At 39.1% G+C, this 59,772-nt stretch overlaps 4 protein-coding genes across 20 annotated transcripts in view; 3 read left to right on the forward strand and 1 right to left on the reverse strand.

Moving 5' to 3' along the window:
• Nucleotides 1–1,531, forward strand: part of GPR160 (G protein-coupled receptor 160) — an 18,827-nt gene extending 17,296 nt beyond the window's left edge. For all 4 annotated transcript variants that reach the window (XM_039337705.1, XM_039337715.1, XM_039337695.1 and 1 more), the window contains one exon: nucleotides 1–1,531. This exon is cut by the window's left edge and continues 137 nt beyond it. In XM_039337705.1, coding sequence (XP_039193639.1) covers nucleotides 1–921 — 921 coding nt within the window. In that variant the 3' untranslated portion in view covers nucleotides 922–1,531.
• Nucleotides 1,532–12,124: 10,593 nt separating this feature from the next.
• Nucleotides 12,125–59,369, reverse strand: PHC3 (polyhomeotic homolog 3). Of its 14 annotated transcripts, XR_005556078.1 has the most exons (17): nucleotides 59,041–59,270; nucleotides 57,472–57,536; nucleotides 56,683–56,829; nucleotides 51,767–51,925; nucleotides 50,467–50,544; nucleotides 49,413–49,571; nucleotides 47,229–47,327; nucleotides 30,157–30,394; nucleotides 27,974–28,827; nucleotides 26,405–26,555; nucleotides 23,534–23,787; nucleotides 21,542–21,701; nucleotides 19,218–19,332; nucleotides 17,564–17,717; nucleotides 17,237–17,468; nucleotides 16,450–16,644; nucleotides 15,342–15,476 (listed from the first exon to the last, which is right to left on the reverse strand). XR_005556078.1 is itself a non-coding variant. In XM_039337757.1 (16 exons), exons 1-16 carry the CDS (start codon nucleotides 59,347–59,349, stop codon nucleotides 15,322–15,324), a joined length of 3,075 nt encoding a protein of 1,024 aa, XP_039193691.1. In that variant the 3' UTR covers nucleotides 12,125–15,321. The 14 variants fall into 14 exon arrangements, 13 of the variants coding, with proteins under 13 accessions (XP_039193691.1, XP_039193750.1, XP_039193682.1 ...); XM_039337757.1 differs by lacking the exons at nucleotides 16,450–16,644; nucleotides 59,041–59,270 and adding an exon at nucleotides 59,295–59,349 and having other exon boundaries at nucleotides 12,125–15,476; XM_039337816.1 differs by lacking the exons at nucleotides 16,450–16,644; nucleotides 59,041–59,270 and adding an exon at nucleotides 59,312–59,329 and having other exon boundaries at nucleotides 12,125–15,476.
• On the forward strand, nucleotides 34,400–36,753 carry AKAP4 (A-kinase anchoring protein 4). The gene has a single exon (XM_039337869.1). It carries the CDS (start codon nucleotides 34,538–34,540, stop codon nucleotides 36,581–36,583), a length of 2,046 nt encoding a protein of 681 aa, XP_039193803.1. The 5' UTR covers nucleotides 34,400–34,537; the 3' UTR covers nucleotides 36,584–36,753.
• LOC120305666 (A-kinase anchor protein 4-like) lies at nucleotides 41,318–46,067 on the forward strand. The gene has a single exon (XM_039337858.1). It carries the CDS (start codon nucleotides 42,626–42,628, stop codon nucleotides 44,957–44,959), a length of 2,334 nt encoding a protein of 777 aa, XP_039193792.1. The 5' UTR covers nucleotides 41,318–42,625; the 3' UTR covers nucleotides 44,960–46,067.
• Nucleotides 59,370–59,772: the final 403 nt, after the last annotated feature.

Here is a 59,772-nt window from a genome sequence, read left to right on the forward strand (position 1 = left end):
GGGAAAGTATTTCTCAATCTCTTTCTATTGCAAGTCAGAAAACCCAGTCACCATCAGAGTTTTATGAGCTACTTCTGCATTTCACTAGCTATCTTTGACTTGATACTTCTGGGAATGATGTTCCTCATTTTCTGTAATCGGAATGCTTTGATTGGGGAGATTAGGTTTACTGAGTATCACATCTGTCTTTTGCCTCAGATCACCGCCTTTGTCTATGGAATTTTACATTACCCAGTTTCTTTGATAGCTGGTTTGGATTATTGCATTACAATAACCCACACTTCCAAATATCAGAATAAATGTTGGAAATCACTGTACATAGTTGCTGTGTTACTCACATGGATTTCTGTGCTTGGTTATGTTCTGAATCTTCAGAGCAGTTCTTTATGGCCAAACCTAAATAATGACAATTATGGACATCAATGTCCTTTCTACATTAGCAGCCAAACTTACTGGCTCTCGCTTGGTATGTTGTCCATAATATGCTTGGTTCTTGTTTTCTGTTGGTCAGAAATTATAAATATGATGCAATCCACTCAGTTTATTTCCTTTGATAGAGACATTGTTCTGCTGTTTCCTTATGAACTTGAGGGCTGCGCCAGAGATCGTTCAAAACATCTTTTGTCAAGACTTCTGATCAGCTTTATGGGCACTTGGACACCATTTAGTATGCTCCAAATGCTCATTGTGTTACTTAATGCTGAGATTCCTGCCCACATTGAGATGAATGTCCCCTGGCTTTGTTTTGTCAACAGCTTTCTTATTGGGATTGCATGTTGGGTGAGATGCCAAGACATTGAGTTCACTGAAGACTCTTGGGATGTGGATCCATTTGTCAGCTGGAAATTTTGCTTTACACCTTCCAGCTTTCAAAACACTGATAAAGCTGTAAAGCTGGACAATGAAATCATAATCTGTTAATGAGCTATTATATGATAATATAGACTGGATTGCAATCAATGGAGAAGGCTGCAAGTTAAGTTTACGAACTACAGGAGAGGAAGAAAATCAAATGAGATATTGGTTGAAAATCTTCTCAAGTTCTGCGTGTATAGGAACATGGCAATATAAAAGAATACTACACTGTTTTCCAAGTTGAATTTCCAGTATGGGTTGTTATTTTAAAATAAAGTAATGAAGTATTTACTATGTTGCTATTGATTGATGGATTATGTGCCATCAAGTAATTTTTGACTCCTAGCAATTACAGATAGATTTTCTTCATGGACCATGTGGTTATAATTAACATTAACGAAGGATGTAACCCAACAAGTATCAAATTCTTATTTGAGAATGATTACCTCACAAGGTTGCTATTATACAAAAAAAATGGAGATCCCTATATAAGCTAGGAAGGAAGAAGAAAAGAAGGTAAGTAGGTTTGGGGTATCCTGTATTTTCAATATAAGATGACTTAAATGAGTTGGTCATTTTGTCAATCAGAATTGGTTCATTTATTTTGAATTTATTAGCCACCCAACTCCAATGAAGTCCTTCAAAGAATAAAACTAAATGATAACAAACTTAAAAAGCAGCTTCCATTAATTAAAAAAGGACAGGCATCTTCTTTGCAAATACTTATCAGACATTAATTCATCTTTGCTGCTGCTTGCGTTGCAAAAAGGCACATAGTGGCCCAGGAATTCTGGGAGTTAAAATTCACAGGTCATAAAGTTGCCATAGTTGCCCACTTCTGCAATAAACCCATGTTCTGAAATAGTCCAACTACCAGTTCACAGACATCCCATAGCCATGAATTGTTAGACAGTAGGTGGCTAAAAATATTGTTCCAAGCACCCATATTGCAGGTAATTACTATATTTGTTCCTCTCACTGGCAGGTGACACTGGATGGCAGAAGAAACTGAGCTAGAGGAGTACCCCAAATATTTTTTTTAACTTGTCTCGTATAAACACAAAAACGACAGCACCAATCTTTGGCCTCATTACTATACATTTTGGTAGCCATTTCCTATGCTTTATGGGCTGATGGATAAAATTTAACACCTTTACCTGTCTAGGCCATAGCCACAAATGGATAAATATAGTCCTTGACTTACAACCATTCCTTTAGGAACCATTTGAAGTTACAACGCCACTGAAAAAAGTGACTTCTGACCATTTTTCACACGACCGTTGCAGCATCCCATGGTCACGTGATCAAAATTCAGATGCTTGGCGTGGCATGTATTTATGATGGTTGCAGTGTTTTGGGGTGATGAGATCAGCTTTTGTGGCCTTCTGACAAGCAAAGTCAATGGGGAAGCCAGATTCACTTAACAGCTCTGTTACTAATTTAACAACTGCAGTGATACACTTAACAACCGTGGCAAGAACGGTCATACAATGGGGTAGGACTCAGTTAACAACTGTTTCACTTAGCAACAGCAATTCTGGGCTCAGTTGTCCTAAGTCTAGGACTACCTGTATTGTGGTCTGTGAAGGACCTTTCCTTTCCTCCACCATCATTATATATTGTATGGCAGAGACTTAAGCCATGCCCACTCAGCCATTGGCTTCATGCCTTATTTCATGCTGTAGATTTCCACTGCCTTGATTACCTTTTTCTAAGGCTTAGAGCAGTGTTTCTCAACCTTGACAATTTTAAGGCATGTGGACTTCAACTCCCAGAATTCCACAGCCAGCAATGTCAAGGTTGAGAAACACTGGCTTAGAGAGATGAAGGACAGAGAAAAAAATGCCCTCCAGAGGACCAGTGGGGGTGTTGAAAAATTGGTGTTGCAGGCTGTTTTGTGGCCTGAGAGAGAAATCTCTCCCCCAAGGATTGAACAAAATTAATTCTCACAAATGGAAAAATAGCCCCCCCCACACCCCAAAAATGTCTTCAGCTTCTCAAGCTCATTGTTGGGACAGGTGTGGAAATTCCCTCTGTCATAGAACACTGTCTTGCTTTGTTTTTGATCTCCAAAAAATACTCTGAAGCACAGAGGGCAGTGAATGGAGTACTTGTGGGCAAAGTTTTAAGGCCATTGTCCTTTGCTATGACCACATGGCAGATGTGTGAGGCAGTGCAATCCCAAGTAAAATATTCAGGTGCTTTAAAGTATTGCAGATATACTGTCTACCACTATGGTTTACATTGTTCTTTGAGAAGCGAATGTGAAGTGCGTCATTACTTTGTAGGAGATGCCATTTCACTTGCTGGGTCTGCCAGAATATACTGCTTGCTTTTATTTCAGTAGCCTGGCCTCTGTGTTTCAACAAAGAGTCCAACAAAAAGTCAAAGCGAACTTCTGTTCTGCGACAACCTGGAAGAAAGTACATGCACCCTATCGTATTATCCAAGCTAACGTAGTTCTAGATGATAGAGAGATAAAATTCTTGCAAGACTTCCGTTTGGAAGTAAAGGGTTTATCTCCTGTTCAGGGAAGCTTCTGAAAAACAAAGGTTTCTTCAACAGATACTCTGCTACAACAGAAGTTTCTAAGAACCCTTTTGATTATCCTGGACAAAGTCTGGGATCATCTGGCTCAATTTGTACAATAAAACGACTTGAAAGAAATTGTAGAAGCTTTTCCTAGCAATACAATATATCCTCATCCACCCACTCCACCACCCCTCAGTGCTCTTCTGACATTACTAAATGACAGAGAAGAGGCTTCTCCCACCCAAAGAATTGAAAAGGGAGTGTGGCCATTTTTTTTATTACAAGAGATCATTGTCACGGCTGGCTGGGGTATTCTGGGAGTTGAAGTCCACAAGTCAAGCTATTCTCCAAAGCGCCTGAAGGCAGGACAAGAAGCAACGGATGGAAACTAATCAAGGAGAGAAGCAACCTAGAACTAAGAAAAAACTTCCTAAGAGTTAGAACAATTAATCAGTGGAACAATTTGCCTCCAGAAGTTGTAAATGCTTCAACAATGGAAATTTTTAAGAAGAGATTGGACAACCATTTGCCTGAAATAGTATAGGGCAGTGGTTCTCAACCTTTTTATACGGCGACCCCGGTATTAAGCAGGCGGCGCGCATGTGCGGCGGCGCCCCCTGCGTGGTGCACATGCGCGGTGGCGCCCCATGTGCGGCGCACATGCGTGGCGGCGCCCCCCATGCGCCGCCCCAAAAAAAATTGGCGGATCGCGTTGTTTGGCGACCCCCATGAAATGGTCGTTCGACCCCAAATGGGGTCGCGACCCACAGGTTGAGAACCGCTGGTATAGGATTTCCTGCCTGAGCAGGGGGTTGGACTAGATGACCTCCAAGGTCCCTTCCATCATCATCATCATCATCATCATCATCATTTCTTTAAAGTTGCCAAGATTGGACATCCCTGCCCTAGAGTAAGCTCATTTCAGATCCAAATTGCAATACTATTCATTAATGGGTCTTTCTGGAAGCATTTCTGCCATAAAGCAACTATCTTTTTATAAAATTGTTATTGAAAATATTTAGATGGATGAAAGACAAATATGAAAATACATAAAGTAAGATAAAAGAAAGCAATATAGTTAAAGAAAAAAGTAATAATTACAGATTTAATATTCTTTGCGGCTAATACAAATAAAGATATTATCCTTTATCCCTTTTACAAATTACATTAGGGAGTTCCCTTGTGTTCTATATTCAACTTCTTTTTTGATCAGCAAATTCACAAATCACCATTTCATTTTTTCCATTTTGACCAAAAAATCCACAAGGGTTTCTAATTTCCAGTACTTATTGTTTTACCCCTAACTAAACAAGGTTATTACCTTTAAAGCTCTATATGGCTCAGGGCCAGGCTATTTGCGAGACTGCCTGCCACCTCATAGTTCCCTTTGTCCGGTTAGATCCCACAGGCTGGACCTCCTTCAGGTCCCGTCGGCCAAGCAGTGCCATTTGGCGGGGCCACGGGGGAGGGCTTTCTCTGTGGTGGCGTCCACGTCTTGGAACCAACCGGAGATTAGGACCGCTCCCACCCTGTTGGTTTTCCGCAAGCTGCTTAAGACCTGGCTTTTCCGGCAGGCCTGGGGTTTATAAAATCTGACCCCTGGATGAATGTTACTGTATTGTTTGTCTTGTTAAGTTATATTATGTTTTTATTGTTAGCCGCCCGGAGTCCTGCGGGAGTGGGGCGGTCCATAAATTTTAATAAATAAATAAATAATAAACAAACAAATCAGTTTTGCTATTTCCTATAAAGCAACTATCTAATTATGCTAACCAGAGTTTCTTTAACCTTGTTTTTAAAAAACTGAGTTTAGTTAAGACTCAGGTGCACTTCCAGACCAAATACATGCAAAAGCACAGAAGAAACATAATAGTGGAACTACCAGATATCGTAATGGCAATAGCTCAAATGTCTGAGGCAACAGGAAGGATATTTGATCAATAGTTTGGCTTTACCAATATTTGCTTTGCAAATATTATTGTGATGTTCCTTGATTGTGTTATGGATGGACAGAAATCTAATTTTCATATCTATATTATCAAGGAAAAGTTCAATATTCAAGCAGATTGGTTAAGTGAAGGAACTGGGACCAAGACTAATTGTCTCTAAGTCCTGTTATCTAGGAAATAATTGGGAATTGGGGTATAGTCTCTCTCCAATCCGTTTGCAGTAAAAGACAGATCAAAACTGATTTTATTTAAGCAATAATAATTTAGATACAGTAACGCTATTGTTACTGTATTGAGGGATGACCTTTAACTTATTCCTGTGCTTTTCTATGCCGTCTCCTCTTTTCAGGGAACAAGAGCTGTGGTGGCGCAGTGGTTAGAATGCAGCATTGCAGGCTAATTCTGCCGACTGCCAGCAGTTCGATTCTGACTAGCTCAGGGTTGACTCAGCCTTCCATCCTTCTGAGATTGGTAAAACGAGGACCCAAATTGTTGGGGGTAGTATGCTGACTTGGTAAACCACTTGGAGAGGGCTATAAAGCACTGTGAAGCAGTAAGTAAGCCTAAGTTCTATTGCTATTGCTATCCAAGATCTACAGCCACTGCACTGCCAGGGACAGCCCATTTTCCCAAGGTTTGATTACCAAATTGACAGATCTCTCACTTGACACACCCATACCTGACCTATCACAAGACCTACTGACCACACGAAGCCTTTATAAACAGAACACTGACACTCATCTCCCATAAACTCTGCTAAACATGTTACCTAGCCTGGTAACGAAACGTTTGGAAACCAACGGACAAGCTCGGAGAACGAACCTTCACTCTCGACTATTAAATGTATTTACATCTATCAAATCTTTGAAAAGTCTGCATTACTGTAAATTATTTGAGCTCACTGTTGAAGTTCCTAAGACAGAACATATACTGAAGTAACATACTTGATTGCTATTTTATTTCTGAAATATGAAAAAAGAGAGTCCAATAAACAAAGGAGACAAATGAAAGTCAGTTTTATTTCTGATGCTGTGTATTCACAATTTTAATGTAAAATTGAAATATAAACCAACTTGATGATACTGTCAGTAATCTCACAGAAAGCAATATTACCACATAAAAATGTCCAATAAAAAGAAGTGTGCTGATAACAAAGGTGCAATTACAAGCAAATTGAAGCAGCAATAGTATAAGGTGCTTTGATTTTTCATTTATATAATCAATTTATCAACAGACAGATTAATAACAAATAAATTTTACATCACTTTTACAGACCATAACAAATATGAGACTCTAAAATCCATCCACATGCTATACATGTATGTATGTATATCTGTATTCATACATACAAGATACATATAGCTTAAACTTTACCTCATTCATTGCGTGGCATTTTTCTTTTAAGTTAAAAATGATTCAGCTTCATTTGGAACAAGTAGTCATTAAACAACCCAACACTGGAAAAAAGCCAAGTCCCAGATTAGTGCCACACTTATTCAAAAATCCAAATATTCCATGATACAGAGATAGGTACCTTTATAATCTCATATTAGTTTATTTGCAAGTATTCTCAGTTCTGCCTCATCCTCACACACATGAGCTCATTCCTAACAGATTCCTCTCTGTTGGTTTTTACATATACTGCATTTACCTGATAGGAAAGTGGTTTTTCCCTGTAAATTGTGACTGTGAGTATAGTTGGAGGGGGGAGGGACTTCTCCATAAATTAGCTATGAATAGAAGACACTGTTATAAAAGGGCTACTGGATAACCCTGAGTGACAGAGGCCTGCAGGGCTGCTTTGAAATTAAAATCAGCTACGCTAATCAACTTGCACATTGCTTATTGCTTGCCAGGTTGAATTTAATTGGACTTTTCCACCCTCGGCAGATATAATATTGCTTCCTATCCATCCAACATGGTTCCCGCTTTTCTCTTCCTATAATTCTCAGCGTAGCTCTCCTTTTTGCTCACCCAATAGCCTTTGTAGCAAACTGGGGTCACCACTGAAAGTGGTCGTTATATAGTTGTGTCCTGATATCTGATGCAAGTATGTTAAAGTTGCAGCATTTGAGTGATGAGATCATGCATGTTTCATCCCTGGCTCCCCTCACCCCACTCCTGGATATATAGCTTCGCCCCATTTACTGCCTCAGTGGCATCACAGGACCTTACTGCTTTTCCTGGAATGACAAAAGGGTTGCAGCATTGCATGTTGTGCTCACAACAATAAATGATCAGGTTGGCAGCAATGTTGCTTTCTTCATTCTGAAAATCCCCCTGCCCGTGCCCCTTTCCAAAGCTCATATATTGCTCTTTCTGCTGTTTCTTTTGGAAAGAAGGAAAACTGTCTGTGTCTTGCTCTCTGTGTACTTGCATGGATATGTGAAAATAATTGGTTTATTTTGATTGGGGCTCAATTGAATTTATAAATGTACTTTCACAGAATTTTAATCTTAATCTACCGCTATTAAATCAATATGAGTTTATTTTTCTGTCTTTTGTTGGAGTATGACTTCTGACTACCATACATACATATATGGACACACATGTACAAATGGTCAAACTCACAGATTTGGAGGAAGGAAATATCCTGAATTGGTTTCATGTGAAATTGCCAAGGCTGAAATTGATATACATTACCTACTTTGTTTTCAGGCAAATCTTCCTTTCAGGTAAAAACATAGTACTGAAGAGGGAAGAGTGACCCCCCCCAAACAAACAAAAAAGATAGTAAGAACATATTGGCAAGAATAACTTGGAAGCAAATAAAGTCAAATATGACATACTTAAATAGCTTTTCAAAAACCAATGCATTACAAGGGGGAATATAATACCTTTTGTTGCAACAAACTGTTAACTTTGTCCATTTTGCTGGTCCCTATATTCTTGTTTTATGAATAGAGAAAAGGGAATATAAAATACTAATTTTACAAAATCAGAATCAATAAACTTTTAAAAACATTTAAGATTACAGGTCAGTTAAACTTGTCCCCTTTTGCAGGACACAGTTCTTAAACTTCATAAACTTGACAACCTTCAAAGTGGTTTAAATATTTATCAAATGAACCCTTGTGAAAAAATTATATTACAAAGATACTCTAAAAGCATGAAATATATCAAATGTTATGTAGATCAAATGTCTCTTAATATAAATAATAGCTGATTTTTTTTTCTTTGTTTAACCATCCAGATTCCAGATACTGATGCCCAGTTAAAAGGTTCACTTGAGTCTTTTATTAAGCTGGAAAATAGCTTAGACCTCGATAACGAAATAAGGATATAATGAATCATTGCTTGCAAAGGATGAGAAGAAGTTCACATGCTCCTCTCTGCCACCTCAAATTAAGTGCTTTTGCTATCATTTCTGAAATAGTTATGTCTTAAATCACTAGCTGAAACCACAGAAGTAGATTGTATTAAAAGGTAGGGGACAATTTGTGGAACTCTTACATCTACGTTTTTCAATGCTGGCAACTTGAAGATGTTTGGATTTCAATTCCCAAAATTCCCCGCACAGCATGCTGGCTGCAGAATTCTGGGAGTTGAGGTCCACACATCTTCAAGTTGACAAGACTGAGGAACACTGTCTTACAAGAAACCTTTTTAAGGCTTGTCATTATTGCAAGTAATTAGCCATGTATCATTTTACTTGATATACCCTCCATGGTCGTAACAAGAAAGTGCCTTCTCCTATTCTTTATCTAGTTTTTTTTCCATGATTGCAGCCATTATCAAGCTTGTCATGACTGCCACAGAATAGCAACACATTCAGTAAGAAAAACAAAAATACTTAGAATTATTTTAGAATAAGATACTGCGAAATGCTGCAAAATTTTACAAAAAGAAAACTATCATACAAATACTCTAGGAAGAACACACAGTCAAGTTTCTGTTTAATGGACTTCATATGTAGCAGGCAAGATGCTGAATGGATACCCCAAATATAGGTAGTCCTTGACTTAACAACCACAAATGAGCCTAAAATTTGTGTTGTTAAGCAAGACTTTTGTTAAGTGAGTTTTGCCCCATTTTATGACCTTTCTTGCCACAATTGTTAAGTGAATCACTGCAGTTAAGTTAGTAACAAGGTTGTTACTAAACCCGGATTCCCCATTGACACAAAAGGTGATCACATGACCCCGGGAAACTGCAGTCATCGTGAATATGAATCAGCTGCCAAGTATCTGAATTTGATCACATCACCATGGGGATCCTTCAGCGGTTTGTAAATGTGAAAAACGGTCATAAGTCACTTTTTTCAATGGTGCTGTTGTAACTTTGAACAGTCACTAAATGAAATGTTGTAAGTCTGCGGACTACCTGTAATAGGCACAGTTCATTAAACTGAGGTCTTACTACCTTCTATTATATGTTTGCATTTTTGTGCAGTTAACTCTTATCAGCTTATTTGCAAAGAAGATACTAAAGGATCTGGGGGTTTTTATGTACAGAGTTTTTCATTCTAAAAGGAAAGTACACTTAAAAATCTGGTTTCACAATCCTGTTAAAAAAAATGAAGCAACTGGAATCAGAACTTACTTTATCGCAGGAGTCCCCAACGTCCTGGCCGCAGCCCACTAAAGGACCATGACCTACTTGGAATTGGGCCGCATGAGTGGCGGGCTGGTGTGCACATGCGCAACTCAACTTGCACGAGCGGAACTCTGGTGGGCACTCGTGGTCCTGCGCGCTGGCCCACTGCTTGTGCAAGTCAAGCAAGCCACCCTACCACTCACGCAGCTCAGTTCCCCTCTTCCCCCCAGATGGGTTGCCAAGTCACAAAGGTTGGGGACCACTGTTTTATCGGCCCCCTTTGGAAAAGCTGTATCCCATTCAAAATACATGCTGCACAGGTAGTCCTCAAGTGTCAGCCATAATGGTGACTGCCTGTCAAAGTCATAACACATGGTGGTTATAAATCGGGTTACCCACATGACCGACCCAATTTTTAGGAGCTTTTTTTGTGACTGCAGCTGCTGCAGTTAAATGGCTGCCATTGTTTTTAAGCCACAATCATTGAGCAAACCACTGGTTTGCTATAGGCTGGTTTTGCCATAAGCTGGAAATGCCGGTTTTGTAAAATGCAGTGATGTGGCAGAGATGCTGTAAATAGACGTAAAATTGGCCCATCTGCCAAGCACCCAAAATGCAGTCGTGGTCATGTGATGCAGGGGGGAACGACCTGAACTTCAAATCCAGATTGTAAGTATCCCCAGGGAGATCCGTTGTAATTTTGACCACTGCTAAGTGACTGGTTGTAAGCCGAGGACTACCTGCAATGTATTCCTTTCAATGAAAAACAGCAGCCTAAGAACAGTTGTAGATGACTCTTTCTCCAAAGCCAGGAAGTTTTCTAGCTGTGCTCTGTTGAAGTTTATGAGATGCAGCTATGGCCAACCTTACCGGACAAGTGCTATGGCAGTCAGGGAACTCGTCAGCTCAATCTTCCCCCGTTACTTGCCATACTACTATAAGTAGTAAATAATACTATTATTATTTTCTAAATGGTCCCCAAACTATTACAAACAAATTTTCAGGGGATCCTAGGAACTAAAGTACAATTAGAAAAACTAGCAACAAATGCAGTGTCTAGCATACATTCAAAAGTTTTGTCGTGGGATGCAACAGTTCTGATGAGGTAACTCTCACAAAATAACCCTTGTATGTTGAGAGTTATTCTGCAGACACCCACAGCAACAGCCCCCGTTTGCCAACATAAAGAAATAACTGATTATCACTTGGTGCATTTTTATGGGGGGGGGGAGAGAGACTCTGCTGGTACATCATCAAATGAACTTAAGAAATAGAACACTGTTAGAAAGGGGGGGGGGATTGCTCAGGCAGACAAAATCTTCGAAAAAGTTCCCTCGTGCAATTGTCCCCTTACTTTTTGTTTGACAAATCACCTAAAAAAAATTAATAACCTTCCAAATAAATGTTCGACTGGTTTCAGACAAGCTGCTGGGAGTCCAACTTGCACAATTATTTCTATGCAACGTCCAACCAGCACCCAAGGAAATTGCAGTGAAAAATGCTAAAAGCAAATACGAAAGCATCTTATATTGCATGTAGTCCCAAAAGCTTTCTTCAAGACAACTCCCCCCCAAGTGGAAGGCTGCCTAGTCAGAGGACAGCAAATTCTGCCTTTTTGCTAACCCAGGACTAACTCTGCATCCAGCGGAAAGTTGGCTTGGGTTTATTTATTTATTTATTTATTTGAGCTTTAAGACTATCCCCTTGCGCCCATGGATGGCAAGGGGGGGGGGAGAAATTGTATGCAAACACAAAGAGTCCTTGACGTATGACCACAATTGAGTCCAAAATTTGTGTTGCTCAGCAAGACAACTGTTACATGAGTTCTGACATATTTTATGACCTTTTTTGCCAGAGTTGTTAAGTGAATCACTGCAGCTGTTACGTTAGCAACAAAGCTGTTAAAATCTGGTTTACCCATTGATTTTGCTTTTCAGAAGGTTACAAAAGGTGATCCCATGATCTGGGACATTGCAACAAATTGTAAATAGGTGCCAATTGCCAATGGTCTGAATTTTGATCACGTGACCAGGGGGATGCTGCAACAGTTATGTGTTGTGTGAAAACTGGATAGAAGCCACTTTTTTCAGGGCCATTTTAACTTCAGTCATTAAATGAATGGTTTTAAATTGAGGACTACCTATAGCAGGGGTAGGCAACCTTGGCTCTTTTATGACTCGTGGACTTCAACTCCCAGAATTCCTGAGCCAGCATGGGGGAACTATGGCTCCCTCATGACTTGTGGACTTCAATTCCCAGAATTCCTAGCCAGCATGGCTCAGCTTGGAAATCTTGCCCTTTCCCCTTAGCATGGCTGGCTCAGGAATTCTGGGAGTTGAAGTCCACGAGTCATAAAAGAGCCAAAGTTGCCGACCCCTGACCTATAGGGTCCTCAGTATCTTACAAAAATACTACCCCAATGCAAGAGGAAGGAAGCATGTCTATTAAATCATCCAGATGCCACTCATCTGAATAGTAATGCTTTTGTTCTTTCAGCAGTTCCTTGCAATCACAGACACTGCCCATGTCAAACTGGTTTCTTGGGGATTAAGCTAGAACAAAATCCATTTTTCTCTGACGGAGAGAATCCTTTGTGCTTCTCTTCATATCCTGTGTTTTTCAGAGGAACAATACTACTGCTGACTACATAAAAGTAATACTATAATCCTCTTTAGAAAATTACTGTTAAGATTATACACTATGCAGCTAATGAAAGTCAAGTATGCGTTTGAGATAAAACATATAATACTTATCATACTATTATGAATATGAAACTGTGCCCTGCCAATAACTACAGAATATAAAAAAAAATGCTGCAGCATTTAAATATTTCAAAGATAAACATTCAAAGAAAAGTCACTCACAAAAATAAGTCAACCTGATATTCAACTCAGTTAAAATTGAAATTGTTTGCTAAAAGTGATTTACAAATCAGCATGTAGGACTCGTAAATTAGTCCTTTGGAGGACTCCACCCTTAAATTCTTTAGCGTGAATGGGACTGAAGTGACTTGACCTATTTTTGTTTGAAAGTTGAACATACAAAGCCAAGTTTGTAATTCTGCTTTGGCATAAGTTCCCTTCACAAAGCTATCTTTATTTCCAATGTGTTGCTCACAATCTTTGCTTGGCTAAAAACAAATTTTCAGCTTTTTGCTATATAGCCACAAAGCCTTGCTATATGAATAATGTAATCACAGTAAAAGTTGAGAATTGGAGAATAATGCAATACTATCTTTGATTTTTTCCTCCATGGGCATGTTTTAACAATAGCAGTTAACTTTCTTAACTTATACAGAAATGGATTACTTTGAGCTTCCAATAACCTTCAAATGGATTACTTTGAGCTTCCAATAACCTTCAATATTCATCTGTCAATAGTTAACATAAACAGCTAAGAATCCTTCTGAAAGCACTTCAAAATACCAGATATGAAATCAATAGAACGTTGTTAAAGTCTTAAGTGCTCTTGCTAGCTCCAAATACCTGTCAATCAATAGAGATAATAAACATTATTATCTAACAATTCTCTAACTTTATCATTTATCATACACAGGATGATACCCATATAGTTCCTAATGACTGACCTTCTATGAGAGTGAAAGATGCGTGAGCAGAGTGACTATTTGCTCCCTGTCCAGACTGATTTTTGGGGTCTTACAGCTTTGCAATGTTAGGACTGCAGATAGGCAGGGAGGAAATAAATGAAAAATCACCCTTTATCTACCGTATTTTGACAGATTCCTTCAGTGGAATAACCATAACCAGGTATCTTTGCTAGTACCAAGAAATTAAATACAGTAGCTTTCTGTAAGTTCTTCACAAGAAACAAATCTGCATTAATTATATTATACTGAAGTCTACCTACATCGGAAATGAATACAGACCTTATGAGACCTTATGGAAGATTTACATTCAATTACATGAAGGCTTCTCTTAGCCTGGTCATCTTAGCTAGGGCTGATGGGAATTGTAGTTCCCTGGGGAGTTCTGAATTGGAAGAAATCTGCTACAAGGAATTTCTTTTCTACTATAAAGGTAACCTTTCTCAGTGTTATCTTACACAAGGAAAAATATTAATGTGCCTGGCCGACCAAGCCCTATCATGGCAACTAGATCTTTTGGTTTATAGTGCAAAATATTAAGCAGATGCAGAGGGCAAACATCTGATCACTTGCTAATAATACTTTGGTGCCAATTAATTTAGGATCCTCATCACTGTGATGAGTAGTTTTCGCAGATAACACTGGGCTGTGAGAAAATGTTAAAGCTGAAACCAATGTAATTTCAACCTGTGCTTCTTCCAATAACATCCCTAACAGCATTCAGGGAGGGAGGGAGGGAGGGAGGGAGGGAGGGAAGGAAGGAAGGAAGGAAGGAAGGTAGGAAGGAAGGAAAAGACACAAAAGACAGATGTAAACAAAGCATAGTAGCCATTTTACTTCGTTAAAAACTACTCTATCAGAGCTGCACACTAGCATATGGATGAAGGTGTGCCTCTACTCTAGGGATTGGAGAGATGAGCATCAACTCCTTTGGTCTACATTAACCAGCAACAAAGGGAAAAAGACAGTAACATAATGCCCCCTTCAGTACATAGCGCCATACAAAGAGATAATGTATGTGCTTTTGTTAACTAGAAACTGCCCTGCAGCTATGCTACTGCATGCATCATACTCACTATGAAGCTCCACCCATTCATGCCTCCCCATTGACTAATTTAAGGGGGGGGGGAACTAAACATTGATGGGGGTTCTGCTTAAACTGGCAAGGAGGGCACATGTAATCTGTAAGATCAAAATTTCTAATGGAGGAAGGTTTGCAGAATTCCCAAAATATCTCACGTGTTTACAGAAAAGCTTCCACACTTAAAGGAAATGGTACCACGGTGGGTGAGCTGCAGGATTAAGAAAGAAGAGAAGGTGAACTACAGGTTCTCTTCAAACCATAGGCTCAAGATTAACTGAAATCCAATGAGCACAATTAAATGCATAGCATTTTACCATAGTCAATGCTTCCACAGACTCTGTGGACTCTTCTGTTAATCCGTATTTGTAAAAGCTTTCTATAAAGGAAAAAAGTGTATAGAAACACAATGTAAAACTATAATCAAGGTTATATATTCAAAAGAAGCTTAAATCTTGTAATTGCCTTTTTTGGAATAAGCATCACCCATAACATATTACATACACTTCTTAGAGCTTCCCACTGACTCTACCTCACTCAGGTTTTGACTAAATCATTTTAAACCAACCCAGCGTATGCTTCCTGAACAGCTGGAAAGTTTGGAAGTTCATATTAAAAATGTTCCTCCAACAGTTTTTAATGTGGAAAAAAATGCTTAGCAAAGCAAAGCAAAGCAGAGCAGTAATAGTTGCATCAAACACTGAGATGTTGGCTTATTACTTTACAAGTCAATTTAAAACTGTGGTTTAAGCCTTGGTTTTCCACTACAATTCCTTCAGAGAGTTGATCCGTGCACAGATTTTTAGTGCAGGTCCTAGCTTAATATTCATTGCACTCATGAGATGATCCTCTTTTAATAAGAGAAGAGCCTGCCCATCAATCTCTTGGGCTCGAAATTCATCAGCAATATCTTGACAACCTGCAACAAATAACAAACATTACCAAGAAAGGAAGTCATGGCTGCCTTGAAATTAGGGATTTTCCAGCTTGGTTCAGTAACTTTTCGGTACTTAAAAGGATCATTTTTATCCGAATCTAATCTGAATTTAGTAATTGTGCTGAACTTAGTCTGAGTTTATGTTTGAATTTTATAGAACACATTACATTTAATTCTTAGGGCTTTCCATCCTATATAAGAACTGTGGTGGTGCACTGATTAGAATGCGGTATTGCAGGCTAATTCTGCTGATGGCAGACTGCAAGCAGTTTGGTAGTTCGAGTCTCACCGGCTCAGGGTTGACTCAGCCTTCCATCCTTCTGAGATCGGTAAAATGAGGACCCAGGCTGTTGGGGGCAACATGCTGACTTTGTAAATTGCTTAGACAGGGCTGTAAAGCACTGTGAAGTGGTATATAAGTCTAAAGGCTATTCCTATTGCTCTACTTCTATTTCTATCAGTGTACAACTAGCTTCTATTCTGATGCCCTCCAGGTTTATTAGGACTGCAATTCCTAGAGTGTCCAGTGAATTGCAATGCCAATACATCCGTGACAGGCCAGAGCTGGGGAAAGCTAATCTTAGAATCATCCAAGTGTGCCTTTAGATATACTGATGATGTATACAATATTATTAAATATATAATTCAAAGAAAGGCTGAAATAGGCAACTACTGTAGGTGCAACAATGTACTGTTCATCACATATTTCCTGCTGATTATCAAACTTTGCAGATCTACCTAGTATTCACTTAAAAAAAAAAAGACCAGAACCTTGTGTGCTGCAAGGAAAAGCACTAACCTCAAGAACATTTATTTATATATATATATTTTCGCTATACTTTTTCTTTTCCTTCTTATATTCTTCTTAGCTTGCATTAGTTTTTCACCTTTGTGTTTGTAAGCTTTAATAAAAAGTTTGTTATTATAAATTATTATATAAAAACAAACAACCTACAATAATGTGCAACCCCATGGGGCTTCACACGGACCACGGACTCGTTCTTTTAAAATAAAATGGCGTGGGAATACATTCCAGTGTTTTTGATAGCCTTACTGTATGGCAGATGAGTTATGACAGAATGCAGAAGGTACACACAGTCTGCCATCCTGTTATGTCACCTGTCACACATGCAAATTATTCTTGTTGAATCTGAGAAAAGAACCAGAAAAAGAGTTTTCATACATAAGCGAGTCTTGTCAAAATATTCTGAAAATAAATTTAAGATCTATCACATGCAATACGCCGTACATCTGACATTCCCCAATCTTTTCACAACAAAGTACGGACCTCATATACAGGTAGTCCTCAACTTACAACAGTTCATTTAGTGACCGTTCAAAGTTACAACGGCACTGAAAAAAGTAACTGTTTTTCACGCTTATGACCCTTGAAGCATCCCCTTGGTCATGTGATCAAAATTCAGATGCTTGGCAACTGGCTCATATTTACGACGGTCGCAGTGTCCCGGAGCCATGTGATCACCTGTTGTGACCTTCTGACAAGCAAAGTCAATGGGGAAGCCGGATTCATTTAATGACCGTGTTACTAACTTAACAACTGCAGTGATTCACTTAACAACTGTGGCATGAAAAGTCACAAAGTCATAAAATGGGACGTTTCACCTAGCCACACAAGTTTTGGGCTCAACTGCAACCGTAAGTCGAGGACTACCTGTATTCCCCTCCCAGCAAGCCTGCCCTCTATCATTCTTAGCAAGTTGACACAGATTTCAGCTGCGTACCGGGTAAAGAATGAATGAACGCCCAGACATCTTCAACAGTCCACCCTGATGGGACCGACTGCATGGCTGGCAACAAATCCATGTTGTCGGCTGTTTTCCGAATTCTCAGTTCCCTAAGCTCACGCTCCCTTTCTCTCTCACTTTGCCTCCGCAGGCGAGTGGTCATGGCAACCGGCACGTTGTCTTCCTGAGAGGCCACGTCTTCTTCTGCAGATGGATAAGTAATTGGTAGCTGGAAAATGTAGTACAGACAAACCACAGTATAACCATTTTCCTTTGTGACTCTTGTAAAAGGACACCGTGGAGTTCAATTAGCATTCTACAGACCTGTCTAAGGAAGTGTTCCCTTGGAGCTCCATCAGAGCCACTTGGCCGCCTCCCTCGCTGCCCAAGACCTGGGTTATCTGGACTACGGCTGCTCCAACGGTTGCTCTTGTCTGATGTGTATAATCGAAATTTCTTACCGCAACTTACATTATACCTAGATGCAAATGGTGAAAGGTATGCAAACATTATTATATACGCTCACGCTTCTACAATGGACACTATCAAAATGGGTTTAGAAGTGATGGCCTAGTGCAGTGGTTCTCAACCTTTTTATACGGCGACCCCAGTCATAAGGACGCGCCGCGCATGCGCATGGGGGTGCCGCCCCGCATACGTGACGCGTGTGCGCGGCACCCCCATGCATGGCGCGTGTGCGCGGCGCCCATGCGCGGCGTGTGTGCGTGGTGGCACCCCCCATGCACGGCGCGCATACGTGGCGCCGCCCCGAGGGAAAAAATGGCGGATCGCATTGTTTGGCAACCCCCGCAAAATGGTCGTTCGACCCCAAATGGGGTCGCGACCCAAGGTTGAGAACCGCTGGCCTAGTGCTTTAGTGTCATCACAGAAAGATGTTAAGATTCAGAGTCAACTTGTAGTTCAGATAAATAAATAATGTTTGTTTCAATACTTTGGATGAAATACATGCCAACCATTCATAAGCTGGAAGAAATTGACTCATTAACTGTTATGGCTTTAACTGATATAGTCACTTCATTACAAACTATATTCTCAATTTTTTTAAAAAAGTAAAGATTTGATCTGAAACGTTTATATTAAGTGCTGTGTGCATGCGTGTGTGTGTGCATTTCTTTTATAGCTTGCCCAAAGAGTCACTGTGGCTAATACAGTGATTTTTTTATTTTATTCCTGCAATGTGCACCCATGAGATAGATTGGGATGAGAGAGAGCGACTGATTCAAAAACGTAGCTGAGGACAGTTTCTGCACACTACTACAATACTACTACAGTTTAAAATGAGCTTTGTTTTTTTCCCTTTAATATTGCTGAGGTTGAACAACTGCCTCTTTTTTTGTTCTAATTGCTTTTGACTTACAAAGAATCATTTTTCCAATGTATTGAACTTGAGCTCTATTTTCAAAATATTATTTTTCTGTAATGTTGTTTATTGTGTTATAAGTTTCTGATTAAATACAATTGACTAAGCAGCTTAAAAATCTGAAGGCACAGAAGAAATCTGAAAAAAAAAATCCAATGTCTGCTAATTCACCTTAGTAAAACATTGAAGGCAGAAACGAGAGAGAGAGAGAGAGAGAGAGAGAGAGAGAGAGGGGGGGGGGGGAGAGAGAGAGAGGGATGGAGGGAGGGAGGGAGAGAGAGAGAGAGGGGGGGAACTATTTTATATAATGTACAACTTTTTCCTTGAGCTTATACTCTTTTGTTACAAGCACAGGTATTAATCTGTTCCAGGGTATAAATAATATTTCTGACTTCCAAGCTTATCTTAAAATATATATACCCAATCATTTAATACCATATCCTTATGGATGGAACCAGCAGATCCTTTACTCAGGATCATCACAGTAAGCACCTATGTTTGGGACTCATCTGACTTAGCACATAAGAATTTGATTCTAAATTCTGTGCTCTACTCATGGTTTTTACAATATCTAGAATGATAACTAATGAAGAATACCTCTTAGCACAGGACATGGTGCAGAACCGTTTTGACCTCAGGAATTTGTTCGCATACCCCATTTTCCCACAAAATTCACACTTGAGGAGATCTGTTTCCATCTCATCTAGTCCCTCTAAAGGAAATAGCAGAATAAATGCAGTTAGTTTGAACCATCCCATTGCAACAAATGTGTTTAAAACTCTCATGTCGTGGGGAATTGTATGCCAAAATGATCTGGTATCTGGCAGCTGTTGTCATGAAGAAGGCCTTTCCTCATGATTGTACTTTCAGTGATTTAAAAACAAGTTTTTTATTAAACAAAGAAAAAATGAAGTAAATCAAGAATATAGCATCAGTTCTGTCAGATTAAGATCAAATAAAAAGCTACCCATTGTGGACTGCCTCACCCTAGGAACCTCAGCACAATTGTGTAATATAGTCACAAATAAAAAAAAATAAAAATTTGATTGAAAATATTTTTGTGCAATCGAAGTAAATAACCAGCCCTCCTAGTTCCATCTTCTTACAATGTCAGTGGCTCAACATCAGAAATACAGATGTTACTAAGTACTTAATGCTTAGTTAATGACAGATATTACTTAATGACACTCTAACAACTGTTGGAACTTGCAATAAAACTGAACAAGTAGTACTGAGTCTGACAACTGCTTCTCTAAATTCCAGCCGTTGCAGCAATCTTATGATCATATGATCATGATTTGTGACCTTCCCTTCCAGCTTCCCACAAGTAAAATCAATGAAGAGTCAGAAATTATGATCATATAACATCCTCAATTCAACATCCTGTGCAGTCCTCATTTATTGATGGCAACCAACGACAACTGACATCATTCAGCAAGGACTACCTGTAATTTCCTATTCGGTAACCAAATTCTTTTAATCTGAAGTTCAGAGTTTTTAATGCCAAGACCATCCATGTATACGTTATTCAATTTTACTCTCTAGTGTCTAGTGTACAAAAACAGGCACTTTGTGTTGTTTCATGCATTTCAGTTTGAAATTGTATGTCTTTTGATCCTGTAAAAACATATATAATTTAGCAAATAAAAGAGTTCCTACATACCCATGTTTACAAATTTCAGCATTCAGAACTACACTTCTGTATACAAGGCTCATTAAAATTAAAAATAAGATTGACAACATGGCTTGTCCTCCAAATTAATAAATTTAGGACTAACGAGACATGATATTTTCCAAGTAAATGCTTATTTTTAAAAAAAACTCACAAGAAGTACTCTAATATCAATTTCTATCACTTAAACTACTCAGTCATATGTCAAACCTCTGACTTTTATAGAGTGAGGGAAAAAAACCCCTCCAATATGTAGTAATAACATGGTGGTGCCAAATTTAACTATATTACATCCCACAAGCAACTTTAAAATTGAAAATATTCGAAACCTTTAACTCACAGAATTACAGGTAGTCCTCAACTTACAACAGTTCATTTAGTGACCGTTCGAAATTACAACAGCACTGAAAAAAGTGACATGACCATTTTTCATACACACGACCATTACAGCATCCCATTGGTTACATGATCAAAATTTAGATGCTTGGCAACTGACTCATATTTATGACGGTTGCACTGTCCTGGGTTCATGTGATCCCCTTTTGCGACCTGACAAGCAAAGTCAATGGGGAAACCGTATTGTTAACTAAACAACAGTAGTGATTCACTTAATAATTATGGCAAGAAAGGTCATAAATAAGACAAAACCCCCTTAACAAATGTCTCACTTAACAACAGAAATTAGGGGCTTAATTGTGGTTCTTAAGTTGATGACTATCTATATGCCCTGATAGAATGAATATTGCTTGTCCATGGTGGTAATAATAATAATATACATTTTAACCTATAAACGTTTGGGTTTTCCACCTTATTCTGTTCAATGCAAGTTGCCAACCACTGTATTTGAATAGATTCTGTTAATATTCAGTAAACTCTGGATGAGCTGAAGCATTCACCAGATTACCACCAGCAGGAATTTAACGATGGATTCAAGACACCCATTCATGCAGCCAATGCAACTTTTATTCCCATTTAGTTACAACAGCGCTTCTGATGAAGATGGGGATATATATCTTCTTCCAGAGCCCTTAAGTTCATCTAACATGAAAACCTAAAGGCAGGTATAGAATGTCCCCTTGCAATTTCAGCATTGACACCTTAAAGATAGTTTTGATATGTAATTTCCTTGCATCAAACTCTCTTAAAAATCTGGTATCTCAAAAGTGGGAAGGCAACTCAGGATGATATTTAAAGTTCCTGAGAAAATAGAGGAATAAATATTCATACAGATTAAATGAAATACATAAACCTTCAGTAATTATGTCCTCCAGCTCAGTGTCCGAGGAATTCTCTGCAAGTTTTGCATTGTTCTGAAGCTCTGGTTCGACACACATAATATTCACAACTTGCTCCTCCAACAAGAGTCTCTTTTTTGCAGGCTCGTCAGTCAGAAGAGATGAGCAACTTACCTGTTAAGAGAGAAAGATAGAATCATTAATCAAAAAAAAAGTATGGTTTCTCATATCAAGTGTTTGAAGATTTCAGGGATTTGCTAATCTTAAAGTCTAGATACTGCTACAAGGACATACAGAGCCATAGATTAGATGCTTCCATCAATTTCAAAGACAGGCACTAATGTAGCCATTTGGGGTCCAGAGGCTATGGGTGAACCAACATATGGAAGAAAATGTGAAATAAAATATGGCGATATGAAGAGGAAAAATAAAATTTCCACGTGGCTTTGTAATGAGATACCACAGAAAAAAATTAAAATGTTATTCTGAGCTACTGTTCTATTCCTTTCATAGGAAATGGATTATATTCTGCCATCCCTTTCCATCCCTGACATAAACAGGAAAAACAGACTGAGAAATACCACTTTTTTTGTTATGAAAGAGAGTAACAAAGGATGAAAGGCCGTAAGTTGAAAACATACATATTTATATTTACAGTGTGTGTGTGTGTGTGTGTATTTCATATTTTCTATTTGCCTTTGGATGAGCAGCTCTTATGTGCAATTTTGTAAGCTGCGCTGAATGCTTACAGAACATTTACATTTAATAATACATTTAATAATAAAGGAGTACAAATAATTGCATTTATGAAACAGAATAGTACTGAGCCTTAGTTATACCCTGTCTTCAACAAAAAGGCAGAAGAGTCCATGCTTCCTGCCCAATGGAAAATGTCACCCTATTTCTACCCTGGTGGCTTATCTTCTTTGAGAAGCAACCTACCCCTGGGAAAGAACTGGCTTTCACTCAAAGGCAGTGGAAAAGACAAACAAAAATCAACATGAGGAACAACACTTCTCAAACACGTGCTGAATATTCCTCAGCTATGGATCTTGTCTCTCTTGAACCCCTGCCCTCAGCCTAAGTATTAAAAAAAAATATCTCAAAACAAAAATAACTAAAAACAAATCAGTTTTAAATATATTTTAAATGTAACTTAAAAACAGTAAGAAACACTGTTTTGTTTTTTAAAAATCTCCAATCCAAAATTATTGATGGACCAACCCGACATTTATGTTGAAGTTATGCATTTTTCTTCCCAGCATCGACATGGTTTAGAGATTGACAAGGAGTAAATACAGTCATTACTAAGAATTATGGGTCCATCAGAATTTTATTTATCAAATATATTTAGCTATGCAGTTCATCAGAAGTGACTTTGATGAGAATGCTGTTGATGTTCAGGAAAGGAGATTCGGTCTTATGGTTACTCTTATTAGACTCAACATGAGCCAAAAGGATGAGGAGTCTTCTCTAAAAAGTTGCATTTTATGATCTCACATATTTTCTTTATTTATGGGCACCCAACCATCCATGTGATTAATTTAACTCATGGATGGTGGGTGCTCCGTAAATGAAGAACATTAAGTTCTTATTAATTATTCTATTATCCAATTTGGTAGGTGGGAACATTAACTTTTCAGGCAGAGATTATAGGAAGAGTCTATGGTGGCAAATATTCTCAAAGAATCTGGTAGCACCTTTTCCAATCAACAAATTGTATTAAAAGGCATACGTTTTTGTGAGTTGTCTGTTGTTGTTTTTTTTTTTTGCTGTCAGAGCTCAGTCTGATTGTAGCCACTAAAGTTCAGAACACTGTTGGGCAGCAAACATAAACTCCACTCACTTCATGAAAACCAGACAATAATTACTAAGAAGACAATTAATCTAAATTATTCAGAATAACAAGGAATAAAGAAACAGAAGCCCCAAATAACCACAGCACATTGCCTTTTAAAAGGAAAATATCACACGTACAAGGTGCAATGATGTATTTTTACACTTACAGGAAATGGTTCTAAACCCTCTTGGATCACAAAGCCCTCAATAACATGAGTCAGGATTTGTGGTTTAACGATAGCCTGTGGAAGTTTGTTTTCTATACTAGGGTTTCTATTGGACACTGATGCGCTGTTAGTCCTTGTTGCAATTGCTGGGAGCAAAAGAGGTGGCTGTGGAATAGAGGCATGTGAAGGGTCTGATGGTGATTTAATTACAGATGCGCTGACTGATGAAGCCATTGAAGAATGTCCCTCTTGTTCTGGAAAAAAAGTAATGTATGTTTTTTTTAAATAACTCACATATCTTCATAGTTATAGAAAGCATCATTTTTATTCATAACTTGGCTACTACAAAAGTCTCTTCCAATACTTATTGCATGAACTGACATGTAACTTTGGAAAATGAAGTAGATCCGGGGACCATATGAATGCTTCAGAGGACATATAGTTTCCGCACATTAATTTATCCTGGAGCAGGCAGCCTGTGGTTCTATTGGGGCTTTGCTGCCCTCGTGAGGCTGATCATATCTCCTGATTCCTCTTAACTTACCTGCTCCAGCAAATTTATTTACCCATTTGCAGCCACCCTAGATTTCCGGAAGGCTCTACACTTCTGCAAGACCCAACAACTAAATTAGACTTCTTTGACTTGCGAGTCCTGATGAATACAAAGCATTCTGTTACAGATTCTAGAGTATCCAAGGCTCTGGTTTTGGGCTAAAAGAACTCTTATGGTTGTTGGGCTTTGCAAAAGAGGTCTTCAACAAATCAGAAAATCATCAGTGGCTTCAAGATTGACAAGCTAGTAAGGGAGATCCCAATGTATAAAGAGCGGGATGGCTTTATCCCCTTCCTTCTAGTAATCTCAGCTGCATCAAGGCTTCCATTATGAATGTATTCTTGACAATGTCCAGCCTACCACCAAAGTCTTATATACAAGCCATGTGGACAATAAAGTTTCCCACTACCACTGAGCTACCCTAATGTTTTATCTCTGAAAGCATTCATCCCTGCTTGCTTTTAAGAAAACACACAAGGAATAACTCAAGTAGTAATTCCCAGCTGAACACTCTTATCTACTGCTCTTCTGAGGTTTTCAGAGAACTTAAGTGAAACAGTTTTGGGACTCAAGTATGCTCTATTAACCTGCACTGCTGTTAGCTTTTCTCCCCCTATAACTTAATTCTTCCTTGTGTTGAATTCTAAAATAACAGTTCTTGACCTTCTTTCCTCTGACATCTCTCTCAATAAAGGAGAATATTTGTAGCTCAGGATTGAAATGAGTAGTCCTTGGTGCTTTCTGAGATTGGTTGTTTTCTTGCAGACATTTCAATACCCAAACTAGGTAACATCATCAGTGCTTTTGTCTGAATGTTACTTAGTTTGGGTAATGAAATGTCTGCAAGAAAACAACCAAGCTTGGCACCAAGAACCATTCTGACTTCTCTTCAGGTGTATGAAGAGATCCACTGTATCCCCTTTTAGTCTTCTCTTCTCAAAAGTTGACCGTTTCCAGTCCCTTCTCTCTTCCTCTCTTCATAGGACTTCATTTCTAGTCTTCTGGTTAGCCTGCCTTTCTCTGAAGCTGTTCTAATTTGTCTGAATCCGGCTTCAATTTTAATGTGATGTAACTGCCCTGTGCAAACAAATGCAATAATGGAAGATTACTTAGCTAACCAAATGAATCAGTGGGCTAAAATGGAGGTTGAAATGCAATGTTTGGCGTGGGAACTTAGCACGCAATGAGAAACAATTATAGATACAATATATTTTATATCAATTACCAACACCTAGCTTGCAGATGATCAGAGTTTTGTAGCTCTAGAAAGTTTTGAAGTTTCAGTTTCTTAATGGTTCCCTTTCATCAGGTAGGGAAAAACTCACCTCAGGCAATATATATAAAATCTCATTATTTTCTCTAATTCCTGCAACTCAGCAAGACTCAGTCATCCTACTATCAATTACTGAGGGCTTTATGTTGTCTTTTCTGTCGGGTTTGCCTCTTACTATTTTCTTCACCTGATAATATGGAGGTTGGGATTTCTTTCCAACTCTATAGCCCCCATATACTGCTGTACATAATACAACCAGCCCTCTCCTTTGCCTCCAGTATTTTTCAGCTGCAAAAATACAAGTGCCCTATGCCTAGGGCAGTGATGGCGAACCTTTTAGAGACCGAGTGCCCAAACTGCAACCCAAAACCCACTTATTTATTGCAAAGTGCCAGGGCTGCATCAGCATTGTGGTTCCCTCAGGGAGGGCGGGGTGTGTAGCCCACTGGGTGGGCTGGCCAGGGTGGTCACAGCAGACTGGATGGGTGTGGCAGGTAGGCGTGGCTACCTCGATACTCTTAACATCTCTACTTGAACTTGCTAGCCAGCCATTTTGCCTGCTTTGTGCTGGGTGGGGCTGCTGCTTTGGGCGGTGGCAGCCTAATGGACCTGCGTGAGCTGCTAGTGGCTGCAGTATGCGTGCCCACAGAGAGGGCTCTGAGTGCCACCCCTGGCACGCATGCCATAGGTTCGCCACCACTGGCCTAGGGTGTCAAGATCAAGACAGATCAGTTGATGACATTCCCCCTCTTCTTTCTGCCTTGCATCAGGGTGACTTTATGTTCTTAAGACAAGGCAATCTAATCTATGAGGCTCCACATTCTTGCTTTCAATTTACCACAACAAAGCAACAAGCCTGACTTTCAAAATGCCTTCAGCAATTTGCTAAAGCCAAGAAAGAGTTCAGTTATTCAGGACAATGTGTCAGAGTTGTTCCCTTGATCTTACTGCACAGCCCCTTAGCCTTAAAGGTGATACGATGAAACAAGAAATCAGAACCAGAAGCTAGGCTTAGTAACAATACCACAAGGTGTCCTTTTTTCACCTGGAAAAGAGTCTTCATAAGTAAGCTCTTCTCTGCTTCTTAAAGTTATAGCTGGTGGTGACAGCGTTGGTGGGGTGGGAGTCCTAACCATACGGGTACCATCTGAGTCCTCAGGCATCTCATCTTCACATATATCTTGCTCCTGATAAAGCTGCATTGAACAAATCAACCTTCTTTAGAGTCAAGCTTTCTGGGGTATTTTATTAGCTTTCTAGGAAACTATATGAAAAATTATTAAAATGTAACTGCAACTACTGTCAATTTACTATTAAAAACAATTCTCAAGAAATGTATTTAATTTTTAAAGGCAAAACCTTAAAAACAGATTAGATTTGGCAGGCTGAATCAATATATTCAATAATCAAATTATTATTTACTAAAGAACAATATATATATATATATATATATATATATATATATATATAGTGACATATAGAAGAAATTAATTTAGAAGATGTTATTGTTGTAAGCCTGTATTGTCTAAACATGTTTCTTGGAATAAACAAATTAATCAGAAATCTGACACTGCTTTTTAAAATTGGCCACTTTATATGGAATTATTCTGAGAAGTTGGTTTAGAAGATGAAGAAGCATACATTGCAAATCTTTTACAACTGTAATTGTAGTTTTGAGATATTTGTGTTATTGTTGACTTCTGATCTTACATTCTGAACATTTAAGAAGCACTGAATTAAGCTTGATTTCTGGTGATTGCATAGATAAATGTCCACCATCTTGACCTTTCTGTAGAAATAATTTTAGCTAAGGATAAATCTGCAATTTCTTTGATCCTTTCCATCCACCTTGAACATTATTTTACCCTCATGCTTGCCAAATACTGTTGCTCATGAATTACTGTTTTATTTTGTGGGTTTTAAAAATTTAACTCAAGGTTGTTGTGTTTTTATTATTCCTGCGTTTTTTATGTGTGAACCATCCACAGAATCCTGGCAACTCGGTGGATAGAAATATAACAGTAAACAAAAACTATGAATACTGATTATAAACTCCTATTTCTATAAAAAGAAAATACCTAAAACTTATAAAACTACAGTATATTAAATTTAAAATTGGGATTCATCCCTGATAAAGTCCCTTGACATTTTAGAAAGGAAACAGTAAACAGACAAAATAAATCATTATATCATCAATTACCTCGCAAATAAATAAGTGCTTACTAAAAGTTTTACTAGAGTTTTGCAAAGCATTAGTAAGGGGGCAATGCCTGCACACAGGGGCAGGCAAAGCCCCTCTCCTTTAAGCATTAAAATAGCTACTCTCTTCAGAAGGCTCAGCATAGCTAAGACAATTACGATGAGCTTTCTGAAGGATACAGTTGTTTTAACGTTTTGAAGGATGGATTTGCTTCTCCTATACAAAATGTGCCACCTAGGTCTGCCTTCTACAGCTTTGCACAATCCCTATTGTAATAGTGCTTACATTGCTTCAAAGTTCTGGTTCCTCAGCAGGAACCTAATGCCAACAAATATTTCAGATAGCTTTCACTTGTCCATCTTACACATATGGTAGTTTTAAAGCTAGATAAGAAGTCATTCACCAGAGGCTTACCACTGGGGTCTCAATAGGTGCTGCTTGTTGCACTTGGAGGTTTACTGCAACTGTTTGGGGAGGCGGAAGAGTCTGAAGCGGCAGCGGGACCAAAGCTTCAGCAGCAGGAAGCTCCTCTTCAGAAACTAAGGTATTTTGTACCAAAACCTGATCTTGGGACAAAAGTTCAGGCTGGACTGGCAAAGACGGAACAGGAGGAAGGGGCATCTGCTGAGGGTGGGCTAGAGTTGAGGGCAACTGTGAAGTTGAAAGTGGAACTGGCGCTGGCTGCAAAGTTGGGTACTGTTGGTGAGATGATGGCAATGATATCTGCTGGCTGGGAGACAGCACGGAAGGGTGATCTGCTGGTCCCACATGGACTACTGGGGACGGGGACAGCTGGGGAGGAAGAGCGGTGGACTGTGATGCTGATTCTGTTGAACTGTGGTCAGCTTGCATGGGGTTATGTTCGGACTGGAGTGTGGACGATGTTAGTGGATGGGACTGAATAAGAGTTTGGGGGTGGATAATTATACTTGGGGACTGGCTGGGCGAAGTAGGCGGTAGTGGGGATACCACAACGGATTGTTGTGGGGATGGGGTTGGGGTTGGAGACAGTGGAGGAGGGTGGGCATGGACAGGAGTACAATGTTGGGATGGGGCAATGGCAGGTTCTGGAGTCAGAGGATGGCTCTGAAGGGGGGTACAGTGCTGGAACGGAGTGGCTTCGTGGCTGGGAGGCTGCTGGAGTGTGATTGGTTGGACTTGCTGCTGCTGAAAGATGAGCTGATGGTGAGAGAGCTTGGAAGGTGGTGAGTGAAGAGGGGGCTGCTGATGTTTTAACAGGGAATGAGCGTGCATCGGAGAATATGAGGCTACACAATAAAAATGGGAAAATTTACAGTTAATATCTCCTTAAGAGCACAGAAAGCCATTAAAATATGCTTATTTTCAGATAAATACCAATATTTAAGTAGGTAGGTCTACCCATTATATCTCATATGATACCTGAATTTGATAAAGCCTTAAGAGAAAGGCATTTGTGATCGTGTACAACAAAACTTAAAAGTTTGCATAAAGTAATCTCTAAGATGTTTTGATTTGACTGTTTTTTAAAAATAATTTTAGAAACCTTTAACCTAAGCAGCTTTATCAAAGGATTTATACAACTGAATTTCTAGGAAAAACAACACATTCAAAGCAAGAAAAAAAATCTTGTACCTTAAGTGATATATAATAGATGTCTGGCTTTGAACTTTAACAGCAAGAACTAAATAAATCCCACTTTATCTTTATTTTATTAAGCAATGAAATAAAGCAATGACTATCACTTTCTAGATCCAATGCAGGGCAAAGAAAATATATGTACTGGGTTATTAATGCTGCTTACTTTCTACATGTAATTCAAAGGTAGTTTTCAGGTAGAGCTTTGAATCTAATATTTGATGCCCACTAATTTCTGAATTTACTGAATTGTGTACTGAAACACTACAATTCTTCTAATCAGTACAACTAGTTCTGTTAAGCGACAAAACCTTTTCAAATGTTTATACACAGGTGATTCATTTTTCTTTCTTAGCTTTCTTTAATAAATTAAAATATTGTAAATGCTGACGTCCCATATCTAATAATTCAGGTACCGTAAATGCCGGCGTATAAGGCGACTTCTGCGAGCGCTGAAATCGGCGCCAAAGACAGGGGTCGTCTTATACACCGAGTCGTCTTATACGTCGGAAATACTGGTAGTTTCCGGCATATAAGACGACATTCTAGGAATGCGGCCCGGCTATAAAGACGGGGGTCGTCTTATATGCCGGGTCGCCTTGTACGCCGGCATTTACGGTATATCAGATTTCTTCTTTGGAAACATCTCATCAGTGCTCCTAATATCACAGCTATCTAGTCATTAACAACATCTGAGATACAGGAGACACAAAGAGACAGCAGAGACTTCAGCTCCCTTAGTCCAAGTACTTCATATGAAATGAATTCCCACCAACGAAGAGCCTCCTTTAATTTCATAGAGCTTCAGATTTTTTACCTTAGCCGACACATTATTGGATGCAAACCAATTGACATAATAATGACTACAAATCAAGTGTTTTTGGTACTTGGTGATTGAGGTGGCAACAAATTGACAAATGCATAAACAAAAGTCTTAACTGTAAAGGAACATCCTTAAAAATGTAATTGGGTTGTCCTACCTGGTGCCATTAACTGATGAATACTTGACGTACGGGTAACAGCTGGACTTCGAGGCTCAGCATTTGGGCTGTCTCCTTTCCTTCTGCTTTCTAGATCTGATTGGCTGGCTTTGGCACTGGTTACAGATTTGCTAGGACACACAGCTAATGTCTGGGGTTGACAAGAGCTCTTGGGTGTTCCATTTTGAGAAGCAGACAATACACCCAGCTTCTGACTCCGCAAAGTCAAATTCTGGACCTAAAAAAAAAAGAAGCAAATAAATATTTTTAAAGGCATCTTTTCATGTAAATACATGCATTCTCTGTGGCTGTGCCTGCTCTGAGGAACAGTAATTGTTCCCAGAGATTTAGATGGCTTTGATTCTATCAGCTTTTCATAAGGCTTAGGCTAGGAAGTTAGGTGAATTTTGTTGTGATGTGGCTTTTTTGTTTTCAGGGTTATTGATTTAATCAGGGGATCATGGGGGACATATTGTTAGATGGGTTTAATCTTTGTACGGTGCCCAGAGTTGCTGTTGTGAGATGGGAAACTCTATAAATCATTTAAATACACACGCACATACACACCCCTCTGGATTAAAACATTTTTTTTTCTAATACTGGAAAAATTTGGGTATTTTCAATACGTGACAGAAAAACAAACCAGGATCAAGTTTCACAATAACAAGTATTTAATGTCAGACATATGCCAAATGTTGAAAATAACAAAAGCATTGTCCTAGTCGAGAAAAAGAATATAGTCTAAATTAAACTGACAAGCCTTGCATTGGCAATTTCACATAGACAAAGCCTTGCATTGGCAATTTCACATAGACTAAGTGTAATGGACAGTTTAAAAAAAAACAAACTTGAAGAACAGCAGAAAGAACTGCAACCAAGACAATGGGCTGGAACAAAACATTTTTCTCAGATTTCAGTCCATTTAGTGCAAGTCTATGCTTATGTTTTGTGGTGTTCTGGAAAGACAGTGAATGTGGAAAAGACAAAAGGAGGAGAAAAAGCAGACTAGGGCTGGCATGCAGAACTTCTTTCCAAAATGCTTACCACTATGTCAAAAATATAGAAAAACAAATCTGTAGAGAAACACATTTCACACTTCATTTTACTCAGGTACAGGTAGTCCTCAACTTACAACCACAATTGAAGCCAGAATTTATGTTGCTAAGTGAGAAATTTGTTAAATGAGTTTTGCTCCATTTTACGACTTTTCTTGCCACATTAGTTAAGTGAATCACTGCAGTTGTTAAATTAGTAACAGGGTTGTTAAGTGAATCTGGCTTCCCCACTGACTTTGCTTGTTAGAAAGTCGCAAAAGATGGTCACATGACCCCGGGACACTGCAGCCGTCATAAAAATGAACCAGCTGTCAAGCATGTGAATGTAAATCATGTGATAGCTGTAAGGGTGAAAAATGATCATTAAGTCACTTTTTTCAGTGCCGTTGTAACTTCAAACGGTCACTAAATGAACTGTTGTAAATTGAGGACTACCTGTAGTTTGGGAACTTCCTGGCTCACTGGAAGAGCTAATGTAGCAAGGAAGAACAAAAGTTCCATTATGAACTGTTCCAATCAGGCAGTTTGAAGTGGTCCATAAACAGTGCAATCTCAGAGAAAGCTTTGTTTTGAGACTGGATAACTTCCAAATCAAAATATTCTGTAATGGAAACTTCTGCATATTCCCCATTTAGTATTTGTCATGTTTTCAAGAGTTTTTTTTTTTTTAAGAAAAATCTCCCAGTTGTTTTCCTTAAGACTTTCTCAATGTTAATAGATCAAGCCGCAGAGGTGACCTAAGCTCTGTCTAATCACTCCATTGGCGCCAGCCACCTCTCTCCACATTTATCAAAATCTCCTACGTTTATAGCTCTCTCAAAAGACCTTAGTACATTTTCAGTGTTTTCGCTATAATTTGCAGGGTATTGAAAATACCTTGTGAAATTTGTCAAAAAAAAAAAAAGAAAGAAATTGACCAACAAATAAACAGAGAGCAAATCCCACTCCCTTCTAGCACTGAAAGTCTTACCTATTTGGGGAATGAAACGCCTGTAAGCAAATAACCAAGGACTCCACAAACTATTTTCTAAATTTTTAAATATGAAACTTATTTTAAGATTCTTTCTGCCTTTCACATATGCATTTTGAAGTGACTGTTGCCTTGATTCTGTTGGCTATATGTTATCAAATGCAGACTTTTGTAGACGTGTTCCTGAAACTAATTTGGTTTAGGTCAAAATCTCATTTATTGAATTGTAATTTATTATTTAAAAACTCCAGACAGCAATGAAATAAACATTAAAAGAAAGAAAAGGGTAATTTAGGGTACAGAGTCTTATCCCCATTCAGAAAAAAAGATAAGATTATTCTTCCACACTGAGATTACAGCTAGTTTTTTTAATGATATGGAAATAAATTTGCCAGTGCCTTTTCCTGGGACATTGTCTAATCTTATGGCCTTGGGATTTCTGGGTTCTTTCCTATCCAAATATTAAACCTGTCCGACTCTTTATTTTTGAGAGTAGCTACAATTTACTATGTGCTGCAACTTTCTATGAAGCAATATAATTAAAGTATGCCTGATAGATGATTAATTAGATTTACATGAATATAGTCAGTGAAGGAGAACCATACTTTTTTGAAAGGGGAGCAAGTGGTTACAGATGCCAGTGTTGAACTTCTGTTCTTAGGAAGTTTTTTGACTTAAATTTGCCTTCTTACAATTTAACATTATATGTATTACATTTTTGTACTATAGAGCAGGTCTTGATTGCCATGTATTTGAAAATGTTGTTCCGCACTAATCTTTTCTTAAAGCTAAATATATCTGGTTCCTTTGCATTTGTTCTGCACTAATCTTTTCTTAAAGCTAAATATATCTGGTTCCTTTGCATTTGTTTCTATTAAATTCCTGGCCACTATTTTCAATTTACTGCTCTACTCTATACTGTATCACATTTTTTCTTTCTTCTGGAATATTAGTGATCTCATCCACTTTTGGATCATTTATAAATATGATAAACTATTTTTTTCCCACTCTTTGTCCAAATCATTAATTAAAATAATGAGGAATACTCGCCCACAGTCAACTACATTGCCTCCATTTGATACTGAATTTCAGTTTGATGAGAAATCATTGATAAAACGTTTAAGTACCATTTTTCAAATATTATGTCTAAGCCAGTGATTAGACATAATATCCAGACCATATTTAACAGCCGGTAGTTGCTAATTAAATTATAATAACACTATTATATATTTTATGTCGAAATATATTTTACTCAACACCTTCCACAATTTGTACCAGATCTAAAAATGAAATGAGTTGAGTTTTTGACAAATTCATGCTGACTTACAAAAATCGCTGCATCATAATTGAAGAAACCCATTGGTGTTTTGAGTACTTTGGACACCTCAACTGACAAAAGTTTTAGCTTTTTTATTAATACCATTTTTACAAACCTGAATTACCTGTATATATCCTTCTTTGAAGATTGGTCTCTCTTATTAACTCCTGTAATTGCCTCTTTATTTTCACTCAATCTGTGTAATAATATTGGCTGTTATTCTTATGATTTACTGTGATACTGTCATGTTTTATTATTATACTCTTGATGTCTTTTTTTAAAGAACTCCATCCATCTTACGTTTTTTTTTTTCATTCACCTACCAATTATTTCCAGGTATATCATTATATAAAGGCAAACAAAGATGATATGAAGAAACTGCAAATGCAAATCATACAAAAACAATAAGAGTTAAGAAAAATGAAAATTATCATACCATAATGGAAAGTAATTCAAGAATAAGTGGGCAGATTTTTAAAACAAGGCTTAATTGACAAAGTAAGGTTTCCTTTTTTGTTGTAAGGACAGATGTCAAAGACCCTACATTAGAAGAGATTATGCTTAAAACACATTCAAATCTGCAGTATATCAAGCTTCATGAAATGTAATAAAATATAAATTTTGGAGAAATAAAACAACTTTGGGATCAATGGTATTTGTTTTTTTTATAGCGTTTTAAACAACGGGTTATTTAAACAATGTTTAAATACTTTTTCTGTAAATCCTATATCCTTAATAAGATGATTTTATTCCGTTGGTTTCACTCTAGTGCAGGTTAAGCAATGAGAACTGCAAAACAATCTAATGTTAACCATGACCAAGGGATGATTGGCTGCTGGATGATATTACTGCTTTATGATGTCACTGCTGTCATAGAAACAATCTGTGCACACAAATGAATATGCTACCAGCCAGCACAAGAGCATGGAAAGCTAAGAGAGGAGGCAACATCTTGAGTGGGGCAGGGGCAGGGTCAACAAAAACTGAAAGAAGAGCGGTCAATGACCCGGGTTTCAATTCTGGTTCCGTTTACATAGTATGGCTCATGAGATTGACTGGTTACACAGTCAATCTGGCCTTTGCAAAGTAGATCTATACAGCCCTGAAGGAGAAAGGGATCAAGATCGTAAAGTTATCTGTTTTGTTGATGTTGCTAACCTTAACATAAAGGATAGAAACAGACGTAAAAGTGCCACTGACCCTTGCCTTGACCTACGTAATCTTGAAGAAAAAGAAGTCATTGTAATTAAGGACAACGAACGCAGTCAGCACAGCAATACAGAAGGAGCGGTCTGCCTTTTCAAACAAGGTTCCTCTGAAGAAATTAACGTTGTGAGCTGGCTCAGCAACGATCTTCAGAAATACGCAATTGGATTTCAGCATGCACTAAGGCCCTCAGGCCCTCGTAAATCAGCTTACGAATCGCCTGCAATTGACAAGATGTCCCAGGGAAGTGACACATCGTTCAGAGGCTCTTGTAGCCAGAGAGGAGATGACCTCTCATATTATGTTAACAAGCTTTGTTCCTTAGTAGTTCAAATGGCACACAAAGAAATGAAGGATAAACTTGAAGGAAGTGGAAGATGCATTCGTCAATCAATTAGAGGATCTAATGGCAAGAATGGAGATGACTATGGCAAGCTGTCTCCCAAACCATCCCATGATGACCCCAGAAAGACTTCACTCTTTTATGGTGAGATGTCTAATCAGAGTAAGCAAAATGGCTACAATCAGGGAGCAGACAGACAAATGTTGGAAAGAAAACAGTCAGCACAAGATGATGGTTCTTGTAGCAAAGGACTGATGGTGTATGCAAATCAGGTAGCTTCAGATATGATGTTCTCATTCATGAAAACAATGAAAGTCCAAAAGGGAAAGCATCCTCCACCAGCTTGTGTGGTATTAAAGAAGGTTCTCCTCAAACACACCAGAGATGTCATATCTGACTTAATTGATTCCACCATGAAAAATTTACACAATGTTACAGGAGTGCTCATGACAGATTCAGATTTCATCAATACTGTGAAAAAGAACCTTTTTAACGCTGGGACACAGAAGTCAACTGAGATTCTGGAAGCAATGGTGAAACGCTTATTTAAAGCACTTTCAGGGGACGATAAAAAATCTCAAAGCTTGGCTTTTGCAGCACTCAAAGCTGGTGCTCATTGTGACTCCAGATCTCAAGGACTGCAGTTCGCATCACTTAAGGGTGAGATGCATGGCCCTTTAGGTGGCAGAGGAAATGGCCAGATGAGACCTCTTCCATCTGGAAGCAAGGGTTCAGATAAACACTGTTCAATGGATGTGTATGCTAAAGACCTTATTGTAACAGCATTAATGTTAATACAGCAACATCTATTAGAAAAAAACAAAGACCAGGGATGCCGGGAGTCAAATACTACATCATTTGGCTATGTCCATGACAGATCTGGTGGCTCCAAATATACTTCAAGGCCAAGTGGAGGAAGGCAAGATAGCCTTGAATCACAAAAATGTGATATCTCAAGTATTCTTTTGTCAATCATCCAGAAAGTACTAAGAGAAGCTGGCTGTTCAGACGAGAGTTTTGACAAAGGCTACAAACAACCTGCTTTCACCGAGAGCAGACCACAAAGGGCCTTACCAAAATCAAATGGATGCCCTGAAATGTATGACAATATGGAACAGATCAACAGACAATTTATTGACCAATTGGTGGAATCTGTGATGAAGTTGTGCATGTTGATGGCTAAAGGCAATGAGTCTGATGGAAGATGCAATGGGAGACCATTAATAGGTACAGGATCTGAGGTGATTGTGAACAACCAGAACTGCAACAACAGTACACAAAACAAAGAACTGCAAGCTGTGCTCCAGTGGTTGGTTGCCTCACAATTCAATGTGCCAAACCTCACTTTCATGAATGAGCACAATGGAGAACTAGACAGACTTCCACAGCTGGCTGATAAAGCAGTCAAGAAAGGCTACAGCGTGGGAGATATTGTTCAGGAAGTAATGAAGTATTACGAGAAACAACAGATGGATGCCATGTCAGGATGCAAGCCTCAGTGTGGACTGGTCGAATGGCTGCTTGCTAACCTGTAAGAACCAACTCTTCCCTCTCATGTTACTCTCATGTCCCCAGCGTAGGCGCCTAAACCATTCTTTTCTGGCGCAGCAGATACCACCATTGCAACCCAACTGCAAGCAATAATGCACTGAATTGAACCAGGGTAGCTGGGCAAGCTCATCAATAAAAAAAAGAATAAAAAAAAGTGAGGGGGGAGACAGGCTGTTTATTGATCACTTCAAACAAACCTTTACAGATAGCCAAGTCCCAGTTAGCTTTACCATCATATTATCCAAGGATTCCAGAAAACTGCACAATAAATAAACAACTATGCAAAAAAAAAAAAAGAGAGGTGCGGCATGGTTGTAGCCATTCAGATTTCTACCATCCCCATAAAGCGGTATTGAAAACTAGAGAAAAGCAAAGAACAAAGAATTGAAAAAAAATCAGGATGATTTTTTTTTTGGGGGGGGGAGGTGCGGTTTATAAATCTACCAGTTGCTAATACTAACGGTATTCAAATGGTATTAGATTCTATTTAATTTTTGGCAAACTTTTTGCCTTTAAAAAATAGTCTGAAAATCTGCAATTGTGGCTATAAGCCATATATTTTTGCAATATGCATATTTTCCTCTGTGGCTTGCATGATTATTCTGATGTATCTTTTTTTGCTATAAATTCCCTTAATTTTTTTTCTTTGCAACTTTCATAAGATACTGACTGAAATGCCACTTAGATCTAGCATATGATTTGGAATGTGATCTTCCGAACAATAATCTTGTTCATACAACCCTTTCTAGCTCAAAACAATGGGCAATGGAAAACTCATTGCTGCTATATAGCTGTGGCAGAGCATAATAGCAGATCATGGCACTTCAAGATAAATCCATAATAGGTTTTTTATCCTTTAATGGTGCCAATCATTTAACAGATTATGTTGAATTGTACAGAGTTAGAGAAGCTCTGTCTTGTGTTCCAAATTGATGGGTTAGGGAGCCCACAGGACCCTTCATTTCCTCCCCAACAGTAAAAAAAAAAAAAAGTTTTTTTTCAGTAGTCTGCAGTCATCTGAAGTAGGACTTGTTGTCCTTCAACTGTTGTTCTTTGGTTGCCCCATATTTTCCATGATGAGTCCCTTCAAACCATCTTGGCTTCTGAAGCATTTATTTCCAAGCACTTTCATTGGGGACAGGATTTAATCATTTGACTCAATCCCGGTGACATCAGGTGGTCCAACGGAAACAGGCTGGAACCAAACCCTGTTGCAGTTCCAGTTGCCCACACTGCACCAGTTGCTTAAGAATTTAATTGGTAAACCATTAGTCAAGCTGTTCATTCTGACATTTAGGATAAATTTATTCTCGTCTTTATCCAGAAGCAAATAGTTTCGCTACAATCAAACTATAACGGAAAAGATGAAAGAATCATACCGTGTCACATACACTGTAACTTTTATTCAATCACAGAGGTTATATTAACAAATATAAATTAGTAAGACATTTTCTCAATCATGCACAACCTGAGCAGAAGAAGAAGAAGAAAGAAAATGGGACTTCCTCATCATGGGAATCATGGACCTTGCTTTCATCAGTCATGGCATCTTGCTTTTAAGCATTAATTTCAAGTGTAAATAACATGAATTAGATTTCACTGCAGGCTTACCAGGTAAAATAAGGACTCGATGGCTAAGTTTATACAATGTCGTAAACTCTGAATCTGGATTAGCAGAATATAAATGTAGTCATATCAACTGAAAACTATCCAGCTCCATTTTATTTAGCATGTAACACAAAGCTGGTGGGGACCTACCAACTCAGCAATAACAATACAATAGAGTTAAATTAAGATTACATGAATAGCTACCATGTGCTATGACTAGAACTATGTTAATGCTAAATCTCAATCTAGTTTTTAGCTTAACACAAATTTTCCATTTGAGTTAGTACTATTAACGGTGGACCTACACCTTAATTATTTTTGTAGATATAAAACATTACCAGTTTGAAGAGTTTCACACTTACAGGGGGGGGGAGTCTTCTGTCCTGTAAAATTACCCAATCTGGCCAACCGATCTGTCTAAGCATTTGTCACAATGCATTTCAACATTTATATAGAAGGCCAAGATTTTATAATAACGTTTGATTTAGTGATTTTGCAATTATAGAAGCATTTCTGTGACACTTAAAGTATCAGGCAGAATGAAGAACAGAACAAAACCTCAAATTTGTTTGCTCTCACCCCAGGGAGGAGGACACAGAAAGCTAAAGAAAAGCAGATTCTATTTGAATGTAAGGAAATGGCTTCCTAACAGTGAGACGAATTTTACAGCACCTACCAACTACTTAGATAACAACAGCTAAATATTTCTCCAAAGGCATCAAACTGTTGGCTGGAGAACTATCAGGAATTTTTTAATCCAGATCAAGGTAGTCCTTGACCTATGAACACAACAGAGCCCAAAATTTCTGTTGTTAAGTGAGACATTTGTTAAGTAAGTTGAGGACTACCTGTATAGATTTAGGCATAATTAGGATAGCCTCAATGACCCCTTCCCAACTCCATGATTCTATGAAAATGCAGACTTTTCAAGATAATAAGAATTTGCAAGTACCCCTCTCAACTCCTTTATACACACTTTTATTTGGGACAGCATCCCCACCATCCAGTCAGAGCTGAAGAAGCTTCTGGGATGAGAAGCAAAATGTGTTTAAAGAAAAACAAGAAAGTCCAGTTGCCTCTTGAAAAAGCACCTTTGGGCTACACCAGTGGTTCTCAACCTTTTTAATGTCACAACCCCCAACCGGTCGTAAGTTGAGGATTACTCAACTGGTCGTAAGTCGAGGACTACTCAACTGGTGCAGCACCGTTTGCAGAATGGGATTTTTGGCGGGCTCAGCAGGGCAGAGACAGCCTGGACAATTCCTATTGGCTTTAGAAAGCCAATAGAATTAGACTCTATTCAAGAGAGTCTATTCTATTGGCTTTCAAAAGCCAATAGAATAAAAGGGAGTAGCACAGCTAAGGAAAAGGGGAAAAAATGGTGGACTGCGTTGTTTGGCAACCCCCGTGAAATGGTCGTTCGACCCCAAATGGGGTCCCGACCCACAGGTTGAGAACCACTGGGCTACACCAAAAATATTGTACATCTAGATGGTAGCTGAAATCTATTGAAAGGTGAGTATAATGTTTTGAGTAGTAGAGTATTTTAAATCGTGACATTTTATTTTTGAAATATTTCTATCGTTTTCTGCAAAATTAATGTAAATAAAGGATTACTACTGAGTCACAAAAATGTTAGGTAGATTGACAATCTTTAAATAACTAATAGATCAGGCATAACTTGAATTCACTTGAGTGGACAATCATTAATATTGAAAGAAAAATACACAGCATGGATGGGATGTACACTTAAAACACAAGAGAAAAGAAAATAATTAAGAAACCTTGTTAAAAAATATGAACCCACAAGCCATTACATTCAGTCCTATATTTAAATTTAATTCAAGCTGGATGGTGATGAAACTGGAAGACAGGATAGGGAGATCTGATTGAGCAAATAAATTATATACCAACATAACCCCAACTTTTATTAGATTAAATCTCCCCAAATTTCACATAATGAGATGTATACAGCTTATGTATTCTCTCCCAATACGAAACTCTTTTTGTGCTGGCTTCAGAGAATATAGTAATATACATAAGGAAGTCAAGCTAAAAGTTTACTACCACCAATTTTTGCTATAGAAAAAGATGCAAATGGTATTTATACTACCATGAATTTCTTCAGTAAGAATAAAAAGCTTAAGTGAAATCCTCTACATTAATTATTGATTTGTTAGATTTCCTATCTTTCTTCCAAATGTCCAAAATTGCTTCCATGGGAATTCATTTCATCCCAAAAACAACTGTGAGGCACATCTGGTTGAGACAGAAAAACTCAGCCTGTCACGCTAAAGTCACCCTAAAGTTTTAAGGGATAAGGATGGATGTGAACTTATCAAACATTCAGATGCAGTCTTTGATATTTTCCCAGGGTGTGTTTTTCTACTAATATAGTTTTAATTTGTTTTAGTTAACTGAGAAGCAAGAGAACTTGGAGAACCATAAATGTACACCCATTAAAATTTTAAATAAATTAATTGTAACATCAATATTTAGTTGTTTTCTTCTCTCTGCCAGTTATTGTTTCTCTTTTCATTTTGGCATTTAAAGTCTGTCCTCCCCGTATCATCCAAAAGCTGTGTTTCTTGATCTCATGAAAGTTCCATGCCTCAAATTTTCAAATTTTATGGAATTTCCAGGTAGGTGATATTTTTTAAATGCTAACAGTGCTTAATGTACCGTAAAAGAGAAACTTGAGATAGTATCAGATCTGAAATTTCAAACATTATATTGGAGAAAAAGAACTCCTTTCCAAGCTGATTTTTATTTATCAAGTCATCTATTTTTCTTTCCTCTGAACTTTCAGTACCGTTTACTTTGGTGGTTTTTTAAAAAAAATATTCATGACTTCTTAAATAGTATTCAACTCATAGTATTATTTAATAAGTAGCTGCAGAACTCAGTTGTTGTTCAGTTATTTTTCTATAGTAACACACAGACACACACACACAGAATTAAGTCTCTGTGTGTGCATATTGCCCTTTGTGTTAGTTGTGTTAGATGCTTAGGAATCTTTTCTTTCCCCACCTCTGTGGCTCTAATACAGGGATCTTCAAACTTGGCCCTTTTATGACTTGTGGACTTTAACTCCCAGAATTCCTCAGCCAGGCATGCTGGCTGAGGAATTCTGGGAGTTGAAGTCCACAAGTCATAAAAAGGCCAAGTTTGAAGACTCCTGCTCTAATACAACTGGCTGTTATTCTCTGCTGATTGACAGGGGCTCCCTTTAGAACCTTGACTGTGGCTGCTCCTGAGTGATTGCTTTATACTATTCTCCCAAAGAATGGCTGCTCCATGTCCTATAAAGAAAGTAACACTAGATGGCGTACCTATCAGACTTTTCCATACTTCTGAAGGCTTCCACAGAGCTTAATAGTCATTGGTAGAATAACAGCTGCAGGTTGTTCAAAATTAGAAATATAAGTACAATGTACAGAGATTATTGGAGAATAAATAACAGAAACATGGGAAGCCATTCCACTACTGTCAGCATCGTTTGAGAAAGGATCTTCAAGGTTTCTAACGAGAGATCCTCCACATTCACCTTGAATGAGGCTGTGATATTGTACTTGCAATGAAAAATCCTTTACCACTCAATTTCCAAATCTATTAAGGCAGGGGTCTTCAAACTTGGCCCTTTTATGACTTGTGGACTTTTAACTCCCAGAATTTCTCAGCCAGGCACACGTGCCTGGCTGAGGAATTCTGGGAGTTGAAGTCCACAAGTCATAAAAGGGCCAAGTTTGAAGACCCCTGTATTAAGGGCTACTAGATAAGCTACCTTTAACTGCCATATAGGGAGTGTCAAAACTTTCCCAGATGTCTTCTCTGTATTTTCTTGCTTCTTGCATGTCCCTATTGTGCCAACTGTAGCTTAGCAGCTAAAGATGGCAGGCCTTCCCAACAGGTTTTTTTTTTATGCATATGGCAGCTGAGCATGCAGAAAACATAAGAATTCACTAAATGTAAGTGCTTCTTCCAGTATTGTAATTTCCACTATTGTAATTTATCACCCTACTTTTGCAGTGCCATTCTGAAGGACATTATAATTAAAAGGCCCTGTAAGATTTGGTTTAGAAATAAGCTAACTACTTTTAATTCTCCTCTATTATTTCAATGAATGCAACATTAGTTTTTCCCAATCAAGACAAATTTCTCATAAACCCGGGTAGGTGAATGAGAAAAAGTAGCTGAAAAATATATTATCAGAGGGTGATAAGATGCTTCTTTGTGATGTCACTGCTGCCATAGAAACTATGTGTGCACACAAGTGAAAATGACATCTGGCAGCAGAAGAGCATGGAAAGTTGAGAGAGGAGGCAACATCTTCGGTCTGGCAGGGTCATCAACGCAGTTCAGCTGATAAGGAACAGCCTTAGAGTCTTAGGTACATTTCCACTTCCAAGCCTCAGAAGATGTCTCAGGAAGTTGATTGGTTACACAGCCAAGCAGGTGTGTGTAAGGTAGACCTCTATAATCCTGGAGGAGGAAAGGACCAGGAACGCAAAGTCATTTGTTTTGTCGATGTTTCCAGTCTGAACATTAAGCAAACAGATGATACAGATAAAGATGCTGCTGGCCAATCCAAAAGCAGTGAATCTGCCACAGGACTTGATCTGGGGAAAATGCAGGACAAAGAGGTCATCGTAATAAAAGACAGTGACACGCCAGAACAGTCTAAGACAGAAGGAGCAGTTTGTCTGTTCAAACAAGGTTCAACTGAAGAGCTTAACGTTGTGTCCTGGCTTTTTGACGACCTGCAAAAATATGCATGTGGATTTCAGCATGCACTGTCCCCTTCAACGGCCCCTCCTGCACAAAAGCCATCGGCAGCTGACAGGATGTCCCAGAATAACAACAATACAGCTTTCAAAGCTTCTGAAGGACAAAAAGCACCATCAGATGAAGTAGCAAGCACTGTCCAAAAGCTGTGTACTTTGGTTATGCAGATGGCAAGTAAAGAGATCTCTGAAAATCTGGAAGATGCTGCCAGCAAATGTATACGCCAGGCAATTTATGCTACTAAAGATGGGAAAGCTCTTAATCCCTCTGGTTCTGTAAGTAAGGTTGCATCCAAGATGGTGAATGACGTTATAGAAAATGCTCAAGATTCCAATAAAGATAAGAAAGATGAGGGTAAAGGACTCCCCAAGAAAACATCGCTTTTTTATGGTGAGCTATGTTCCAACGAAAGCGAATCAACACCGGAAGAAGAAGGAAGATCAACACATGCCCATCTGATACATCCAAGAAAACAGTTGTGCAATGATGGCACTAGTTCTTTTAACAAAGGGCTAATGGTATATGCAAACAAAAACGCTAAGGATATGACGTTTTCATTTGTGAATGCAACCAAGATACACAAAAGGCCACCACTCCCAGCCTGTGTGATTCTGAAGAGAGTGTTTCTCAAACACACAAAGGATGTCATATCAGACTTAATTGACTCCACCATGAAAAATCTGCATAATGTCACTGGAGTCCTGATGACAGACTCAGATTTTGTGACTATGGTGAAGAAAAACCTCTTCAATGCAGGAACTCAGAAGTCAACTGAGATTTTAGAAGCAATGGTATTAAGAATGTATAATGCTTTGATGTCGGATACTAAGGACAGAGGGCATAGTCTTGTATACTCTTTATTGAAAACAGGATGTTCATTAGACCCCAATGCTCCAAATATGCACTTTGCATCTTTGAAGGGTGGGGTCCATATGAGGGAAAAGGTAAAGCAAGAAGGACAGACATCAGCACAAAAAGTAGGTGAAACGATAATTAAGGATGGAATTAGCATGTTGAGATCAAGAGCAGGAGGCAAGGGTTCAGACAGGGGATGTCATGATAAGAGGCCAGAAAAAAGCAGCTCTACCACTGAGTTTCTAGCAAAAGACCTCATTTTGACAGCTTTAATGTTGATACAACAACATCTCTTAACGCAGTACAAAGAGCCCATTTGTGAGTCAAATACGTCTTCATTTGGATTTTATGAAAAGGGAGGCAAACACGGTTCTAAATCTCATAGTTTCAGGAGTGATCCACAACAGCAAGAATACCAGAGGGGGGAAATACAAAGCGCCCTTCTATCAATCATCCAGAAGGTCCTACAAGAGGCTGGTTTCAATGTAGATGAGTGTGAAATAAGCAAGAATCCCAAGCAAAACTCGTATGAAGATAGATCTAGTCGAAAACCCCCATCCAGACAGAACGGTTCAGATGTGGATTCTGAAAATATGGAGCAAATAAACAAGAAGTTCATTGATCAGCTGATGGAATCTGTGATGAAGCTCTGTATGTACATGACTAAAAGCCCTGATTTTGTTGTTGAAGATTACTCTGACGAGCAAGGCACATACATCACAGCAAGAAACAAAGGCATGTCAACTCCAGATTCAATGTTATCCCAGAAACCTCCACGAACTAATATTGGAAAACCGCTCGTGCCGGCTGGTTCTGAGGTGATTGTAAACAACCAGAGCTCTAACACCAGCTCACAGAACAGAGAACTCCAGGCTGTCCTCCAGTGGATGGCTGCTTCTCATTTCCAAGTGCCCAATCTCACTTTCATGAATGAGAATGATGACGAGCTGAAGAAGCTTCCACAACTGGCTGACAAAGCAGCCAAGAAAGGTGCGAGTGTGGGGGATATTTTGCAGGAGGTAATGAAGTATTTCGAGAAACAACAGGTTGATGCCGCTGTGGGAAATATGCCTCGTTGCGGACTACTTGACTGGTTGCTTGCTAATCTGTAGACAAGTAACAACACCTCCCTCTCATTGCTTCCACCCAGCAAAGTGCCATCTTAATTGTAAGATGGAACAACACTACAGCTCATTTTCCATAGACAGCGGTTCCACAGGCTGTGACACACAAGCTGGGCAAAATCACCAATAAAAAAATACAAATGTCAACTGTTACTAATTTGTTTATTATTTTTTATGTAGATATTATAAGTAAGTTACAAGAGTAAAATCCTAAAAGTTTGTTTTTAATGGATTGTTATAAAAGCAGTTGGGTATACTGATGGTATTATTTTTGACTTCTCTTTTGTTTAATGGGCATAATTAGCATCCTTTTACTTTAGGTCTAATTAAAGTTCCTTTTTGCTTTCTTCTTTTTATTACTAACCCTAAGCAAATCAAAGTTGGATATTGAGATTGTACTTGCTAAATTTTTTCTTTTGATATTTCCAATTTTTACTGTGTATTCATCAAAATCAATTAAATTTTAACATCTTTATGAAAATAACTATGCTAATATATTTATTGATATTTAGTCACTCCGTTATATCAGTGCATTGTACTAAAATTAATGAAATATGGTCATTCTTACTGTTGACCTGAAACTGTTGTGCAAAGTTTCTTATATGTATTTACACGTAGGCAAACCGTCTCTCTTTCCCTCTTAACACACACACACACAGACACACAGCTGTACTGATCTGTCTTTGTTAAAGTTTCTTTTACTTTTATTTGCCCCCCCTTTGTTGTTTCATTAATGGTCATTTTTAAAAATCCATAATAGTAGTGCTAAAACAAATATAGAGGGATATTTTAATCCACAATACAAATTGTTATGATTTGTTTCTTCTGAAAACTTTATGTATACCTCTGCAAAATTTGCCATCTCACTCAACCATAAAATTCCTTCTATTTTTCTGATATCAGTTTATTATTTATAATTAAGTCAGCCAAAGCTGTGTTCATGCTTGTATAAATAACTGGATTTTACCAAACACAAGAATGTAGGGATTTTCATAGTTGGATTATTAATAATAATAATAATAATAATAGTAAAGTTGGAAGGGACCTTGGAGGTCATCTAGTCCAACCCCCTGCTCGGGCAGGAAACCCTACACCATTTCGGACAAATGGCTGTCCAGTCTCTTCTTAAAAACTTCCAGTGTTGGAGCATTTACTGCTTCTGGAGGCAAGCTGTTCCACTGATTAATTGTTCTCACTGTCAGGAAGTTTCTCCTTAGTTCTAGGTTGCTTCTCTCCTTGATTAGTTTCCACCCGTTGCTTCTTGTCCTGCCTTTGAACAATAAAGTTCTCTATTGCCAATTTTTATAATTTCGATTAAAGACAGAAATATACAGGAACCATGAGAATGGCTTACAGGTGATTAGCCAACACTGCTTACTGTGTCAATCTTAAAAAAAAAAAAAACTGAGGAAGTTTTTCACATTGGTGTAAAAGACACCCAACCTACTTGTTCTATCACAACTCTTGAACTTGAAGGGGGCTATTCTGAAAGATTATATCACACTGTATACATTACTGTCTAAATGCATGTTTTATTTGCTCAAAGATGAATTAAAGGAGGCTTAAGAATCGGAACATTAATGATTGCCCTTAGTTCTTTTTTCACCTACAATATAATACAACACCACTATAACTTTAAATTTTGTACCAGGAAAATATGCTAAAGAAAGTTTGAATATTCAGTATTAAACAATGGACATTTTTAGAAAATAATGCTGTAGCAGAATACAGGTATGTTTCTTAGGATCACAGTCTCTGCACAAATACATTTATTAACTGGGTGCTTAAAAAAAAAGTTAAAAGTTAAAGCAAGTATTCTGCCTAATAATTGGTCCATTGTTTTCCAAGTCATTTTTCTCCCTAAATATGAACTAGCTAAGTATAACCGCATGCATCAGTTCTTTGAGGGTGATCATCCTACCTTCCATGCTAAAAAAAAAAAGAAAAAATATATTTCCTAGAAAATACAAATACACAATTTTTACATTATAAAATTTTGCTTATAGATCAAAAAAGAAGGTCCATCTAGAAACTGTCTGAAGATGTTATATGTGTGTTTGCAATAGTCTGTTGTCCCCTTAGCATTTAGAACCTCTGGCTTTTTGTGAGGGATTGCACACACAAAAGCACTAATACAATAACATTTTGACAAAAAACAATGCATATGAACACAAAGAGTAATGTCGCATCCCAGCTGTTCGCAATGGTTCTGGGTTACAGGTAGACACACATACTCCCTCAATCCATGCAGCCTCACCTGAGTAGCTGCAGACTGACAGGGAAACGAAGATGATGACGACACAACAGGAATGTCAGACTGGACAGCCGCCACAGTGGTAGCAGGCGTAAAAATCAGCTGTGAAGGCAGGAAAAAGAAAATTGAAAGCCACACAAAGCACATAGATAGCTAGTCCTCGACTTACAACAGTTCATTTAGCGACCATTCAAAGTTACAACGGCACTGAAAAAAAGTGACTTGTGATCATTTTTCACACTTATGACCACTGCAGCATCTCTGAGGTTACGTGATCAAAATTAGGATGCTTGGCAACTGGCTCACATTTATGACGGCTGCAGAGTCTCGGCACCGTGTGATCACCTTTGCCACCTTCTGACAAGCAAAGTCAAAGGGAAAGGCAGATTCACTCAACAATGGTGTTACTAACCTAACAATTGCAGTGATTCGCTTAACAACTGTGGGAAGAAAGGTCATAAAAGAGGGCAAAGCTCACCTAACAAATGTTTCACTTAGCAACAGAAAATTTGAGCTCAATTCTCATTGTAAGTCGAGAACTACCTGTTGTCTGAAAACAAAGTGGTGTGTCTTTTCTTTTAGTACAAGACCTACAAATATTTATTCTACTATCTTAGGAAGCACCCTCAGACTTTTTGAGTCGCTTAGTTATTTCATCTCTTTGAACAAGAATGTCTGCAGCCTGAGGCTTCCCCCAAAATAACACGATTGCATGCTGTTCTTCATTGGTATTTGAAAGTTATTAAAAAAGGAAACTGTCAAATAGCCATAAACACCTGGCCAACCTTGGCTGATCTCAGGAGTAGGTACTTGGTTGAGACACCACTAGGAAATATCAGAGTTGAGAACTAGGGTGGGAAATCAAAGAAATCTCCCAAAAGAAGACAAATCATTTCCATATTATTACCAAGAAAACAACATGGAAATTGCTTCATCCCTGAGATTTTTCATTAAGTCGTAATTTACTTTTCTCATTTAAGTTGAGGCTAAATCCTCCACCAAACCAAATATCAATTTGATTAAAGGTATCTAGCATTTGATCTTAGCCTAGATTTTTATTTACCTCAACACTTAAATTCAAAACCTAGCTACGGCCAAACGTGTTAATGCAACAAATATGTACATTTTAAAAGTATGAACAGTAGCTGTAGTGAGGGATAAAGGAAGCCATACTAAAACTTAGAAAAATGAAAATTGTTTCATTGTGCTGGGGGAAAAAAAAGTCCTCAATAAATTGCTGTTTGCATCAGAAAATCAGAGCTGCAGGGGAATGTCTATTTCTTGGCACCTTAGGCCTCTAGCTAAACAGCGCAATCTAAAACATATAAAAAGAGGCAAAGATGCTTCTTCTATACCTATCCAAGACATTCCTAACAGGAACAGCACCTCTCCAAACATGTCAAATATAAAAGACCATAAACTTAGAGATGCCACTGTTTGAAGTCAAAGACTATTTATTTATAAAATTTATAGGCCGCCCATCTTACCTCAAGGTAACTCTGGGCAACTTATAATCATAAAAAAAATCAAACTATATAAGTTAAAAAACATAAATAAGTTAATGCAAAAATCCAAACCACTACGGCCAATTAGAAGATGGGGAGGGCGAGAGTAGGATGGGGAAGGAGGTGGGATCCATTGTTAATCAACCACCTCCAGTGTGACACTCCCCAGCTGGAACCCCAAGTTAACTGGAGAGCCAGTAGGATGTTCCATAAGATCAGAGGGTTGGGGCCGACCTCACACCTGGGGTCAAGACATTCCACAGAGGAGATGCAGGGCATCTTCTGGATCCTGCCAGTCGGAATAGTCAGGCTGATAAGGGCCCGTAGTATGTCTCCTCAGCCGGCACAGGTGAGGCGGGCCAATCCCAGTGGGATGAGACAGTCCCTCAAGTAGCCTGGACACACCAGATGATTACCAGCACCTTGAATTGCACCTGGAAGCAAACTTGCAGCCGGTGAAGCTCGTGCAGCAGTGATGTTACATGGGCCATTCTTGGGGCCCTAAGAACTGCCTGTGCGGCAAGCACCCTGCCCTGCCCCAGCTATAGCGCCTCCGGATGCTCTTCAAGGGTAGCCCCGTATAGAGTGCAAGGGCACTTACAACATGCAGCCAAAAGCCATACATAGAAACAGGACAAGACAAGAATCCCCAAAATGGTGACATTACATTGGCAAGACTTACCATCTGAGCTCGGAGATACATCTGAGCCTGACTGGCAGTCAGATTAGGAGAAGTGCCCCCTAACAGCATGGTCTGCTGTGTAAGACTGCTGCTACCAGTGTTGGAGGTCTGTGAACGGCTTATTAGCTGTGCAGGTGTAGGAGAAGCAGAAAGATTAATCTAGAGAAGAAAAAATAAATGATCATTAACTATCTTTATCTCACTCATCTAAAAACAGCTACACCCAACGATTCTATTCAATGGTCAATTCTACTGAAAACATGAGAACAGATGCCTAAGTAACATTCACATTATGCAATGAAATAATATTTTTGTTTATGCTCTGTAGGACAGAGTTTGGATATGATAAAATGCTAAGTCTTCAGCTTTCAAAACTATATTTTAGCCAGAAATCTTTCCTCATTAAAAAGATTACTGGCCACAGTCTTACATGTTAACATTTGCTAACCAATAATAAGAGAATTTTCCAAGCTTAAACACGGGAATTAAACAGCCATATATATATTTATTTTTTTGCAAGTTTTGCCCATTTTTTTAGTCAGCTATTTAATCTGAAGCTAGAACTGTTGTTCAGTTCTAAACTTGAAAGACTCTGGTTGCAATAGAAGTCCAACAACTTTTGGTAAATTGTAAATGTCACTTAGTCTTCAACACTGCCACTGTAACACTGAAAGGGTTGCCTAAATAAGTTAATATAAAGTTGGCTGGTTCTCAGCAACTGAAGTCAACACTCTTAGTGGATTCTTTCTCCCAAGATCCTATATAACTCTTGTAAATTCTTTCTCCAAAAAATCTAGCAAATCCAATATATATCTTCCCCAAAGGTGTGAGTCTCTTTTATTCTTGCATTTAGAGTGAATTCAACCAGGCCATTTGTTCAAAACAAAATAATGTTTAAAGATCTGTATTACTATTTACAGTATAAAGGCACTGAGACTTTAATAGATCAAGAACTCCAGTTTTTGCTCCTCAAACGTTTTCATAAACAATGTGAATGTAGAGAATAAACACGGAACCTTATAGTTTAAGAGAAATACTTTTGCTAGAAACTTACCGAGGTTTCTGACATGCTGGACTGCTGTGTGACACTGCCATTAGGAGAAGCACACTGCCTCCCACCTGAAAGATTTGCCTAAACAGCAAGCACATCTATCAAATGAGTTATTTGCATTGTAAGAAAAGGTGCTTGACTAACAAGAGTGTACTCACATTAAAATCAATGGCAGCCCCAAAGCCACAATTCCCATAATCACTTTTATTTGTGGCCTCCATTCTCTTTAATTCCAGACAATTTGCTATCTCTTTTGAAAGCTTAGTTAAACAGTCAGATGTTACCCTGAACTAACACTCCATCCACCCAGGAAAAGAATTCCATAGTGATTTCCTTCAACCAACCAGGTGATGTTGCTGCAATGATGAGAATAATTTTTGTCCCCTCTCTTATTTTTTTTCCTTTGCTTGGACCTTAAGGGTAGAAATGAAGCAGTAAATCTCTAGGTGGTAAACTGCTTCTATTTGCCAAATTCCCAACCAGGAAAAATGGTCTGAAATCGTGTTACTGAAGCTCAGCAGCAAAAACATTTTCGTTTAATGCACTGACAACTGCCCCTGAGTAATGCCGGGAAATGGAAAAATGGGATTATATTTTCCAAATAAATAAAAATCAATGAGCTTTAACTTTTTATCGTAATTTGATATGCTGCTTTCATTTTTTTTTGTTTAATATTGTTGGATGCTTAGAAATCTTTGTAAATGCAATTATTATAGAAAGATACTAAACAAAAAATGATATCAGAGTACATTCTCTGATGTGAAAAGAGAGAAATGAAATCCACTTGTAAATAACACAAGGGATTAAAATAATCAGATATTCACAATTAATGATTTTGAATGGTTACATTGTTTCAAAATGGAAATCAGATTGGCTCAGGCTCCAGTCTCAGGCTTCTGTTCCTTGATAATAAATTATTTCATTATTATTATTATATCAACAGACCATTAAATAGCTGGGTTGAAACATTACTTTTTTAAAGAATTACCCCTTCCACATATGAAGATTTTCTTGGCTATCTATAACAACAGATAAGAAATTTGGGGTCTTTTAATTTTGCCAAACTACAGCTCCCAGCATGCCACACTATTGCCTACGCTGGTTGAAGCTATTGGCTATTAAAGTTCCACTGCTGTTAGGTACCATATTCTGCTTTAACTACTGTAGACAAATATTTGGGGTGGGGGGGGGAGGAAGGTTGGAAAACTTTCCCTTAAAACCAAATTGTAATATTATATTTTTATTATTGGAAGAATTAAGGTTAAGTTCCTGATTTTTATTTTCCAATTTACTCCAGTCTTACCTGTGGGACACTGGCCAAACTCTGGAACGGAGTACTGCTCAAATGTTGCTGTTGTAAAGCTGCAGTTTGTAACATCAGATGCTGCTGCTGAGCTGCATACATCTGCTGAAGGTATTGTGCAGCTGAGCTGGGGGGACGATGCAAGGCCTGCTGAATGACCTGTGGGGTTTTGAGTAGTGGTAACCATGGCGAGAACAAGAGATGGGGAAAGATCAGTCCTATCATAACAGCCATTTAAGCACTAGCACAGCCTGCACTTCTAAGGAACTACATCATTGCCTTTGTAACCAGGAACATTTTAATCCCCTTGAGCAACCCATATCTGAACACTGAGTTCATTGCTAGCTCTAGGAACACAGGCTTCCATGTCCAGAATCAGAATATATGGAAGAGATATGTGAGGGATGGCGTCCGTGGAGGGGGAGTTGGGTTAGGGTGAAATGGCAGTTTCTCACAAGAAGAAAGAAGCACATTTCAGAAAGGGAAGGGAGACAAGAGGCAACACAGTCTGGAAAGGAAACAGAGGAAGAGAGTTACAACAGCTACTCTCTAGAACAGTGGTGGCAAACCTATGGCACGCGTGCCAGAGGTGGCACCCAGAGCCCTCTCTGTGGGCACACGTGCCATTGCTGCAGCCCCGCCTCCCCCCATGACCCCATCCTCCCCAGCAGCCCCCCTGGAGGAGAGTCACCCCAGAGCGTGGCCCACGTGGAGCAGCGCAGCCAAGGACATGGCAGCCAGGCAGCGTAGAAAAGACTCTGCCCTCATGCCCCATCACGCACAGTTGATGCTGCGGGGTGCGGGCAGAGGGCGTGGCCGCCATGGTGCTGCTGGGCTGCCTGGGCGATCTGCGGCGGGCCCTGGAGGCAGTGAGTGCCACTGCAGGCAGATGAGGTGGGGGTGGGGCAGGGGCGGAGCCAGTTTTTGGGCACTCAGTCTCTAAAAGGTTTGCCATCACTGCTCTAGAATCTCTCTGAATATATCTTTTAGGCTGGAAGCAGTAAGAGTTTACTCTTGCAAAATTCTGCCCGTTATGTGTAAAGAATTAAAGAACTGAACTCTGTTTGAATTGTCCAACATTGCTTTTGAGCTCAGACTCACAAGACATCTAAAACAAGTGGAGCCACTGTGCAGTTACCATGTCACAAGGTCAAGCACCTGTTGCCTTAGTCTGGACTATCCTATCAGAGCCCAATGCTTAAAGTCAATCAACTATATTGATTGTATACTGCACGAAAGAGGGCTGAGAAAATATCTACAGACCCTTCATATCCTGGTCATAAACTGTTTCAACTTCTTCCCTCAGGATGCCGCTATAGCGCATTGCATACCAAAACAAGTAGACACAAAGATAGTCCCTCCCCCCCCCCATGCCATCACTTTGCTGAACACCTACAGTGGGGCAAAGAAGTATTTAGTCAGCCACCAATCGTGCAAGTTCTCCCACTTAAAAAGATGAGAGAGGCCTGTAATTGTCATCATAGATAGACCTCAACTATGAGAGACAAAATAAGAAAACAAATCCAGACAATGACATTGTCTGATTTGGAAAGAATTTATTTGCAAATTATGGTAGAAAATAAGTATTTGGTCACCTACAAACAAGCAAGATTTCTGGCTTTCACAGTCCTGTAACTTCTTCTTTAAGAGGCTCCTCTGTCCTCCACTCATTACCTGTATTAATGGCACCTATTTGAACTTGTTATCAATATAAAAGACACCTGTCCACAACCTCAGTCACACTCCAACTCCACTATGGTGAAGACCAAAGAGCTGTCGAAGGGCACCAGAAACAAAATTGTAGACCTGCACCAGGCTGGGAAGACTGAATCTGCAATAGGCAAGCAGCTTGGTGTGAAGAAATCAACTGTGGGAGCAGTAATTAGAAAATTGAAGACATACAAGATCACTGATAATCTCCCTCGATCTGGGGCTCCACACAAGATCTCACCCCGTGGGGTCAACATGATCACAAGAACGGTGAGCAAAAATCCCAGAACGACACGGGGGGGCCTAGTGAATGACCTGCAGAGAGCTGGGACCAACGTAACAAAGGCAACCATCAGTAACACACTACGCCGCCAGGGACTCAGATCCTGCAGTGATAGACGTGTCCCCCTGCTTAAGCCAGTACATGTCCGGGCCTGTCTGAAGTTTGCTAGAGAGCATTTGGATGACCCAGAAGAGGATTGGGAGAATGTCATAAGGTCAGATGAAACCAAAGTAGAACTGTTTGGTAAAAACACAACTCGTCGTATTTGGAGGAGAGAGAATGGTGAGTTGCATCGAAAGAACACCATACCTACTGTGAAGCATGGGGTGGCAACATCATGCTTTGGGGCTGTTTCTCTGCAAAGGGACCAGGACGACTGATCCATGTACAGGAAAGAATGATGGGGCCATGTATCGTGAGATTTTGAGTGCAAACCTCCTTCCATTAGCAAGGGCATTGAAGATGAAATGTGGCTGGGTCTTTCAGCATGACAATGATCCCAAACACACCGCCCGGGCAACAAAGGAGTGGCTTTGTAAGAAGCATTTCAAGGTCATGGAGTGGCCTAGCCAGTCTCCAGATCTCAACCCCATAGAAAACCTTTGGAGGGAGTTGAAAGTCCGTGTTGCCCAGCGACAGCCGCAAAACATCATTGCTCTAGAGGAGATCTGCATGGAGGAATGGGCCAACATATCAGCAACAGTGTGTGCCAACCTTGTGAAGACTTACAGAAAATGTTTGACCTCTGTCATTGCCAACAAAGGATATATAACAAAGTATTGAGATGAACTTTTGATATTGACCACATACTTATTTTCCACCATAATTTGCAAATAAATTCTTTCCAAATCAGACAATGTGATTGCCTGGATTTGTTTTCTCATTTTGTCTCTCATAGTTGAGGTCTACCTATGATGACAATTACAGGCCTCTCTCATCTTTTTAAGTGGGAGAACTTGCACAATTGGTGGCTGACTAAATACTTTTTTGCCCCACTGTAATTCCCACAGCACTCAGGCCCAAAGATATTTACCCATGTAGTGGGCTGTATTGCTATTATCTTTCTCATCATTCTCACCTTTTCATTTCTCATCTTCTCATCTTTCCTAGTATCTTCTCCTATTGGTATCTTATGATTTATCACTTGTTTGCATTTTATGATTAATGACTATAACTATGATTTATGATCCATGACCTATCACTTTGTTGTTTGTATGTACACTGAGAGCTTATGCAGCAGAGAGAAATCCCTTGTGTGTCCAATCACACTTGGCCAAAAAGAATTCTGTTTTATTCTATGTCTGCCGCTCCCCCAAACCCTCAGGTATAGTTTTGTTAACAGCCCACGTTTATCTCCAAAACAGTCACTGCACTGCAAGTGTTTTAGTTACATCCAAACATGCTCCCTTCAGGACCACTGATGGAATCCCAAAGTCAATCTCCCACTGATGATCTATGTCCTTCCCCTGTAGCCTGACTTATAAATGACCAATGAGAAGCCCCCAAATCTGTGCAGGACCACCACAACACAATGTGTCTTCCTGATGTGTCTAGGACTGTGTTTTCCAAGCTTGGCAACTTTAAGAAGTATGAATCTCAACTCTTAGAATTCCACAGGCACCAAGTCTGAAAAGCAATGGTCTAGGAAGGGGTGTCAAACTCGCAACGTCACGTGATGTGTTGTGACATATTACAACTTCTTCCCCATTGTTAGAGCTGGGGTGGGCATGGTTTTGGCATGATGCATCCAGCCCGCAGGTCGGCAGTTTGACACCCCTGGTCTAGGGGGTGGAGAATGTCAAACACTTGGGAAGCAAGGATTGGTGGGAATTCCCGCCAATAGGATTTTAGCCCATTCCCCAGGCTTTCAAGGGGCTTCAGCATCTGAAAGGGCAAAATTTTGCCATGTGAGATTTTGGGCAGTTCAGACAAAATAATATTAGCTCCACTGCTTAGTAAGGGCCAAATTCTTGGTGCTAATGCCCTCAGATGAACTTTCATAAACATGGCTTCTCTCAAATAATTGAAACTGCATATTTTAAATGGCTTTTCCCCAGTCCTCATTAGTAAGGCATGGGAGTTGCCATTCCAAGAATTCTCAGCCTCAGGCTATCCTGGCTAAGAATCCTAGATCTAATCCACCTGGAAGGTATCAGGTTGCAAGAGACTGTTTTTAACTAACATTCCACACAATACCACAGTATTGTAACCATCAAGCATTTACTTGCCAAATAGAAATAAACTGTATTAAATAACTTCCAAAATTCTTGATTCTATATGAACCAAATAGGTTACCAGCTGTAAAATTAGGATCAGAGGAGCCTGGAAAGAATTAAGAAGAGAAGGACTGAGATAGAAGTAGATTAAAAAAAAAAGAGAGAAAGAAAGTACGAGATAGGAAAGGATGAAAGAGAGGTATGATGGGATTTTTAAAAGCTATGCTAGTTACTCTTTATTTTCTCTAGTAAACAGAGGCAACCACACAAAAGTTAAGACAATGGCCACAACCATCCAAAAGAAACCCTACCCTATTTTGCACCTATATTCACAGCCACTATCCTGACTTTTTTTAATCATCCCACTTCTCCCTATAGCTGCCCCTGCTGCTAAATGATGCTGATTCTGACAAAGGATAGCAAAGGACTTCATTTGGTCTATGCTTTTAATTAATTGAACTAATAGTTCCTAGATTGCTATGTGGATCAAAACACAAATATTCTTAAAACAGCACACTTCCCAAAATAGTTTGCAAGCATTTAATCTCTTCAGAACTCTACACTAGTTGCAAAGGGGGGGGGGGAACAAGCAGGAGGAATGGCTGATGAGGCATTATTGAAATCATAGAAGCTGTATTTAATTAGAATCTTTTTAGCAATGATTTTCAATTGTAATACATATTATCAGCGTTTCCTCAGTTAAATACCTGCACAGCATGTCGATCTGAGCCACTGTAGACAGATATCTGGGGTGGTTGTGTACGGGAGGGGGAAGATGTAGTAGCAATGGTTGTTGTGCTTGTGGAAGAAGTTGTGCTTGATTCATTCTCCATAATTGTGGAATGATTCTGCCTCTGAACAAAATATTTTTTAAAAAACATGTCATTCAAATGAATACCATTTTCTTCTACCTAGACTCTAAAAGGAAACATACATGTTGGTATGCTCCTGTACAGAAAACAAGATCAAATTCTACAACATTCAGTAATGCAAGTCCAAATCTCATGCCTGAAGTTTCATACTAGAGCCAGAATAATAGTCTATCTCAAAATACCGTTGCAGAAATACTTTAAAAAATAAAGAGTGACTATTTTAGGACTGAAAACAGTGATGTTTCTTTTCTGTTGTAGATGCTCTGCTGTTGCCAATCATAACTTATTCATGCTTTTGTTTTCTATGAAATTGCCCCTGAAAATTTTGCACAGCTGATGCAAAAATATGCCAGACATATTAGTACAATTTAATGGCAAATACGTTTTGCCCTGGGAACAAACTATACTCAAGACTGCACATGTAGTGTTTTATTTTCAAGGGAACGAAAACAAATGGCCCACATTTAGCAAGTTAATTAAAATGTATGTTTGAGCTGTGATTTGAACTCAGACCTCCAAGTTTAATAGCACAAACTGTGCAAATGTGCAAATATTGCTTACTTTCAAAGAAGTGTGCTTGGGATTACAATGTAAGACTAACAATTGTATCTACATCACACTGACCTTTATATCATGGGCATTTAGCCGATACATTTCTCCTGTGTATTGTACAATGCAAAATGAACTACCTGAAACAGGAATGTTATAATATCAAACACTTTCAGATAACCCTTATGAAATCAAAAACTGTCCTTTCACAACATTTTAGAAAAAATGCAACTTTTATTCCAGATGGCACATGCTGCTTTACCTGTGAATTGCAAAAATTAGCAGCTATTGTTAAAACAATTGAGACACCTGTTTTATCATTGTCATTTGTCAGATTGCCACCTATCTAGTCATTTTTACATAATCATATTTAACATTTGGATACTTTTAAGGGTTCAGAAACACTTCACCAGCACAATGTATTTTCCATCCTTACTAAAACTCTTGTAAATTGAGTAAAAATTATATCTCCCACATTATAGACGGGAATTGAAGTTGTAATTTCTTCTGGGTTAGACTGCAACCCTATCTATACATGAGCAGGCCTCATGTATAGGCTCCAAATTTCACCAGCTTAGCCATCATATCAAATGATCAGGCATGGCAGGAAATTAAGTCCAATAATAGCAGGAACATTGCAGGTTACCTGCTGCTAGCAGATCATATTTGTTCTGCAAAACCCTCTCTACCCTCATGCAAAATTTTGCAATCCAGAAATACAGTAGTGGGGCTTCTCTATTGGTGTTCTCTATACTGGCAATATCTCAACCTTGGCAGCTTGCAGATGTGTGGACTTCAACTCTAGAACTGAAGGCTGCTGACTCCTACCACATCAATAACATATGACATTGGCATCTTTGCTGGCTAGGGAATTCTGGGAACTGAAGTTCCACATATCTTCAAGCTGCCAAGGTTAAGCAACATTGGTCTATAGTTTATCTGGGAGGAAATATTATTAAACTCAGTGAGGAGTAGTTATGTCCTGTTCACAAATACATCATAATCTAGAGAGAGAGATAGCACTGTGGCATCTTAAAAGATCTTGTGTGTTATTAAGATAGTGAGAGTCAGCAGCCTACAAATTTAACAGACAATAACAGTAATAATGAATGGTATTTAGGGTGCCACAAGATTTCTTTTGCATTCATATTGTTACACCAATAGTTATTTAAACCTAATGGGATCGTAGAAAAGCCAGCAAGCGAACAATTTAACTCCATGACCAGCGTAGCAAATATAAATTTAACAGCTGCTTCTTCATCCCATCAGTGAGTTTTAGAGAATGAGCCCAACACGAATTTCAGTTTTTAGCCAGCACAAAACTTCATTTTGATTCCAGGAAAAGGAATCAAATCAAATCAATCTAGCAATTCAGATAAAGAGGTGCACATAGGTGTGTGCAAATTCCCCCCCCCCCAGGACATCCTGATTTGCTTGGCTAGGTCATTCCACATGAGGCCGTTAAAAAGGCCCCCCCATACTAGACTTTGTACAGCAATTGTTATCAGCGCCTTTAAGAAAGGAGACTGAGTACCACAAGAAAACAAAAAACGCGGCTCAAGGCATAGCTCTCTACGCGTGTGATTACCCGGGCCAACCTCTGGCCTGGGGTTCACCCTTCACGCAAGGCTGAATCAATGCAACCTTCTCCAGATCGGCGCCTAGGTAACAACTCCCGAGTCCGCAGAGACAAGGAATGCGCGCGCACCCCTGGAGGGCGCCAGGTTGGGGAAAGAGGGGCGAGAGAAGCCCGGGCCCAGTGGCTTCCTCTGCCCGGCCGGCCTGCCATCCCTGCGGCTGGCTGCGTCGAGGATCGGTCTGCGCCAGCCCACTCTCCCTGCCAGCCAGGAGCCCCTCCCGCGTCGGGCGGCCGCTCCCCCGCACGAAAGGAAACGCACCCGCTCGGCGTACGAACCCTTCACTCCGCTTCCGCCATGTTCTCGCCTCCCTCATAGGGAGGCAGCGCGCACGCGCCTCGCGGCCGGGAGTTTGCGCTCGACACTTCTGGGGGCGGAATCATGTGTGAATTGGCCGTTCCCGTGTCCTGGTCCTGAATTCTTCCGATTTCTGGGGGTTTTTTTGGGGGGGGGGAGGTGGTTTTTTTTGCAGCCCGCTTAGGCTTGTCTTCCTGCAGATGACGGCAGAAGTCACTCCGGGGTGGAGATCTTGGTTTGCTCGGAAGACTGAATAAGGAAAATCCCCCGCGTGTACTGTCCATCCTGATCTTCTGCCGCAAGATTGGGGAGGGGGAGGCTGCCAGAGGCACGCATCAGCAGGATTCGGACGTTGCAGGAAACCATGAATAAATCGCGGTTGTCTGGGGTCTTATGCTAAGCCATAAACAATGGTTTTCGAAGAATGGGAAGAAAGCTTTCA

Source organism: Crotalus tigris, unplaced genomic scaffold, assembly GCF_016545835.1.
Source record: "Crotalus tigris isolate CLP2741 ecotype Arizona unplaced genomic scaffold, ASM1654583v1 scf7180000017549.6302385, whole genome shotgun sequence".
NCBI classification, from domain to species: domain Eukaryota; kingdom Metazoa; phylum Chordata; class Lepidosauria; order Squamata; family Viperidae; genus Crotalus; species Crotalus tigris.

Excerpts from the sequence above, each read along its gene's own strand:
- AKAP4 (XM_039337869.1), top strand. The coding sequence starts at position 34,538 with ATGGCTCATGAGATTGACTGGTTACACAGTCAATCTGGCCTTTGCAAA.
- LOC120305666 (XM_039337858.1), top strand. The coding sequence starts at position 42,626 with ATGTCTCAGGAAGTTGATTGGTTACACAGCCAAGCAGGTGTGTGTAAG.
- PHC3 (XM_039337738.1), bottom strand. The coding sequence starts at position 59,185 with ATGGCAGGCCGGCCGGGCAGAGGAAGCCACTGGGCCCGGGCTTCTCTC. Across the intron at positions 56,830-57,471 it reads TAAATGCCCATGATATAAAG|AGGCAGAATCATTCCACAAT; the intron begins GTCAGTGTGATG and ends TATTTTGTTCAG. Across the intron at positions 51,926-56,682 it reads CAGATCGACATGCTGTGCAG|GTCATTCAGCAGGCCTTGCA; the intron begins GTATTTAACTGA and ends AAAACCCCACAG.